Raw genomic sequence first — 72,089 nt, forward strand, 5'->3', positions numbered from 1 at the left:
CCTACCTTGTTGCGGCACCTGGTGGTAGCCGGAGTGGAATCCTGGAGGTATCGGCCATGGAGCATCGCAGATCTAGGGTTTCTTCTCCGGTGAGTATTGTGAACGAGAATTTGCTGGATCTGGAAGCATAGGAAGGAGCATTGCAAGCACATGGCGAGGCGTGGAGTGCGGCTGCGACGGAGATGGTGCTATATGGTGATAGAGGACGGCGGCGAAGGTTCTTCACAACGGCCGAGCTTGACGGACGATCGGGGAGGACGACGATGGTTGTTGCGTTCGTGAATGAGAAGAAAGCGTGAACGTGTTTTGAGAGCGTTGGAAGAAAAAGCTGAAACAAATTTTTCTTTTTTCTTTTGGGTTTAAAAATCTGAAACTGTGTGAGTGAATTTCTTTTTAAAAAATTATATATTTAAATTGAAAAGGGTTATTTGTGGCATTTGAGTTAAGTGCCACTTTAGAAAATTGCTACCAAATAGCTCCTTATTAGCTAGGAATGTGTTTTTAAATTAGTGGCAATTAAGTTAAATGCCACTTCCGAAAACTGCTACCAAACAACTGCTAATTAGCTAGGAATGAGTTTCTAAACTAGTGGCATTCTAATTAAATGCCAGAATAATATATGTTTGTGGCATTTTTTGGTAAATGCCACAAATGTAGTGGCACTAAAAACAAGTTTTTTTGTAGTGACATTAGTAAGTTGGCATGTGAGTAACTCACTTGAGTTTTGAATTAAATGCATAAAGAAATACCAAGATCGTGTATATGTACTATAGTGAAACTGTTCAATTTTGATTATTTATGAAGTGTGAACCGATAGCAGGAAAAAAATGAAAAGTTTTCCTTCAAACTCCGATTAATTAGATATCAATATGGAACTGTTCAATTTTCGCATGACCATTTCTTATCAAAATTGTTGTAACTATCGAAAATGCATTTAAGCTCCACTGTCATATTCATTTAGCACGACCCGTTTCTAATGTAATGTGTCATGAATGCTTTTGGGAAAAGAAGAAATAGGGTCAGATATACCACAAATTACAACAGTAATAAATTAAGAACAAAATCTCAAGATATATATCCCAACACCCACACAAGAATCCCCAGCTAAGTCACTAAGTTAGTATGCAAATGCTCCCTCAAGTCCTCTGCGTTTAAGCCCATAACAGAACCGCAAGGAATAAAAACGTGGATCCCTCACAGCAGCAATACATGAAACAGAACAAACCAGGAAGCAAAAATGAATGTGTCATTCCTAAGATGTTTTCTTCTTCCACTCCTGTTTGGCCATTGAGAAGCCTAATTTTTTTTCAATTCATTGAAGTCCTGGACTCCTTAAATAGAAAATCCTCATGATTCCAACCAGTTCTTTCTCCATTTAAAATTCTTGTTATTCCCCCACTATATAAGCAAACTATATAAGTGTCAACTCTTCATGTTGTTATTTGTCCCCTTCTCAACTTGCTGTCAATTATTTGGATAATTCAAGCTTTTTACCTACATCGTGTAACACATGGCTTCCAATGTGTTACCCTTCCTGCACTCTAATCTATTTACCATTTTTATTTCAGGAGAAAGAATCAGCAGTATCAAGTTTAACTCTTTCAAAGACCATCTTTATTGAGTGCTCAGAGCATGAATCGTACTGGAAATGCCAAGAAGAATTGAATGCCCTGGTACTAATTAATCTACATAGAAAAGAAATTCTTCTATACTTTTTAAATTTTAATAGTATCCATCCTCTGCTCAGAGCTTGGATGATCGCAAGGTAGGAGAAGGGTGCACTCATATTTTCAGGTAGTTGTCCAAGAAAGTAGAAAGTTACAAAAGAGAGAAGTAGGTTGCTGGTTGGTGGCTAGCTGCACAGGTATTTTGAGTCTGCATTTAGAATGAGTGTATTGGGGTTTAATTGTAGGCTTATGTTTTTTTCTTGTTTTTTCACTAACTTGGGTAAATAAGCTTTCGGTGGACCAATATTTTACACGTGATGGTATAAAACTTCTATTTCTTTTCTTTTATTCATTATATGAATTGAAGTTTTTTTTAACGTCAACTGAAATAGTGAGTCAAAGTTTTATCATTATAATGCATTTTTTTTATTTTTCAAATTTATAAATATCATATTTGTTATAAAAAAATTAATATACTAAGTAAAAAAATTAAAAAATATTATTTAATTACCATTGGTTAGAGCATGATTTGACCATGTCCGACCATTGAACCTCAAACTGATTCCTCGACCGATTCAAAGATCAGACCAGTTCAACAAACATTGGAAATCAGTATACTTGAATATTAGAGCAACTCATAGTAATATTTCAATTGCCATTAGTTTTTTTGTACATATTTGATTATTTGCGATGAAGCCTCGATGACAACAAAATTATCATATTTGAAGTTGCAGATAGGTCACGAAAAGACATAGTTGGTTACAGGTATCGAGCCAAAACATTGTGTTGTCCAAACAAATTAGAGTTTGTGACTCTTCATCTTCTTCTTAAACTAATTCATTAATTGGAATATGAATTTAACAAATGGATCTTGAAAATTGACGATGGAAAAATTCAAATAATTAGTAGAGAAGATGAAGATATTCCAACATGGACAACAATTTAAGCCTACAGGTGGTTCACTTAAAAAAGTTGTTGATAACACATTCAAATTTACTTAATCAGTTTCGGAGTGACACAATTGATGACATCATATGTAATTGTAAAAATGAAACTGGAAGGAAAAAATAATCTTTACCTGTTTGGAAGTGACAAGAAAATGGAGGGAGGGAAGATGGACGGTGAATATATAGTGCCAAATCTGACAAAAACCGTCGGTAATTGTAAAATTGACCGCCACTAAACGTTATTTTTCCATAGAGGAACTAAAATCAAACTTTTTTCAAACTAAGGAACTAATTTGACCATTAACCCTTAAAAATTACTACTTAAAAACAAATCCGTGCGTTGCACGGGTTTAATTTCTAGTATATATATGTAAAGGAGACTTAAACTTTTTTGCATTGATTACTTTACATTTGTATTAAATACAATAAATAATAAAATACAAAACTAAAAAAAATAACTACATCTACTTTACAATTCATTATATTAATTAATAATTGTTAAACTTTTCAATTTCCCATATTTTAAAATAATCTTTAATATTGATTAAATTTTAACTATTAATTATAAGTTAAGGACAAATTTTGAATAATAATAATAATAATAATTTAAATTGATTACTTTTACATTAATAAAAATATATATAGTAAATTAAATTTTACATTTAGAACTAATAGTAAAAAAATTCAAAAAAAATTAATTTTAATTATTAATCATAAGTTGATGAATTTTAAAAATTAACCAATAAAACTTATTACTACATTTTACGTATAAATTAAAAATTAAGTACTAAAGTTAGATATCATCTTAATAAATTATATATATATATATATATATCAAGAATATTGGAATTGAGTTCTACATTACTAGCAAAATTAATTAAATTTTAAATTTGAAAAATTGAATAATAATGATCTTGAAATAAAAACTTCATGAGAGAAGCTCTGGATGGCAACGACCGTAGCGGTGGTTCCGGCCACGGTGGAGATCGGAGTACAGTGAGGGCCATGGCCGTGAACAACGTCATTGGCAGCGCTATTGGCAAGGATCACAGCTTGCTCACGCTGGCTCACAGAGTTTCAGCAGAACCAATCAACACCATGGAGTTCGACGTGATCTGTATGAACGCATAGATCATCAATGGCAGATTCCGGCGATGACAAATACAAAAGGGGATGGCATGAAATCGGATCGATCAAGGCCTCATAATCAACGACCCCAACCACATCAAAATATAGAGCACAATTCAAATCAACAAACATAGTCCTTTTCAATTTTTGTTGATGGTTTGGGAGATAGAATTACACTTGCAAAACTTAGAGCAGTATTTGAGAAAGCAGGAAGACTTCGTGATGTTTATATCACGCAAAAAAAAGAAACACCAACGTCGCTTCCGTTTCGGATTCGTGCGATTTGCAAGTAATGATGAGGCATGGGCAACAATACGTAAGTTTCATGGCTTGCGGCTTGAAGGGAATTATTTGGTGGTGCATAAAGCAAGGTTCCAAAGGCCATCACAAGAAGCACAGGTTCCTTCCCTAGGGAAAAACCAGTACGCAATACGTGGAAGAACATGGAGACAGAAGGAAGAAATTTTGGTGGAAAACAAGGTTACAGTACCTCAAAAACAGCAAGGCACATGACAGTTCTCTCACAACCCAGAGGCCTGTCAGTTGCAGTTTGCAGCAGCAGACATGGAATTAAAATGGGTCCAAAGGTGATCTCAGGCGAGAACGCTCACACTCAAGCCGGCTGAAGTATTGCAGGAGGAGTTCAGTCAAATCGGTTTGTTCAATTTCAGACTAATCCCGCTTGGTGCGAATGAGGTGCTTCTGGAGTTCGAGAGTAAGGAGGAGATGGAGAGTACAATTACAGAGTGTGCTTTTTTCCTGGAACAGATGCTTACTGACATAAAACCATGTTATGAGTTCATGTTTGGCACAACACATTTTATCTGGATTCGCCTATAGCAAGTTCCGTAGGGATTGTGGAATGAAACTTTTTTTACTGCTATAGGAAACAAATTGGGGTCTTACGTTTTATCTGACACCACAACGGTTCAGCGACATCCGGCTGATTTCGCAAGAATATTAGTCTGTATGAGTCATCCTCTCTTACACTGCTTCACCATGTCGGTTGACGTTAATGGTACTTCCTGTATAATTTTGATTGAAAAGGATGGGGAAGCGCATGATTATGGTACTGTCAAGGATATTCCATCCACGCAAAAATTTATAAGTCTGAGGAGGAGGATGATGACGCAGAAGAAGAGGCACAAGAGGATGCTGCTAATGCTGATGATGCTGCGAAAAATCAAGAATTCCCACTTGACAAGGATTATGAATCGGCCATTGAAATTAATTCAGAGGAAGAAGATGAAGTCTTTACGGATGGGGTTTGGAAGGTTTGCAGTTTTGTGGAGAGGAGGCAAACCAACCAGCCTACAGCGAAAAACCGCCGGTGGCGGTGGCGGAATTGATAGTACCGCCGACAAAGGAGGCGCTCCATGGGGAAGTTTCAAATTTGAACGTGTTTATGGCAGAGTTCAATTCAGAGGAGAAACAGAAGGAGCATTTACAGAATATTATTGAATCAGGCTATTCATTGGAGGAAATTAAGCAATGGAGAAATAACTTAAAAGCTGAGAGATTGGTGATGATAGAAAATCAAATCTTTGATAAAAAAATTCAAAATCAAAGATATTCAGTTACAGGTTACTCTTTTAATGCCTTTGATTTATTTCAGAATAAAAATTATTTTTGGCCTTTTAGTTCCTTCTAGAGGGGCCCACGAAATTACAACAAAAAACAAGGGTTTGTTTGCCTCACCAGTTTAGCAACGAAAAGGAGTTTTTGGGTCATCATACAGCTTCTGAAACAAAAATCACGTTGCAGCAAGGAAAATACCAGGAAGTGTTTGTGCACACCACTCCAAACCAGATTATCAGACAACACGTTACAATCCCTTCCCCTGTGCGTGCTCAACCAACGCCTGCGACACCACCACAGATTCAACAAATCACGTGTTCTCCTAGCTGTGAACTTCCAACGATTTCTGTAACAACGGGTTTGGAGAAAACGCCAAATACAAATTCTTCACAAAAAAGTTCACAGCGTGGTCGACCAAAAGGAAGCAATAATAAGCCAAATCCATTGCAGTTGATTTTTTTAGAGCCTGTACAGGGAGAATATGGAGTGACGACAAGGGCTCAGAGAACTTGGTTACTTGGAAAGCAGTTGGGTTTGAGACCGAGAGGCTCGGAGGCGTTGATGCTCGTCTCTTAGAAGCTCAAATTCGCGAAAACCATCCTCATCTCAATTGACATGTCAGGCTCGTGGCTCTCTTGGAATGTCTACGGCTTATGCAGATCAACTAAGAGGGAAGTTGTGAAGAAACAAGTCTTACAATTGAAACTAGAAATTTTGTTGTTGCAGGAAACAAAACTGAATGAGCAACGGCAGTGTACAATGGATTCATGGACTGAGAGTCTGCAAATGAGGGATGTTCAGGTTCAATTTGTGGGTTTGTTTTTGGACAGAGAAGAAAATGATTTTATTGGACCAATTTTTGGGGGAAAAACAAACGCAACACAAGATAGTTAGGCGGAAAAAAGCACCAACTAAGGAATAGAGGAACCTTTTGGAGATGAAGATGTTGCACCAGCTCGGAGGGGAACAGAGGAATTATTCACCAACTAATTTTGTGTAGGTCTTGTCCTCTTTGTGAGTTGCCAGAGGATGATGAATTTTACGATAGATAAACACTCTTATGAACTAGATTCAGGGGCGGAGCCAGGAATTTTAGAGAGGGGTGACTAAGATCTAAAGAAATATAATTTGTAAGAAAATTTCAATTCTTATCAAATAATAAATGTGCCAAAAAAAACATAAGTATTTTGGTGAGAACAAAAAGTTAGTTTGAGTGCAAGAAATATTTTATATAAGCATAAAAAATATATAATTAGTTTGAATACAAGGTGGACAACAACCGAATAAATCTCACTTAAAAGTACACTGAACAAGCAATAAAGAAGACAAAACATTAGAAGAAAAATACGAATATTATCAATTCAGATACATGATCCAAACACCGTAATTTCACCTAAATCAAAATACTTTTGCTATATCACCCTTTTGCCAATCAGAATACTTTCGCTATATCAGTTTCCTCTTGTAAAAAAAAAGTGATTATTAGGAATTTGTTAATGTGCTAGAAAATAAAGGAAAAATGGTTATCTGAAATCAAATTCCTAATGGTGTAAGTAATCAGGGGAGGGGGGGACACGTTATGGTGGTGAGAGTGCCAGGTGGCTCAAGGACTAGTGATTCAATTTCAAAAGCTGAAAAATTGAAAAAGTTGAGAAAAACTGTCACATGATAAGTTATGTTTTGTTTGGATGGGTCACGCTTGTGTTAGAGTTTGAGGTTTTTTCATTCTCCTTCTATGCTCTTCTCTTTCTCTCCTCATTTCAATTTCAATTTCAATTTCAATCTCAAGTCAAGTAAGTGTTTGGGGGCATTGGAACTGAATCAGAAGATGATGATCACCATGCAATCAACGCCCGGAAGCTATGGGTATTTGGAGAAATCTCTAGTGATAGAGAATTGAGAGAGAGACTCTGCCTTCGCCAACATGCTCCCTCCAAGGATGGTGTCTCACAAAGCCACAGAAACTTCACACCAGCCCCAAACAAAAGTAGTCACTCTTCTCATCTCAAGGTGCAAGAGTTGTGCTCTCTGGCCTCTCACCTCTGCTACTACTACTGCTACTCTGCTCCAATAATTTTTTTTGTTGAGAAATTTCAAAAAGCCAGGGGTGACTAAGCAGGGGAAAGTCACCCCTGTGCCTCCACTGACTAGATTGAAGCTTCAGAGAGAAAATAGAGGAAATGATTTATCCTGGATTGAGCTGCGTGCGAGTATTTTGGAATGTAGTGTGGGTGGATTGTTGTTTCCATTGTTGTGTGGATTCCCAATTAACTTTAAAACTTCTCCACTTTGGCATATTTCCTTTGCCCTTATATTTACTTCCTCTGTACATTAATTTGAGCTAGCAGACCCGCTTTAGTATATCGTCGCACTGAGTTAGTTCACCCTGAGTTAGTTAACGCACTAACTCTGAATTACTCAATCCAATAGACTCTACTCATTTATGGTCAAACCCTGGACCAACATTTATATATTGATAAAGAAAATACTTTAAGATTGGCCAGGACAATGGGGAATATAGTTTAACTGGTATGAGTGATCGAATAGATAAACTCTACTACTCATATTAAACTTGTGTATGCTTTTGCAATACGGACAAATTAAACTTGTACAGTGTTTACTTATATACAGTGGTAGGAAAGAGTAAAGGTAAAGGCTTAAGTAACTAATCAGCTATATAACTAACTGTATACCTAACTAACTAAGTAACTATCTCAGTAACTAACACTACTAGAAAAATTACTTTTCACATCGGTTATCTTTGAGTTTTCACATCGGTTTTCATCCGATGTAAGCAAAGGTGATGTGGTATTTGAGACATTTTTCACATCGGTTTTGTAACAGATGTGAAAAGTATACATTTTACATCGGTTATTTTGTCAAAACCGATGTGAAATGTACATATTTCACCTCGGTTTGAATTATCATCTGATGTAAAATATATACTTTTTACATCAGTTAACTTTGCCACCGATGTGAAACGTATACATTTCACATCGGTTCACTTTTCCACCGATGTCAAAAGTATACATTTCAAATAATATGTGTTTTAGGCGCAGGGACTACTTTTTTGCGGATATTTTCGAAGATAAAGGTAAAAATTGATGATGGTTTGGTGATCTTTGTAGTAACATTTACTTTGTTTGTCTTCCCACGAGAAAGTTTTAAGAAAACATTCTCGCTCACCTGTTAGAGACTTGTACCAATTTTGATTGGGATTGCACTCTGCATGGTCATCTCTGTACTTTTTTGTCCAGTGTGGGCAAGTGAAGAGCTTAAAAAATTGATAGCTTCTAACATGATAGAACAACTAGCAGATTACCTAGAAGGTATATTTGATCTGGTCCTTAGTTCTCATGCTTATATTTGTGCTGTATATGTCAATAACTAAACATCTTTATTCTTTCTTAGGGTTTGAAGGCAAACATCTGCATGGCCAAGATGATAGAAAAAATACTTGAGATAAAGGGAGGATATGAAAATGCTTTTAATTCTGTAGGAGAAGAAGAGTCTTTGGTATGCACTTCCTTTCTTTTTCTTTTATTCTAAGATATTATTCAACATGTTCTTTTTTTGGATTGATTTTTAAGATTTGATCCTATGTATTCCTCATCATCCACAGAAAAATTTCACGAGGTGGGAACAAAGCTTTGTTTGTTTTAGGCGCTCTGATGCTTGCGAGCAGTACTTGAAAATTGAAGCACTTATTCGGGAATGTGCTTACAAGATTGGCACCCTCGACAACTACCTTAATTCTGAAATCAAGGTAATACATCATTAATTGTGATATTTACTTGAATGTCTATTGCAAAATACATTAGCACACTTGAGTTTTGCATTAAATACATTAGCAAAAATTCAAGTGTGCACTATTAATTATCAACTTTTAAGTTTCTTAAAAAATAATTACTTAAGTATTAATTAAAAATTGTTAGAATTTTAATTTTAATAATAAATTGAGACAAAAATTTAGAAATTTTAAAACAAAACAAAGAAGTATATTTAGATGTAAAAAATATTAAGAATTAAATTAATTTACCATAAAAAAAATATTTATTGATAAATAATAAAAAAATTGAAAATTAAAAAATTGTCTATATTTACTATAATATATATATATATATATATTTATATATATATATATATATATATATAAATATATATATGTGTGTGTGTGCGCGTCCACGCGCGTGCAGGTTCTAACCAAAGTTGTTAAAATCGCTTGAATGTACTATTAATCATTAATTATTAAATTTATATAATATCCTTTATGTTCATAAAGAGAACGCTCTAATACAAGGAACTTAATGCATAAAAACCTCTAATACTATTTATTTAGACGTCTCAACACAAATATTTTTTCAGTTATATTTATAATGAAAAATTATTTTAATATTATTATTTATATAATTACACTACAATAATTTTCCTATAATATTGATAAATATTGTAAATAAACCCGTGCAACACACAGGTATTATATCTAGTTTATAAGGTATTTTATAGACTCATTTATTTGGAAGAATTTCAATTTTTTTAATGACTCCTTGTACAAATTTAGAATGCTTCAAATATTTTATATATCCGCTAGGTGATGACGATTTGAAGGTCATGCGCCAAGAGTACTACATTAACCGGCAACTGATGTTGATTATGCTTTCCTTTCTTTGAAATAGATTCTAGAATCTTGGGTTGCTTTTTTGTGTGAATAGATTATGTTTGGGTTCTAAGAAAAAAAAGGCTTAATTGCACTTTTGGTCTCTCAACTATTGGCTTCTTGCGAAAATTGTCCCCAAACTTCAAAATTAGCAAAAAACGTCTTCCAATTATACATGTCGTTGCACTTTCGGTCTGCCGTTTGCCTTCCGTGAGAAAACTAACGTGAGAAGCTGATGTGGCTCCCTCATGTGTGTCTCACGTGACTTTCTTCAAAGAGGTTGATGACTGGATAAGTCACATGCTTCTCACGTGACTCTGAAAGGCTCCAACGATCATCTCTCTCCTTCATCGTCTTCTTCACCATGAACCATTTTAGAGTCACGTGAGAAGCATGTGACTTGTCCAGTCATCAAGCACTCTGAAGAAAGTCACGGGAGACACGAGTGAGTGAGTCACACCAGCTTCGCACGTTAGTTTTCTCACGGAAGGCAAACAGCAGACCAAAAGTGCAACGACATGTATAGATAGAGGATTTTTTTGCTAATTTTGAAGTTTGGGGACGATTTTCACTTGAAGGCAATAGTTGGAGGACCAAAAGTGCAATTAAGCCAAAAAAGAAGTATAGAAGAAACAGTCTCGCTACTTCTACGGTCACCATTAATCGAGACTACTTGCGTTCTTTGAAACCGTGACATAGCTTCACATTACACCTCAATTAGAAACATTTTATTTATTTAATTTCTACCTATTTTGCTAGGAGTAATTGACTCCTTCATAACTACCAACAACAACAACCCTTCTCAAATCTCCCTTCAAGACCTTCATCACCACCACAACACTGAAGGAGGTCTAACTCAACCTAAAAGCTTGCTCAAGAATTAAGGTTTGTACAACCATATATAAGCAATTGCTTGGCCACATCTCTAGCCAATGTGGGACTCTAACACACCCCCTCACGCCCGGTGTAGAACATCTGGAGGGTAGAATGAAACGGGTGGCCCAAAATATGGGAGGTCTCCACAACAAATATATCTAGGATAGGGGCCCAGGCCCATGGTCAAACAACCATTGGCTCTGATACCATGAAGGAGGCCAAACTCAACCCAAAAGCTAGCTCAAGAATTAAGGTTTGCGCAACCATATATAAGCAATTGCTTGGCCACATCTCTAGCCAATGTGGGACTCTAACAACCACCACAACACCTAGCTACGCCAAAAAAGGCCTTTTACAGCGGTTCAATTTGGCCTTTTACAGCGGTTTTGAACCGTTGTAGATCTCGCCGTTGTAAAAGACTATACAGCGGCTCAAACCGCTGTAAAAGATGTCTTATTTACAGCGGTTTTTAAGTTTAACCGCTGTAATTACTAGCCTACAACAGCGGTTCTTTTGCGTAATCGCTGTACATGGATATTCTTTTACAGCGGTTTCTGAACTTTAACCGCTGTAATTGAGTTTACTATTCACAGTTCTTTTTTCTGCCCCTGAATTAACCTACCTATTCAGCCATAAGATCAACATTTTCTCTACAGCGTATCAATACCAATAAATATTAATATATATAGAATATCAAAAGCATCATAAATCTAAAACAATTTCTAAAGTGCATAATATCAACATCTAATAGATTAACTACTAAAAAATTTTGTTAACTACATAAGCGGCCCACTCATCTTTAACTTATCGCAATTGCTCTTGATTATAGAAAACGAACTGATAATCTTCAAAATACTACAAAACAACATAAAAATAGAGTTAAGTTACAATTGGAGCTTTTAAAATCCAATGCAAACGCAGATTAAAGTTTCTTACCCTCATTGGGATCACAAGTTGATGGTGAGTGACTTCATCACATAATATCCGCAATCAACACTATTAGCCCTACAAAAGCAAAAGAATAAAGACGACTAAATGGATGTTGTGAACTCAGATATCTCTGTAGTCTGTTCTATAGAAAACTTCATGTAAATAAATAGACATGTTTATAAACAGATCAAAAGTACAATTTATAAATGTGATTTGATATGTATATGAATCAAGTCTAATGATAACAGCAAGAGGATATAGAAAGCAATCAAATGCAAGTTTTCTCATCTTTGTGCAGTACCAAAGCCAATTCCAGAAAGATACTTACAAGCAAGGAAGAGGCTTCAATGGAAGAATAAAAAGATGTCCTAGGTATGAGGAAATTAAACAAGCCATATGTATCTGGAACATTAAGCAACCCAATATAAAACTTGAGGTCAATTGCTCAAATATTGGCAAAGTTAGAAAATGAAAAGAAGGGAGGCAAAAAGAGTGAAATCTGACATGCAAACCCAGATAAAATGCCACAAAGGTGTCCAAGTAGTGAGACATTTTGAATGAGAAGCTGGAATACTACCAACAAAAAGAATGAATACCTACAACATAATATGTTCAATTAGCATTATCATAAAGGGAATGATCAAGATAAAATTAATAATGCAATATTATAAAAAACCAAACTCACCACTTGGGAGGCACATTAAACAACCCAAACACACTGCAGAATCAATAGAATACGTTAGTATATTAGCAAACCCTCAAAGATTCACATTGTGTAACATAGCACATATATCAAATGTATAGTGTGTTTTAAGTAGAACAAGCAAACAAAATCATTGCAAAGGGAACAGGTCACCGAAGGTGCATTATTAAAATAGAATTTCAAGTCTCCCATTTCAGAGATAATATCAGCAAAATAATTAGCATAATCTATGAAAACTCGTTAAAAATACTACTATTTCAACATCTTGAAGTGCTGCCAGAACATCGTTTCTACCAAATTATCTTAAAGGAATAAAAGGTGATTAATATGAACAAATTAAATTGCATTTTTCAAAAGTGGTGAATTCCCAACCTCCTGGATTGAACTCCACTCAGGCTAGTCTCTATAACAATCATGGAAAATACTCCTGAGAAACCAATCACACACTCATTCATGAGGTAATCAAATTTAACAAAAGGATTGTATGTCACCAGCAGTGCTATGAGAACATGGAATATGCAACTAAAACATGTCCAAATCTACGAATAATAACCCGAGGATCAGTCGATTAAAACAACTACAAGAGCCTACTGCTCCAAACAGGCAGCAATTAGTCCACTATAAGCCTACCCAAACAATTATCTACATTGACTGAACAATAGTAATGGAGCTGGAAAGAAAAAGGATATACCTTGAAATCGTGACACAATAGCAGAAGGCAAGAAGCATATCTCAGTGAAGGAATCATATCCAACCAGAAGACAGACCAAGTAAATTGATCCACACACAACAACCACTGCAGAAGTGGGGAATGGAATGCTTTCCCACCATTGATTTACCCTAGTAGACACCCCAAGCAAGGAAAATAAAACAAAAGCCAGTCCTAAAAGACAATCAGAAAAACCATCCCCAAAATAAATTTGACCAGTCAAGGGGAGAGGAATGCACCAAGAGGAATGCCTTTATCTCAACGTACCTTCAAAAATAAATTTTTACTCAAGCCACCCTCTAAATTTCCAACATATTTTGCCTGAAGGAAAATGGACAACGAATCATAAAAGTAAAATAATTAAAACAATGAACATGATATACAAGATACAAGATATATTATTACTCAAAGGCTTTTTATCTGGGCTTCAACAGTCAAAACAATTGGATGCTCATACTGGGAAAATTCAATTTGAAGCTTTTGGGGAAACAAGACAAGATATATTGAAGCAATTAGTCTCAAGCAGGAAGTAACATGCATAAATAAAATTGCTGCTGAATCTAGGGGTAACTCAAATTTCATAATCAAATCAACTCAAAGTGTAAGACCCGGATTTGCAGAACTGGAATAAATGTTTATTTTTCCAACTCACGCGTAGGATCGGTGTAAGCGTGACAGGAGTTTGCTGTTTGGGAAAGTTTAATGAAGAAGAAAGTTCAGTAATTGCTTGAGGATAGTACCATAGTCGTTTTAGAAGTTAGTGCGAGTCGTCTGCACACCCGCCTTATGGCGAGAGTGTCCAGAATGGGCTAATTCCGCTCTTAAAGCAACGTTTAAGCGAAATTTCAAATCCTTGGAAAAATAAGAAGTTCTCTTTATTTTTCCCTCGACCAGTGTTTCATTTCGGAACTCTGGACTGTACGCACGATAGGTTTCAATTCTCAGAAGTCTGACGACGCTAATTTCTTTTCTTTTAAAACCCTAAATTCAAACGCTCAATGAAGACTTTTTCTATTCGGAGCTTTTAACGAAGTTTCCATCCGCGTTGCCAGATTTCTTTCAACGTTTCCAATCTTTCTTCAGAACAAAGTTTTGTCATTCGACTTTTACAGCAAAAAGTAGTTTTTCGGGGCAAATTAACTTACACCGCTTTTGGATCGTTTTTCCCAAATTCAAGAGGTTTGTTTTGAGTTTTGGAATTCTGTCGTCAGAATCTCGCTTAGAATTCACCGTTGTACGTGCTGCAAAAATCGGAATCGCGAAATATTCATTTTCCCGCGATTTCACTCTCCTATAAATAGTGAAAAATCACAAATATCTCACCATTCCACCACCTTGAGGCCGCGAGATTGGGAAGGAAAGGAGAGGATAAGAACTTCTTCGTTTCTTGACCGATCTTCGAGCTGTTTGTCTCTATTTCACGGCACAGAGGTAACTTACTTGATTCTTACCTCTGATCATTCTTTTTATCGCGTTTCTTTATCTCTTTCTGAGCTCAAAGTTTCAAGCTTTTCGTAAAACTGTTCGACTTTCCCGATTTTTCTTTTGAACTACCTTCTATACTTGCCCAACAACCTAGAACACTCGCCGTTGTGTGCAGATTTCGATCGAGTTGTCAAAGATCTGAAAAGCTGTATAAAAACCCTTTTTCGCACATATTGAAACTTTAATGTCGAAAAGCCACAATCCGACTTAGTGCCTTTAGGATTAGTTGCTACAAATTCCGTTGTGGACATCCCCATCAAATTTGTTTTCCGAAGTTTTAACTTTGAGTTTTTGAGCATTAATTTTGGACCAAAATGCCCCTAACTAGTCGTAATTCGATCCGGACGTTCTAAAATTTTTCCGACAATTTCTTTACCCTAGTTTTACCCTAAAATTAGATCGAAGAAAAAGCGCCGGAACCCTTTTCTCCTAAGTGGCCGAGAGCATGTTTGAGGGGGGGGGGGGAGGATTTCGTTTTTTGTGATAACTCGTCCTCTCGTGCTCGATTGTTGTACTCTGAAGCTTCAAACGCTTTGTCTATCGTTAATTAGCTGTGTTGTGATCGAGCTAATCGATTTTGTTTGGATTTCTGCTTTGTTTTCTCCAAGGTTCAGTTAAAGGAACTTTGGGTACTACGGAGCAACTTTGTGAGGAGAACCTATACCTAGAGGCTGGAAAAACTCGAGGTTAGGGAAACTTACCAACTAGCTAAGATTGCATGATAGGCGTCGATAAATTCGATTTGTGTATTACTTTGATATTGGTTATGATGATGAATTATTGTTATGTTGTTTCCATGATTTATGATATTGATGTTTTATTAAATTGTGCGCCATGACGCGATTTCGGAGCGAAGAATCACTGAGCTGATTCCTTTTGATCTTTCGGGTTGGGTGAACAACCCTAGGCAAGTCCAAACACGAGGTTTGAGACTTAGCTATCATTTGTATACTTAGACTTTCCCCGGGGTTTACATTTGGCGGGATTTTTGGCAAACTTAGAATGAATAGAATTTTGGAAACTAGAGACCTTAGAGAACTTAGTCTTCAAGAACTAAACTCATAACCTGACTAATTCAATTCGAAACGTTTTCATTAACGAATAAACCATAGGGAATCTAAACGGGAAAATGATTGCGAAAGACGGGGAAAAGTCGACATTGACATGAGTTCTTGAGAATTGGTGGACACCACGGGGGTGAGCCACGGTGACGAGAGGAAGTCACCGAGTACTTTGGTACTCTTGTTGTTGAGGTTATGTCATAGGGTCGACATTAAACTCTTGAGTTTTGAATTTGAGAATTAAGCTAAACACTTGCGTTGTGAGGACAATTCGATGTTTGGCTAACCATATTGCATCATGCTTACATTCGAGGTTGGTACGATCGAAAGATTGGGCCTCGGTGAAGTTGGGACGGCTTCACGAAGGTTGGGACAGCCTTCATCGGAGAACACTTGGATGTATCTTCGGCATAGCGGGCAGAGTGGTACGACCTCGGGTGGTTGGGACTGATCTGACTATGCATGGGTTGTAAGCGACACGCGAGCAGAGTTGTCAACACTAGGCCGGTGTAGGGCAGACTCGTTGGGGCCCATCCCAAACAACTATCCGGATCATATTGAATTGCATTTCACGCATACATTCACCCTGACTGGAATTGTATGCTGTTTGAATCATCGAAGTATTGTTAGAGCCGATAACATGCTAGGATTATATTTATGTATATACATAAACATATATATCTATACCCCGATCACATGTTGTATGTATAATTACTCTATTCCGTGAGTTGACCCTAGTGCCTTGGCTTTGGTTTCATGTTTGTGTTTGGGCGGTCGGCCTGCCGCCAGATGTCGATGGCGGATTGGTTTTCGATGGTCTCTCCCTCGGGGGGGATCAGGTTTGAGCTGGTTGACCGACATGCCCCCACCGCTTGGGTGATCGATACCGTGGATCATCGGGCGACGTACCGGGGAAGGGTCATGGAGGACCGTACTGACGAGCGTGGACGTCTGACGAAGGGAGTTCTACGACGCATGGAGCTGAGCTTCAACTTGCCGCCTTCAGTTCGTTGTGGACCGGGAACTAACCAAGGACCACCTGCACCACCTTCATCTTCATCCGATGACGAGGATCCATCTGAGATCGAGGCTGATAGAGATGCACCTGTCGCGCCACTTCCTGCTACTGCGGTCGATCCTACCGACGTTACGTCGTCCTCGAGGCTCGTGGAGCCGAAGAGGGAGCCTGTTGTTCCATCTGCCTCTCGCCGTTTTCCGTTTACTCCACCGCGCGGCTACCGCGTGGAACCCCTGGTTCGTGTGGTGGAGGAGGATGTCCTTACTGAGGAGGTAGATGTTGAGATGGGCTCGACTAGGGTTGTTCGCAGGACAGCTAGGAGGGAGGTCGTGGACTTGGATACTGAGATGATCACGGTGGACTCTAACTCTGACACTGATGACGACTACTACGTTGGGAGCGACGAGGAGGAGGAGGAGGAGGAGGAGCTTTGAGCAGTACTAGGAGGGTAGATTTAGGCAAGCGTCATATTTTGTGTAGAGCTCTGATTCGTTTTGCTTTTGGGACATGGTAGGTTCCCGACGCATGGCTTTTTGTGTGGTTCTCTTCCTGAAGGATCACAGAGAGTCAGTCGGACTGTAGGGGTCCTTGTTTAGGCCATTTTGAGGCCGACTTTCTCTTGGAGGATTGTAATTATAACTTTCTCACTCACACTTCTGGATCTGTATATATTTGCCTACGGGCACACTACTTTGGAGTCACTGCGAGTGCGCGTGACGTTGGTGTGCAGCTGAGGCTGTACATGTTTATATGATGTACATCGGTTAGTTTAGTTGCTGGGTTATGTCTTTATCTTCTATCACTATAATTAAAAGAATCAAACGAAAAAAAAATACCTGTTTTCCGCTTAGAGTTTATTTTTGAGTTACTAAAGTGACACATGGGAATTGGGGTGTTACACAAAGAAAGATGAATTGAGAGAAAACTATTGTCTTCGATTGAGAACAAACCTGTAACCGCGTTAGAAGTTGTTCCTTTGAGAGACCCATGAGCGGCGAAATGGTGCTGGTGGCTAAATCAGAAAGGCGATGAGAGCATGAGAATAAGGATAGGAGAAGAATAAGGAATGCACGAGAAAAATTACCTTATGAGGACAGGGCGACGAACTACATGGAGGTACGAGCAAGCTTTGAGAGAGGAACTAAACTGATAAAATTAAGGGCTTGCAGTTACGGGATTGGTAAAGTTAGTGGGGTTGTAAATTTACGAAATCAATAAGGAATAATATACTTATACATATAAATTGCTATTAATTATCAATATATCACTCCAGTCCTGTGGAAAAAGAGTCATAAAATTTTTAAAGGTATTGGGTTCGAATCCCGTATGGAACATTTCTTCCAGGATTTACTGTTAATTACTTAATCTTTTAACAGTGAATATTTACAGCGGTTTGCTAGTAAACGCTGTAAAAAGTGGAACTTTGTTATTTAAAGCGGTTTCTATACATAACCGCTGTTAAATATTGGGATTTTTACAGCGGTTCACAAAACAACCGCTATAAAAGGCTATATTCCGCTTCGTTTTTACAGCGGCTGCAACCTTAACCGCTGTAATAGGGGCGTTGTAAAAGCCCTTTTCTGGTGTAGTAGCTAGAAGTTCAAGCCAACAAACCACCACCCTTACTCACTTGTTCTTCACCTAAAACATGATCAATTTCCTTCAAAACCCCCTGGATCATGTTTCTTAGTGCCTACTTAGTAATTTTGGAAAGTTTGGTGAAGTTCTGGACGTGATTCGAAGGTTTATGGGTTGATGTTCCTCATCATCGTCGTGCCTATGAGTTTTCCGGTGACTTTAGCAACATTCCACCTAATATGATACCTTTTCGTAATTAAACCTTAGAAAACGTGATGATTCATACTACCAACAAACAATTATGCCAAGTTATCGAATTTAGAAACCAAAGTACCAGAACCAAAAAACAGAATTCATGAACTTAAGAAGAATGTATCTTAATCCAGCAACATTTCACCAAAACAACGTAATGCTGATCTAAAACTCAATTTATCAAGTATTCTAAAGTAAGTTGAATCTAAAATTAACAAAACTGAACCCATGATCAAGAATTTATAATTTCAAAGACAATAACTTGAATATAATGTTTCTTTTGAAAAAGGAAAAACTTAATCTTCTAACTTAAGTTTCAAGGTTTTGTTACTGTTCACCAAGTGCCATTTTTTTTTTGTTACAACTGAGGTTGCTTTTTGGGTCTGGCCCTTTTATGGGCTGCGTTAGGATACATGGATACTATCTTTTCAAGTAGGGTTAGTAATAAAAAAATAGGGTTAGTAGCAGAGTAGCAGCAGTGTACACTCAACCCAGATTGCAACTTGCGTGAAATCGAGAATCCCCTCCCCAATCGTCCTCCCTACATCATCGATATGGAGCAAGCATGGAAAACCATAGCTGTATTGAGCTGTATTGTGTGAATTCACGTAGGGTTAGGATTGAGGGTACTCGAAACCTGCTAGCAGTGTTGTTTCATGGGCTGCGTTGGGGGAAGTTATTTGCCTTTGGACGTAGGTTTGGCCGCTAGCAGCTCTCTTTCCCACCTTGCATCTTCCCCTGATTACCATCCTCATTCGTCCCCCTACTTCACCGAGACTCCGCTGTGCCTATTGCTCCAGCTCACTCTGCACCGATGTAGGAGGTACGACGTCCCACCGGCCAGCTGTTGCATCGAAGGTCGATCCCTAAGGAGGTGATCTGATGCCTATCCTCCTGCAGCTGTTCCTATAATCAATGGTACTTTCCACCTTCAACCATCTTCTTCTATATTTCTTTGATGCTTTATAGTCTGTTTGGCCCTTCTCTCCCCCATATGCTATCATCTATTAGCTATAATCTATTTTCTTGGTCATTTACAGTTGTAATTTGGCTGGCCACAACTTGCAGTTCTGGTCTATAAATATAACTGCTCATACTTTGATCAGTTCATAGTTCACTTTTGTTGTGTGTATTGTGTTTATTGTGTGTATTTGAGTCTACTGTCCTGTTCTTATTGGGAGATATGAGTTCCCGTGTCAACCCCATTAAGACTCTCAGTACAGGAAAGAAATTCCTGAGAATTAGGAGTAGAATTATCAGGATGTGGGATATATGCCCTGTGAACGACCCATTGAATCCATTTGCTATCCATATTGTATTAATTGATGCTGAGGTTGAGTCTTACCCATATATACCAATCTCACAAGCAAATGTTTTGTATGTTAGTACTTAGTAGTCATCAGTTTGTGTTTTGTGATATTCAGTGGCTTATTATGATTTTTTTTGCTAATGATATGGCAACAAATAAAGTGGAAGTAATCAACACAAGGAAGAAATAAAGACTGCAACAGACTCGACTTTGAGTAATGCAGAGATAGCAGATTCTGCAAATTTTGTAGATGAGGGTTAACTTAGGAAGCAGCGCAATGAAGAACAGAAAGCGGCGTCTTATTTTGAATTCTCGGAAAATTCGTCAAAGACCAATCTCTCTATGCAGCTAGGAGTGGAACCTTTCAGTATCAAGTATATTGACAAGTTCATCAAAAGAAACACAGGAAATTACATCATGGATTTTTGTCTTTCTCCTGAGAGTTGAGAAAGCTCCTTGCCCTGCATGATCATTTTTGTCGGCAACAATCCCAGTTCACTTGGGAAGCAATTTCAGATTTTTCATCATCCTGGAATAAATTGTGCAGATGTGAATGCTCATTGTCAACATTAATCTGGCTTCTTGAGTTCTTGGACCCTTAATTGACAAGTCTCAAGTTTTTCCAAGTTTCAGAGAAAAAGATAGATGTAATATGTTCTTTAGGTTTCATTATTTACATCCATATTAAGGTGAAGAAAAGAAGCTTGAAATATAGAAAATAAAGCATATATATTTGCTTCTATTTTATTGGTTCTGTATATCTTCCTTGCGACCTCAATCTGTCATTCTTGCTTCTATCTGGTTTGCAGATTGATTTCATACATTTGATATTGGAATTGATTTCATCTAGAAATAAATGTTGATTATCTTCAATTGCAATTATATGTTTATAAATACACCTTTTGTTGTGTTGTTGCTCATCAGCGTTTAGCTTCTTCAATCTCCTTATCTGTTTGTGTTTGTTGTGCTTTCACCTGTTTTGTTGAGTAAACTATGGCTAATGCTCATGTTCCATGCCTTTGTTCTACAACATGGTCATCGGGGTGTGAGGATTGTCTCGTGCTTCATTTTCTTTCAAGGTGTCATGCATTTAGTCCAGGTTTCCTTATATCAAACATCTATTATTGTGTTCCTTTTTTATCTTTCCTTCTTAGAGTATGTATATGAATTTCTCTTTTCTCCACTTAATGATACCTCCTCCTTCTATCAATTTAATAACTTAATCAACGCTGAATCTGATATATTAAGCCAAACTTAGGAAATAAGGCATGCAAGTTGTTCAAAAAATTAAGGATGATGCAAGTAACTATTTTCAACAGACTAAATTTTTTGTGTTTCAGAATGTGAAGACACTAACTATGTTGCTGTAATGGTGGCATTTAGACCACCAAAGGCAAAGAAGAAGGCACACAAGGAGAAGATACTTTCCTTAAAATATTTTTATATTCATTTACCCTTTACCTAAAATCACTTTGAACATAATGGGAAACATAGTTATTAATACCTATGAATGTATTTCCTCTGTTTCTTTTATGTGAGACATTTTAATAATCACTCACAGGTAAATGCTTCCTTTTTACATGTGAGGCTTTAAGGTACATCATGATTCTGGTGCAGTATTTTTTTACTCATGGTTATTTTATGGAGTGACTTAATATGGGGTTCCAAATTGCAATCACAGGTTCACATGTAAGGTTGTTTTTTGTGTGTTTAATGCAGATTAAAACTAAAGCAATTTCATTTCGCTGCAATTATGAGTTTGACCCAAAGGACTTCAACTTACTTTTCATTTCTCAAGTTCATTATATTTCTTTCAAATGCAAATTATTTAGCATTTCTTAAGCTCTTTGTGCTGCTATCAAGTGATGTTTGTGACCTTAAGGTACCTCCAATGTTTTGCTGCAATCAACAACTAAGACAAGGGAACTCAAAAATAGTTTTACATTGTTAACATTAATTTGCCGCTGTCAACATTATATTGACATTTGATCATAATAATATGATGTTGTGAAGAGTGAAGACAGAACAGTTTGTCTGCTGCTGCCAAGTTTAGCCTTCACTTTGCTTTTTTGTATACCTTTTGCTGTTTATGGACATAATTACTTGATTACCTCTGATTTTGTTCTTATGTGACTAATAATTAGGCGATCTATAGATATTAGTGTTTTAGTATTGATAGTTAAATTCAGTTTTTATTAGGAATGCATGCTATTACATTATTTGGTTGCATTAGTCTCCCTAAATTCTTGGTGTTTTTCATGGTTTTGTGTAATTCAGTAATCACTTTGACTCTTGATTCTATGATTTGCAGCAAAGGTCTTTGTTGATGGCTTGGCCCCGATTTCAAGGCACCTCCACAAATCTTTGGTTTATTTGCTGGTTTGTTCCTCTTCTATTTAACACTTTTAGATAGTAAGAAACTTTTTTAATACTTTGAAAGTGATATAATTTGTTCTCTAAGCTCTGAATCCCTAAGAGCCCCCGCCTAAAAAAATAAATTGAAGTGACTCCTAAAATTCATGAAACCCAATCAAAACTAAAAGATGCATGGATGTGGCAACTCCTTCTCTATTCCTTCTCCTAAACTTAAGACCATAGGCCATAGCAAATCAGATTACTCAGTACATTTTATCTATTGCGACTTTTTCCATACGTATTGACTATTGAGGGGTTATACAAGCTTAAAATAATAGTCAGTAGTTTACCAAAGAGGTAGGAAATCTTAAAATGTAACAATTGTGTTCTAACAGCGCATTGGCCAATTTTTGGTAGGAATAGGATCATGATTTTCACCTTTGCAATACATATAGGCAAGCTAAATCATTTGCTGATTTCATAAGAACTAAGAAAAGATGGGAAGTGAAAGTAGTGAGGTAGATTTTGGAGAGATGGGGTCTTCATAAGTAAGGAATGATGAAGGAAAAACAACTAAATCTAAGGCCGAGACAGTGGCTTGTGCATTCACATGATTCATTTTCATATTCACACAATCATGCCAAAAGAATAACTAACAATTTTCAGAGCAAGAAGCCAAGAAAACAAGGAATATAGAATATTGAGGTTAGGTAACTTCATCCAACTTGACACTTGATGCTAATATAGGTAGATACTCAGATATACTCTTTCTGTTAATTCATTGTATTGCATGTTGAGGTTCGGCAGACCAATAAAATATTATGTTAAACTCTAGGCATATGCATTAGTGTTCAATATATTATTTAATCTATTGGTTTTTTCTTAAGAGGTTGTATAGCTAGGATCTATGTACTCGAACCTATAATTCTTTCCCAATTGTTATGGAATCAAAGAAGGCACAATTGTTAAGAAGGTTAAAAAGAGCAAAGGGTTGAAGAGTGTGAAGCTTTTGCCGAAAATAGCAGCGCACAGGTGCTGAAAAAATTGTCAAATGTACCGTCCAAAGGTATTGCTTTTACTTGGTTGTATTTTTAAATGTACCTTATTGCTTTACAAATTGTGTTCTATAGTACTGTCACCCACCTCTAACAACCAACACTGTTTTGCAGTTTGTGCAGCAAAAGATGTGAGGGATTTCTATAATTTGTTGGCTAAATGATTTGTCAATCAAGATCATGGTGGAAGAATGGAGATTAGATGTGGCAGACATGTGAAATAATGATGAAAAGTTTGAAATGATGTGGTCACCTTTTGCTTGATAATCTACTATACTAGCTCTTTAAAGTTTTAATCCCAAAATTGTTTCCATATTATTGAGAAGAATGAATTTAAGGCTGGCTCTATTATTATTTTTTTTGGAAAACCAAACATATATATTAATAATTGAATGTCACGAGCCAGAGTACAAAAAGCAACACTTACTCATTACAACCAAACAAACTAAAAGGAAAGACAAGAAGCAAAGACAGTAAACCAGTAGTTACAATGAAAATCAAGAAAAACTATCAGCACAAAGAAAGGGCTAAAGAACAAAACAGGGCCAGTATCATTAGGAAGCCCCGCGCTATCTCAGTATTCATCAGCAGGATCATTGCAGAAAACACGCTTGAAAGATAGCAGCAGCCGCTCCATCTCTATTATCAACTTGATATTTTTATTTAAACAAGCTTCGTTTCCGGTTACAACTTTTTCTTTGACTTGTGGGTGGATTTCACAAGTAAATGAAGCACGAGAGTGCACTACCAGTGTTAAATCATATTTTTTGAAAATAAAAATAAATTAGAAAATTAGTAAGTACTAAATGTTTGTTATCAAATCTACTAAGTTGTGCAAAGTGTGCATATGGCATGTCGTGCCACCAAGCATTACTGGGTGGGTTTGGAGCAACAAGTTCATCAGTGTTGGTCTCATTAAAAATATGTCTGTTGAATGTATCAGGAATGACGAGAATGGCGATGACAGAGAAGTGAGCTATTTTCTATCCCTTCTTTGTAAGTAGTGTACATGTGAAACTTATTCGTTAATTGGTAATTCATTTTAAGAAATTGTAAAATCATTTCTCATTCTAGGACCCATGCAATGCTCATATTTATATTTGATCGACCTCTTCTTTAATATTTTGTGTCATACAACTGGAATCTATTATATGCAATAAGGACAAATAATAACACATATAGTCATTACTGTAGGATGTTGGGCTCAACTTACCCTCAATGGTGTTGCCCATGTAAATGGCACTAGCACTGTCGCTGACATCTTTAATACTCAGAATGACCAATGCAATGTTGATGTTATTATTTGTATTAATATTTTCGTGCATCAAAATAAATCTCATTTATGCAATTCTTTTTGTCATTGGTGTTGTTTGAGTTTTGAAGCATAAATTCATGATAACAATATTATTATAAAATAATTATAATTATAATAACACTGGAAAAATTATATATATATATATATATATTTATGTAATACAACATTGAAGTGATTCATCTACACGTATACACTTATGCAGTAAAGATAACCATTAAAATGAGTTAAATTTGGAATCGATCTTGAGCTGATTGCTGGTATGTAAATTGCCAGTAATGTTCTGTGCTGGGTTTGTTGATGAATGTTCTATCTGGTTTTTGTGTTGTTGTGTCTGTGCCGTTGTGTTGGAGAATATTTTTATCATCCAGTGCCGTTGCCTACTATTTAACTTTGAAGTGTTCTGCTGGTATCCGGAAGAAAGTTTATTAATGAAGATGTCCCGCGAATTCACGTTGTCACTATTTGCTAAATGCTCTTATATATGATTATAAATAACAACAAAAAATGATTAGATTTTGTCTTACCTAAATTCCAATCAGAACCATATTTAAAACGTAATTTTAATCTTTTTTAAGCAATATAACAATTGAGTATAATGAGGTTTGGTGACTTCTTTGTTCGTCAATGAATGGACTGTTAAGTGATCAACAATATTAATTACGTTTGTCAAAGTAATCATGTTCGATATTAAAATGTTGTACCCTACGTGCAACGCACGGGTATAATCCTAGTTTATGAAGTATTACAAAATAAATCAAAGACTTTCTTACTACAGCAATCAAATTTTCTTTCATCATATGATCATGAGGAAGCATTAGTTCTAAGAGGTAATTATATATTAGTCCTATTTATAAAAAAAAAAATTCACATAGTTTAGTAAATGTAGTTAAACTAGATAAAATACCTTAAATTTGTCTTGAATTAAAATAAACTTCTAAAATTACCCTTTGCTTTTTTTTTTTTTTGAAATGGAAAGTGGGAAAGAGAAAAAATAACTAATGAGGTATATTTTACAAGTTAGAATTAATAAGGACATCATTGGAAAAAAAAAATTAATATATCTCAAATTTTCATTTGATTCTTATAAAAAAGACTAAGATTTTTTTATGCTTATAAATAAGATCAGAGAGAGGTAGTATACTATAGTCATCCTCAAACGCACAATGTCACGTTGCCATCTCATTATCTCTTCCATTCCTAAAGAGTAAACAACCATTCTGGTCCTTGAATGTGTTCACTTATGATGAAGTGGTCCTCAGCTGTTGGAAATGGTCTTTTTTCATCCCTGTATGTGTTGCCGTCGGTCAAGTTAGTCCTTGGACCAATTTTCCGTTGGTCCCTCAGACGGAAAAGTCCAAATGTCACCATTTTTGCCACATTGGCTTGACATATCATCAATGACTCACATCTTATTATGTCAATTTAGTCCCTCAGGAAATTTAAAAAAAAAACCCCTCTAAATGTTCACCTTCTTTATACATCTTCATCATCATCTGTATCATCTAACCCAGAAAACCCAGAAAATTAACATTTTCATCTTCTTAATTTATCATAAACGTTAAAAGAAAAATGAATGGCCCAAATCTTTATCTTCATCACACAAAAAAAAACAACAAACCCAACCGCCTCCAATATCAAGTCCAAACACGTACTATAATTTTATTGTACTTGTAAGCTGATTTATGAACGTGCCACTATCTTTCCTTCTTCAATTGGTCCTATAACCAGATCTTCATCTTCATAAAAAAAACTACAAATTAAACCTAAAACAACTTTTATTCAAAATATTATTTAGATAATGAAAAGATCCAGAAGCTTTAACAGAAGATAGAGAGGGAGAGATACCTCTTCATCTTCATCTGCAATCTCCATCCAATATCAAGTCTTCCCCTTCTCCTCTGCTACAGAATATGCCTCTTCTCTCCATTCTTCTCCTCCCATTCCCACCACCGCCTCTGTTTCTCATCATCTATGAACCCATAAACCCATAAACTTTAGATGAACCTAACATTTCCTTTACCTTCATCATCCCTGAACCCTAAACCCAAATCAACAACAGAACATTGAGGAAAACTCGTTGCCGCTGCGCCCTAGTTGTGATCTCCTCCACAAGCCGCGCCGCTTCGTCAAAATCAAACCTTCAAAGTTTGCATCTTTTTGAAGAATTTGTGCAGATCTGGTTTTTCTTACCCTAAAGGTTGTACCTTTTTAAGGATTTGTTGATGTGGAGAAGAAAGGTTGTGGCTTTGGTGATGGTTGGGGAGCCGTTGCAGCATTGGAGGAACTCGTGTTCAGGGACTCCAACTCCACCTGAGAACAGAAGCTGAATCTGAAAGAAGAGTGAACCGATTGAGGGTCAGCATTGGGCAATTTATCACAACCGCATCCACCAGATTCCGCAAGCAACCAAGCCTTGATGTGCTCCAAACTCGTCATCTTGTCACCGTCGTCGCTTTGTTCGTGAATCAGGTTTCTGTCGGAGCTACCCGGCGACAGGAAGAAGAAGGAGAAGGAGAAGGAGAAGGAGAAGGAGAAGGAGAAGGAGAAGGAGAAGAAGGAGAAGGAGAAGGAGAAGAAGAAGAAGAAGAAGAAGAAGAAGAAGAAGAAGAAGAAGAAGAAGAAGAAGAAGAAGAAGAAGAAGAAGAAGAAGAAGAAGAAGAAGAAGAAGAAGAAGAAGAAGAAGAAGAAGAAGAAGAAGAAGAAGAAGAAGAAGAAGAAGAAGAAGAAGAAGAAGAAGAAGAAGAAGAAGAAGAAGAAGAAGAAGAAGAAGAAGAAGAAGAAGAAGAAGAAGAAGAAGAAGAAGAAGAAGAAGAAGAAGAAGAAGAAGAAGAAGAAGAAGAAGAAGAAGAAGAAGAAGAAGAAGAGAAGAAGAAGAAGAAGAAGAAGAAGAAGAAAGAAGAAGAAGAAGAAGAAGAAGAAGAAGAAGAAGAAAGAAGAAGAAGAAGAAGAAGAAAGAAGAAGAAGAAGAAGAAGAAGAAGAAGAAGAAGAAGAAGAAAAAAAAAAAAAAAAGAAGAAGAAGAAGAAGAAGAAGAAGAAGAAGAAGAAGAAGAAAGAAGAAGAAGAAGAAGAAGAAAAAAAAAAAAAAAAAAAAAAAAAAAAAAAAAAAAAAAAAAAAAAAAAAAAGAAGAAGAAGAAGAAGAAGAAGAAAGAAGAAGAAGAAGAAGAAGAAGAAGAAGAAGAAGAAAGAAGAAGAAGAAGAAGAAGAAGAAGAAGAAGAAGAAGAAGAAGAAGAAGAAGAAGAAGAAGAAAGAAGAAGAAAAAAAAAAGAAGAAGAAGAAGAAGAAGAAGAAGAAGAAGAAGAAGAAGAAGAAGAAGAAGAAAGAAGAAGAAGAAGAAGAAGAAGAAGAAGAAGAAGAAGAAGAAGAAGAAGAAGAAGAAGAAGAAGAAGAAGAAGAAGAAGAAGAAGAAGAAGAAGAAGAAGAAGAAGAAGAAGAAGAAGAAGAAGAAGAAGAAGAAGAAGAAGAAGAAGAAGAAGAAGAAGAAGAAGAAGAAGAAGAAGAAGAAGAAGAAGAAGAAGAAGAAGAAGAAGAAGAAGAAGAAGAAGAAGAAGAAGAAGAAGAAGAAGAAGAAGAAGAAGAAGAAGAAGAAGAAGAAGAAGAAGAAGAAGAAGAAGAAGAAGAAGAAGAAGAAGAAGAAGAAGAAGAAGAAGAAGAAGAAGAAGAAGAAGAAGAAGAAGAAGAAGAAGAAGAAGAAGAGAAGAAGAAGAAGAAGAAGAAGAAGAAGAAGAAGAAGAAGACTCTTTCAACAAAGTACAATTTATTTTTCCATCATCTCCTAATTAAATCCAACTACCCACTCAATTTCACTACGCCAAAAATGACCTTTTACAACGGTTAAATTTGCACTTTACAGCGGTTCGAACCGCTGGAGATCTCGCCGCTGTAAAAACAACGAGCGAGGCTTCCGAACAACCAATCTTCTTCCCAGCTTCTCAGATCTCGTCCACCCTCTCTCTTCCCCAGATCTCGTCCACAACGAGCGGTGGCTTGCCGGTGAAGAGGTTGAAGAAGGTTGAGACAGAGAAAGGATGAGGCACAGATAAGGGCTTTAATGTCATAACCAAATTATTTTTTTTTTAAAATACAAAACCCATTTATTAGGATGAAAAGGTTTCCAATTCCCTACATTAACCGGTGGTGACAGATGTTGTGATTCCATTGGTCCTAGTATGTATGGCGTGGGTGCAAGATCTACTCCATCCGTTTCTATATATAAGTCTATTTTACCTAATTCTTTTAGATTAAGAAAAGTAGTTACAGACAATAAATTTGTAAAAAAACATTCACTTTCCTAGATTACCCTTATTTAATTTCTTATAAATTTCTCTCTCAAAGTGATTATTTCAAAATCTCATTGTCTCTTTCATATTAAACATGAGGATAGTTTTGGAAAAAAATAATTAATGATTCATTGATATTGTAAATGGACTTATATTTAGTAACGAGAAAAACACTCAAGTGGTCTCATTATAATAAGGACCTGAGGGAGTATCCTTCACCAAAACTTAGTAGCAATTCACAAATTCCAAAGAAGTAGTACGGAAATGTAAGAACGCGGTTCCTGAGCCAAATAACAAATTTTGGGCTGCGTTTATGGTGGGATTTTTTCAACCTTGGTCCCTCACATGCTTGAGCTAAGGATAAAACCATGAGGAGGTATAATTTGTACTAATTTAATAACAATTAACATTTGCCTATTAAAAAAATAGCGTGGTCTAATTATATTATGCATTTAAATTACAAAAATATCCATTTTTATTTTTCAATTACCTACGTTCTCCTTTCTCTAACCGCCCTCCCTTGTCTCCGACAAGCTGCGCCGCTGTGTTAAGCCACACTTCCACCACCTCCGCCCCTCCACCACCACAGCGTTGCTAGCATCTCCAATCACTCCTTCCTCAACAACCCGCTTTCTCTCCCACGCTACTAGCTTTCTTCATCGCGACACGTTTTGATTTTCGGTGCCGGACTTCACAATATGGGTCTTCACCATGTCACCGTATGATTTTGGCGCCGGAGAGATAGAGAAAACACTTTGCTGCCTATAATTCCATCGATGAATTGACAATGGAAGAATAGATCTGCAATGGATCGATAGCCGTGATGCTCTAGGAAATCCAAGTAGCTGTTGTTTAATTTGAGGGTAACCGTTGTTGACAGATACGATAGTATGTAGAATATGCCAGGTTATTTTTACTTGAATAAGTTAGATTTTCATGTTAAAAGATAAGATACTATTTGTTTCTTTTCATTATGTTCGAGTCAGTTACTAAAATGATATGAGAAAAATGATGATGCACCGACAGTGTAAAGTTTTTTTTTATAAAGTATTTTTACACCGTTAACCAATCAGATTTCAAGGATGTGCAATGTCAATTAATGAAATTAAATAAAAAGAAATTTTCTCACATCCTTAAAATCTGATTGGTTGATGGTGTAAAAAAACTATACATTGCCAGTGTATAGAAATTAAACTCGATATGATATTCTATTTTGTTAATTTAATAGTGTATTTAAATTCATGGCATGCATATTCTCCAAGCGCAAAACACCTGAGGTTTTAAGGGATGAATCCTATTTGGAAGATTACTCTTTTCTTTTGTCATTTATAGTTCGTGTCAAGATCACTTGCTTCTGTACATTTCTCCTCTCCTTTATTATTTCTAGTTTTTGTCACCATTGCTGGTCGCCCTTACTAGGTATAAATACTTACATAGAAATAAAATTGAAAGAAAAAACAATTACTGTGGCATACGACATTCTTATATGTCTCAAAGTTCTCGGGTCACCTTCTTGGCTTATTGAGAAGCTGTGAAGCCCAAAGAGATTTCAGCTGGTTGTGCACATCCATGTCACAAAAACACTCTCCTGATAGTTCTTGCAGCAGCACGAGATATTAACTGGCTAACCAAGTTAGCTGGTAATTGAAGCAATTGCTGCTGGGATTCTGGTGAGAGCTGTACATAATAAAGAGTTATGCTTCAGCAATAACAAAGAACATCATGAAGCCAATTTGCTTATGCACAACATATACCATATAAAATGCAAACGCAGAGAATTACCTCAGGAATGATAGAGAGAATAGGAAGAATGTCTTGAATGGAGCCAATTTGATTTGAAGCTATGGACAGCTCCTCCATGTTAAGTATTTGATTCTGGTAAGGACTAGCCTTTCCGTTTCCCTACATGACATTGACAGAATATAAATACTAATATTCATAGGCATAAAATAAAAAACCATTAAAAAGATTAGGCTAAAAAGCACTTTTGGCCCCTGATGTTCAAGTTTGTGCAAATTCTGCCCCTACTCTCTTTGGGTCAAAAATTTGCACAAACTTGCAACATCAGGGGCCAAAAATGCTTTTTAGCCAAGATTACGCACTTAACCATTTCAGTTTGCATATACTTATTGCTGAAATATTGACTTACATAGTCAGAGTTAAACTTTCCTCATTGCAATAGAGAAAGTAAAAATAAAACATGAATGACCAATTTGTATTTAGTTTTTCTCAACGCAACAGTGACAGAACACATGTCCCTCCCAATGCAGTTTTATCATAAGTAACTTTTCCTTCCCTTCCATGTAACAAAATTTTGCTGTAGAAAGAATTTAAAACAAACCCACGTGAAATTCAGACATCCTTAACATAGGTCCTGAATTATGGTGGTGAAACAAGGTAATACTGGTCTGGTCCGTAATGGAAGAAGTTTTGTGGTGTAATTAGTTTCCTTTTTCCCACCCTCAAAACCAAATTTTCCCACTTTAGCAGGATTTAACCCCCACAACTTTGACCAAGTGCTTTGTTCAAAATTGAGTTTCCCGCCCATCTTTCACTTTTAGAAACTCTAAGGCTATGGGCATCAGTTCACCCACATTTAGGTCAGGTAGTTTTGAAGTTATAGGAATTTAGGAACTTGAACACCAAGTATTTCTAAAGTTTGGTCCTTGAAAGTCACACTTCAGTGTTATAGTTAAAATTTTAATTTGAAGTAGCTTGGGTTTTTTTTCCGGCTATCTCTTTGGGTTCATAAAGTAGTTTTTTAGCTTTAGTATAATGCATGAAGCCCAGTGGGCTTTCCATCAGCATGTGTTCCTGAATGAGACAGACTGAGGTAGTGAGGTTCTTGTTTCACAAATTGAACCTTAGGTCAAGATTCCAAGTGGCTATCAAGAAGCAAAATCCATAACGATATCAAATATATCAAAGTGTAAATGTAGTTATTTTTGTAAACCACAAAATCTTACTGTATTGGAGTTCTCTTTTCTGCTGCTCCCTGATAGTAGTAGCATGAGGCGTTGGAAGGTTCTCAAGTTGATTATATCTTCTTCAGTCATTAAAGAGGGAAAAACGAAAGCACTGAAAGGAACTCTTGCAAAAGCTGTTTCCAAGGTTGCTAGCCCAAGTGCATCTAAACCCTGCATTTGGTTTGAAAGCAAAAGAAATGAATAAGGAAAGATCTAATGAAGTTAAAAAGATTAAACTAATTACCTACAATGAAAAAAGCCACAAACATGACATTATTGTTTCCTTTGTAGAATCCAGTCAACATGCTTGTTAGAAACACAATTAAAAAAATCATTCAAATGTCTCTACTCTCTACCAAACAAGCTTCTACTTTTTGGGATAGTTTATTCATGATATGGTATAACCGTATAAGAGCCTTCATGAACAAGGGCCCCCGCAAGATAAGCGGACTTGTGCAATATCCAAACTTCAAGCCCAGAGGGCTCTTCTGTGGGGGTATGTTAGAAAAATAACTAAACCATTTCTATGTCTTCCTATAATTTATGCTTTTGGAATAGTTAGTTGATGATAATACTGATAGGCTAGCAGCAAAGCAATTGCATTGAAATACCAGAATCCAGAAGAATAAAAAATAAGTTCAATCCTGTAGCTAAATTTCTAATTCAACATATCCATAGAAATCCTACATAGAAAAATAACACTTGGTTGCCATTGACATGAGGTCAGAGACACCATGAAAAGGACATCATTAGTAATGTGTTACTATCTTTTAAAAGGCATCCAATGCAGAAGTTTGCAATTATCCAAGCAAATGCTGATAGTCAGGATTAAATATAAGCAAATAAATTTCTATACTAAACATCCAAGTTTTCATTTTTCACATTCATCACTGCTATAGTAGTTTTACTAAAACAACTAAGAGACATACTTTAGCAAATTCTTGAACAATTATTCCCCTCACATATTCACCCTGCAAAGATCATCATGAAACCCACATTAGGGAGGAAAAGTTAAACGCAGTAAATAGAATGTTTAATGGGTAATGAGAAACATATGCACCTTCTCTGTTAGTGTAAAAGAAAGGATTTCCTTCATAACCAATCTTGAATCAGTGCCTTCAGATTGCTGCTTTACTAAGGCCTTCTCTGTTTTGGCACGGAGAGACTATCATGAAACCATATTAGGACAGGATTTTTAACAAGTTCTGCAAGAAACAGGATTTACTGGGCACAAAATAAAAAAAAAACATTATGTCATGCCATACTGCACAACGTTTTGCATATAGCGTTTCAATGATGCTTTTGATTAAATATCTTATAGAAATTCAGCGTTTTAAACTGAAAGGATGATTCTAAAATTGGATCAAAATGGCCCCGGGGCCCCGGGGTTACCTTAGAAGATTTCTTGAGATACATATAACATCAATCAAGTAGTTTGTTTAGACTTTAGATAGACTAGTGAATGGATGAAAAAATGAAAATCCAGCCCAAGGATGAGTACTCATAACATACATAAATTATTTATTAGATCTCTTCAAGTAAGTTCCATTCAATTAATCAATAACCAAACCAACCAAGGAATAAACAACATTGCAAAAAATAAGGAAAATACCCAAGAAACGGGGATTTTACTCATTGATTAACTTGGAAATAGGGATTGACGGCTAGGTCATGACAACGTGATACCAAAAATAACTTCTTGTAGCATTTTAACTTTATGCATAAAATAGTAAAAGAAAAGATATAAAAATAAAAAACAATAAAAGTATACCTCTGCTAGCAAAGACTCTAGACGGTCTATTCTGAAAACACCATCCTGACAAAGAGGATTAGAGTCAATGGCTCAAAATTACGTGAAAAATATTTGAAAAGTATTCCAACATCAATGACATGGCAATGAGACACAGTAGAAAAAGGAGACATGGCTATGGGGAATAAAGATCCTTTGTTCTTAAATAGTGTCTCATTCTCTGTTTCATCAATGAAATTGTTGGAAAATATATCAGTATTTATTGTTTTCCAGTCAATTCTAGAGATTCTATTATTGACTTTTTTATATGTAATAATTTTCTCCTTAATTCAAGGAGTAGTAATTCTCTCCTTAATTCAAGGAGTAATAATTGTATCCTCTCTATAAATACCAGCCTTTGGCTGAGGAATAAAATAGAACAGCATTTACCTATTATTTTTCAATATGGTATCAGAGCCCTAGGTTGGGACTTCTACTGTAGAGCTTTCCACAGCTAGTCTGATCAACCTATTTCCTTCCCCGACCCGTTTCACATACCCATTTAGCCTCCTATGGCAGGTCGCAATAGGTGGCCCTCCATAGCAGAGGCCTACACCGGATCCACAGCCAACCACGGCGAACAATCACTTGACTCGGGCGTCAACAGCGGTGATGGCGGTGGCAAAGGAGACGGCGGTGGCCGCGGTAATGGTGGTGGTCGTGGAGATGGCACACCAAAGTTCGTCACAAACAGTGGCGGTAATGACGGCAACAATGAAAACAGAAACAACAGTGTTTATGGTGACAGTAATGTCAATATAGGTTGCAATGACCAAGAGGGTTCCTCATACTCCCTCAAGGTCAATATTCCTAAGATGAATGGGAAGAACTATAATGAATGGGCCCAAACCGTTCGCTTGGTATTGGATAGCAAAGGGAAGCTTGGTTTTTTAACAGGAGCAGTAGCTGAACCAACAAGCGGAGACCCTCGTTACAAACAATGGAAATCTGAAAACTCCTTGATTATTGCTTGGTTGGTAAGCTCTATGGAAACTGGAATAGGTAAGCCTTACATGTTTTTGCCTTCTGCAAAGGATGTGTGGGAAGCTGTTAAGGAAACATACTCTGATATTCAAAACTCCTCCCAAATTTTTGGTTTAAAATCAAAGTTATGGCAGGCTAAACAAGGTGACAGGAGTGTAACTGCTTATTACAATGAGTTGTTGACCCTGTGGCAAGAATTAGATCTCTGTTATGATGACAATTGGAGGTGTACAGAAGATAGTGTTCTGTTTCTCAAGAGGCAAGAAAATGATCGTGTCTTCATGTTTCTTGCTGGGCTAAATACAGACCTTGATGAGGTAAGGGGTCGAGTTTTAGGAAAAATACCATTGCCAACTCTTCGTGAAACTTTTGCAGAAATCAGAAGGGAGGAGGCACGACAAGGAATTATGATGGGCAAGACACCACGAAGTTCTGAATCTGAAGGCTCTGCTCTGGCTACTAGGAACCTCGGCGAGGGAAAAAGGTCAGAAAAAGTTCCTTGGTGCGATCACTGCAAGCGCGAATGGCACACACGTGAAAATTGTTGGAAGCTCATAGGAAAACCTCCTAGCTGGAAGAAGAAAGGTCGTCGTGCATTTCAAGCAAGTAATTCTGATCAAGGGCAGCAATCCTCTTCGACTCAGCTTCCGCTCACTACGGAACAACTAGACAAACTGCTCAAACTCCTCGAGTCTTCAACCCCTTCTTGCTCTATAGCAACAAAAGGTAATTCTGCATGTCTTAGTGTCAGTCCCAGTCATACTTGGATATTAGATTCAGGTGCCTCGGATCACATGACAAGTGAATCCACCTTGTTTTCTTCATATAGTCCATGTGCAGGTAATCAAAAAATAAAAATTGCAGATGGCTCTTTTTCAGCCATTGCAGGTAAAGGGTCAGTTGTGTTGTCTCCAGTGTTAACTCTTAACGATGTCCTTCATGTTCCAAACTTATCCTGTAATTTAATGTCTGTTAGTAAATTAACCCGAGATATAAATTGTCAAACCAATTTTTTCCGTTCTCACTGTGTCTTTCAGGATTTGAACTCGGGGAAGATGATTGGCAGTGCTAAGGAGAGTGGAGGACTCTACTACCTTGACATTGGATCTGCATCACAACTACCTCCAAAAACAATAAGTTCCTGCTTTGAATCCTTTTTTGTTTTGAATAATAATGATGACAACGTTATGTTATGGCATTTACGATTAGGTCATCCTAGTTTTCATTACTTAAAACACTTGTTTCCTAAGTTATTTTATAATAAGAACCTTTCTTTGCTTAAATGTGAAGCATGTGAGTTTGCAAAGCATCATCGTTCCCAATTTCCAATACAGCCATATAAACCATCAAAACCTTTTTCTATTGTTCACAGTGATGTTTGGGGCCCTAACCGTACAAGTACACTTTCTCTTAAAAAATGGTTCATCACATTTATAGATGACCATTCAAGAGTATGTTGGGTGTACTTGTTAAAGGGGAAATCAGATGTTTGTCGGGCTGTAAAGGATTTTTGTACAATGGTGCAGAACCAATATCAAACAAATATTCAAGTCTTTAGAAGTGATAATGGCAAAGAATATTTTAACACTATTTTGGATGATTTTTTCCTAAAAAATGGGATTGTACATCAAAGTTCATGTCCTAATACTCCTCAACAAAATGGAGTTGCTGAAAGAAAAAATAGACATTTATTGGAGGTTGCTAGAGCATTACTTTTCTCAAGTAAAGTACCAAACTATTTGTGGGGCGAAGCTGTTTTAACAGCGGCATATTTAATTAATAGAATGCCCTCCAAAGTTCTCAATTTCCAAACTCCAATTAATACTTTCAAAGAATGTTTTCCTAGTACTCGTGTTTCAACTGATTTGACATTAAAAATCTTTGGTTGCATAGCCTTTGTTCATGAACATAAAAATGTTGGAAAACTTGAACCACGTGCTATAAAATGTGTTTTTGTTGGATACTCCCCAACCCAAAAGGGGTATAAATGTTTTGATCCAAAAAACAAGAAAATGTTTGTCACTATGGACGTTACGTTTTTTGAAAATAAACCTTTTTTTAATGACACTCATCTTCAAGGGGGGGATATAAAGGAAGACTCGTTTCAAATTGAGGACATGAGTTTTTTAAATAAATTATCTTTGCCTGTACCACAAAGCTCTAAGACTTATAGTTCTGCACCAACAGAAAATGGCCAAGATACTCTATCTGATCCTACTCCTGTTATGAGTAAGGAACTTGAGGAATCAGAGCCTACATTTTCTCATGAAGAAACCAATGAGAATCTTGACAATAGGGATGATGATGATCTAATTAAAATGCCACAAAATAATGAGTCACTTAAAGAGAACAGATTTGAAGTAGGAAACAGGACTTGGAAAGGGAAGGTTTATGTGAAAAAGCACCACAAAGAAAGGAATGAGTCCACATCTCAACACTGTCAGGAATCTGAACCGGGGAATGATCAACCTCCTAAGAAAATGAAAGGTAAGTCTATCTCTGTTTCTGAGAGTCGTATTTTGTATCCTGATATAGATGATCCTGTTGCCATTAGAAAACCTGTTAGATCTTGCACTAAACACCCTATTTCCAATTTTATATCATATTCAAATTTGTCTTCATCTCTGTCTGCCTTCACCTCAAAATTGTCTAGTGTAGAAATTCCAAAAAATGTCCAGGTTGCTCTAGAAATTCCAAAGTGGAGGGAAGCTGTACTTGAGGAGATGACAGCTCTTGAAAAGAACAAAACTTGGAGTGTTATGACACTACCAGATGGCAAGAAGACAGTTGGATGCAAATGGGTGTTTACTGTGAAGTATAATTCAGATGGGTCAATTGAAAGGTACAAGGCTCGCTTGGTGGCGAAGGGCTTTACTCAGACCTATGGTATAGACTACTCAGAGACATTTGCTCCTGTTGCAAAATTGAACACTGTCCGAATTCTCTTATCTCTTGCTGCCAACCTGGATTGGCCCCTACATCAATTGGATGTTAAGAATGCGTTTCTTAATGGTGATCTAGAAGAAGAAGTATATATGGAGATTCCTCCTGGCTTTGAAAGCAAATTTGGATCAAATGTATGCAAACTAAATAGGTCTTTGTATGGATTAAAGCAGTCCCCTAGAGCTTGGTTTGAAAAATTCACTCAGTCCATGAAGAAACAAGGGTACACTCAAGGACAGGCTGACCACACCTTATTCACAAAATTCTCCCATGATGGGAAAGTTGCTGCCCTGATTGTTTATGTTGATGATATTGTCCTTACTGGAGATGATACAGTTGAAATGGCAAGAGTAAAAGAGAAATTAGCAGTAGACTTTGAAATCAAGGACTTAGGACCCATGAGATATTTTCTTGGAATGGAGGTTGCTCGATCAAAGAATGGTATTGTGGTTTCACAGCAGAAATACATTCTAGACTTATTGAAAGAAACAGGAATGAGTGGATGTCGTCCAGCAGATACCCCTATGGATCCTAATGCTAAACTTTGGGAAGAAGGTAGTGTTCCCGTTGATACCGGAAGATACCAAAGATTGGTTGGGAAACTGATTTATTTGTCACACACTCGACCTGATATTGCTTTCTCAGTTAGTGCAGTGAGTCAGTTCATGCATTCTCCTTTTGAGGAACATCTTGAGGCAGTCTATAGGATACTGAGATATTTGAAGGGAAATCCCGGAAAAGGCTTATTTTTTAAGAAGACTAGTGAAAGAAATGTGTCTATCTTCACCGATGCTGATTGGGCAGGCTCAGTCACAGATAGAAGATCAACCTCTGGATATTGTACCTATGTTTGGGGTAATCTTGTGACATGGAGGAGCAAGAAACAAGGAGTTGTGGCAAGAAGTAGTGCAGAAGCTGAGTTTAGAGCTATGGCTCAAGGTATTTGTGAAGGATTATGGATTCATAGAGTCCTAGAAGAACTTAAGATGAAAATTGAGCTTCCATTGAAATTATACTCCGACAGTAAAGCTGCTATTAGCATAGCTCATAACCCAGTTCAACATGACAGAACCAAGCATATTGAGATTGATCGACATTTCATAAAGGAGAAGTTAGATGCTGGAATCATATGTCTACCTTTTGTGACTTCGAGTCAGCAAACTGCGGATATCCTGACCAAGAGCTTGGCAAGACCTACCTTTGAGCATTTGATAGGCAAGTTGGGCATGATAGATATCTATGCACCAACTTGAGGGGGGGTGTTGGAAAATATATCAGTATTTATTGTTTTCCAGTCAATTCTAGAGATTCTATTATTGACTTTTTTATATGTAATAATTTTCTCCTTAATTCAAGGAGTAGTAATTCTCTCCTTAATTCAAGGAGTAATAATTGTATCCTCTCTATAAATACCAGCCTTTGGCTGAGGAATAAAATAGAACAGCATTTACCTATTATTTTTCAATAGAAATTATGTCATGTCAATTATAAACCACTCATGTAAGGTATAAATGTCATAGTCATGTATTTTGTATTTGACATGGCATAATTTCATTGGCTGGGACAGGAAATGAGACACCATTTAGGGACAGAGAATCTCGATCCGGCTATGGGATCAAGATTGCACGTATTGTCAGGATCTCAGTTAACATTTGAAAAGCAGGTGTCTTCTATGTTTACCTCATAAAGAAGATTCTCCAAAGAAGATTTAAGCTGAGGGGAGCTGTCAGTGAGTACTTTTCGAGCAATCCAAGGGTAAGTACTACCCAAGACTTTGTACTCAGGATTAGAGCTGATTGCAATTCCTTCCAGTACAGCAAGGCTAAAAACATAAGATATGGTTTAGGAATCTATGGAGACATTAGTTAAAGCCTTGTACAGAAAGCAGTACCTTCGGATGACAAGTGAGAAGTATGAAGGTATCCTAAATTTGAATTTATACCTGAAAAAAAAAGGTGACATAGACGTTATGGTGAAATACAAAGAAGGAGACAACAAACATCAGGAAGTCAAAATAACATAGAATAAAGAATATCTCATGAATTAAGAGTATATGAATCAGGTCCTAAACCCCGCCATGATGGTAGTATTAAAGCACCAGATTTCCCTTTTCTGAAATCTGTCGATTAGCGCATTACATCAATGCACCATGTTTCTGTTGTGTTTAGAATTGTTGATGATATAGTTTACAATTTGAATGAAGCATTGGCAGATCAGTTTTGAGCTCAACTTTACAACAGAGAAGACCATGCTTAAAATTTTGATACAGTAGAAATGTTGATGAAAAACTCTTAACCCTCATCTGACCATCTCATTAATAATTTCCTCTCATATCATCGTTTGTCTCATACCTACTATGGCTTTGTCTCTACTATTTCATCTATGACTATTCATAAGACAGTACAGGAAGCTTTATCCCATACAGGTTTGCGATAGAAAATGATTGATAACACATTTGCTTTAGAATCCAACTGTAGATGAGTGCTTGTTCCAGATCCTCCTGGGACGTTTGCTGTTAGATGCCGGTGGATCTTCAATATTAAAGTGGGCCCTGATGGACAGAAGTCTTGGAAATATAAGACCGTTCATGTGTCCTTTACCCAACAGCTTAAGCTTTTGGGATAATGGGTTCGTGACAAGTAGGTTGTTTCAAAACATGCTTTGTGGCTAAAGGATAACACTGGTCTATGGTTTGGATTACATTTATACGTTCTCCTCAGTTGAAAAGGTGTCTTCAGTTTGTCTATTCTTAGCCATTGCTGCCATGAAGCATTAGCCCTTATTTCAGTTGGTTATTGAAAATGCATTTTTACACTGTCGGTTTGAGGATGAGAATTATATGGAGCACCCTTTTATATGTTAGGATAGGAAGAAGATAGGAAGAAGATAGAGAGAGAGAGAGAGAGAATTAGAGAGAGAATGAGAGAAAGAACTCTATTATCATCAGCATAGCCATTACAGTATATCACAGAGACTATATATACTCTGCTAACTAACTAACCGACTCTGCTAACTAACTAACTGAGCAAGTAACTGCTTCTGTTATTCTAACTGCCAGCTATTGCCAGCTAATCAACAACTACCCGTAACATATCCCTCCCCATAACCACTTCCTTGACCTCAAGGAAGAACAGGTAAATCAACTGGAGTAATGTCCACAGAGGTATCAAACAATGGAAACTGCTTCTGCAAAATGTATAGGACTTCCCATGTAGCTTCTTCTGGCATCTCACCATGCCACTGAACCAGGACTTCAGTCACAGCCCTATGCTTCTTCTGAACCATCCTTCTCCGAAGGATCTTGAGTGGAGCCCTTGGCTGATCCAGATTGCCCCAATCTTCAGGGAGAGGTTGCATAGGAACTTGAGGATCAGGACAAGGCTTCAATAGAGACACATGAAAAGTAGGATGAACCCTGGATGTAGGTGGTAGACTCAAAGTATAGGCCACCTTGCCTACCCTGTACAACACCTGATATGGCCCAAAGAATCGAGGAGAAAGTTTTTCAGAGGCCCTGTACTGAGTTGAAGTCTGCCTATAAGGCTGCAGCTTCAAGAACACCCAATCTCCAACCTGAAATTCCCTATCAGACCTGTGCCTATCAGCCATTCTCTTCATCCTAGCTTGAGCTCTAACCAAGTTGCCTTGTAGCTTTCTAATCATCTCCTCCCGAGCCACAAAACTTCTGTCAATGGCCTCCAAATTAGTGCTTTGAGGGAAATAGGGCAGGTGCAATGCAGGTACTTGACCATACACAACTTCAAATGGGGTTGCTTGTGTGGCTGAATGATATGTGGTATTATACCACCACTCAGCTAAAGGCAACCAGTTAACCCATTCCTTTGGCCTTTGCCACGTCATAGATCTAAGATAGTGCTCCAAGCAGCGATTGAGAACTTCACTTTGGCCATCAGATTGGGGATGATAGGCAGTAGTGAGGCTCTGTGAAATGCCCAGCTGCTGCAAGAAAGTGGACCAAAATTTGCTAGTGAACACAGGATCTCTATCACTAACAATGTTGGCAGGAGCTCCATGCAACTTATAGATTTCCTTCAGAAAAATGTCAGCAAGCTTGGAAGCTGTATAAGGGTGGGACAAAGGAATAAAATGAGCATATTTGCTCAATCTATCCACAATTACCCAAATAGTTTCCTTCCCATGAGACAAAGGAAGTTTATCAATAAAATCCATGGCAATACTTTGCCAAATGCCCCTGGGAATAGGCAAAGGCTGTAGCAGTCCAGGAGTAGCCCTAGTCTCATACTTGCATCGCAAGCAAGTCTCACAAGCTTGAATAAAGAGAGCAACATCCTTACTCATACCTTTCCAATGAAAAAGTGACTTAATTCTATGAATAAAAGCCCTGATGCCAGAGTGACCTCCCTGATGAGAAGAGTGCAACCATTGGAGGATCAACTCCTTAACATGAACATCCGCAGGGATCACTAATTTGTGTTTCCTAAACACCATGTCATCCACCACAGTGTAATGAGGGTGAGCAGTAGGATCCTCCACCACTTGACTCTTCAATTGTTGAAGAGCAACATCTGCACCATAAGCCTTGAGGATACAATCCCATAACTCTGTGGATATAGAGGAAACTGAAAGGCTACTGGGTGAGCATTTTGAAGCAAAACAGCCCCAATACCTGTGTTGGAAGCATCTGTCTCCACCATGAAAGGTTTGGACAAGTCAGGGATAGTTAAAACAGGAGCTTGAATCATAGCTTGTTTAAGTTGAAGGAATGCAGATTGAGCTTCCTCAGTCCAAATAAAGCTGTCTTTCTTAAGTAGATCAGTGAGAGGAGAAGCCACAATACTATAGCCCTTCACAAATCGTCTATAGTAACCAGTAAGGCCCAAAAAACCCCTTAATTGCTTCACTGTAGAGGGCTGGGGCCAGTCTTGTACTGCCTGGACTTTAGCTGGGTCAGTAGACACTCCATTGGCAGTGATAAAATGTCCCAAATATTCAATCCTAGGAGTAAAGAAAGCACACTTGCTTCTTTTAACAAAAAATGAATTAGCCCTGAGAATACTGAAAACTTCCCTGAGATGCTGAATATGGGCCTCCACAGATGCACTATAGACAAGAATATCATCAAAGAAAATTAAGACACTCTTCCTTAATTGAGCTGAGAAAATGGAATTCATAGCACCTTGAAATGTAGAAGGAGCATTGGTTAAGCCAAAAGGCATCACCACATACTCAAATTGCCCTGAATGTGTTTGGAAAGCTGTCTTCTCTACATCTTCAGGCTTCATCCTCAATTGGTGATATCCAGCCCTCAAATCCAACTTAGAGAAGACCTTTGCCCCCCCCAGTTCATCTAACAGATCTTCTACCAAAGGAATTGGAAATTTAGCTTTGATAGTCATCTCATTCAACCTCCTATAATCAACACACATCCTCCAACTGCCATCCTTCTTCTTAACTAGCACAACTGGAGATGCAAAAGGAGAGGAACTAGGTTGGATGACCCCTGAATTCAATAATTCCTTGACCATAGTGTCTATCACATCCTTCTGTGCTGGAGGATATCTATAGGGCCTAAGGGAAACAGGATTAGAGCCCTCCTTCAAAGTGATTTTGTGATCATGGATGCCTCTAAATGGTGGTAAAGATTTAGGCTCCTCAAACACATCCTGAAAATCTTGAAGTAACAATTCTTGTTGCTGTGTCAAATCAGTCTCAGCAGTAGTAACATTGCAACAAACTAACCCCTGACAGCAAGGAATCAAGTGCAACATACAACAAACTTTATCTTCTAACATCATATGATTCAACTTGGTAGCAGATACTACTCGGGGTACTTGTTCCTCCATGGCATGTAAAACAACAGGAATACCTCCCATATTAAATTCCATAACTAAGTTTGCAAAGTCCCAAGAAATCTTACCCCACTGTTTCAGCCATTGCATTCCCAAAATCAAGTCACAACTAGTAAGAGGAATAGCTATAGTGTTGGCATAGAAGTTGTAACCTTGCATTTTCCAGTGGACATCTTCACACCAACCAGAACTTTGGATTAAACCACCATCTGCTACTGTGATGCTGACAGGTTGCAAGGGCTTCAACTTTACTAAGCCAGCTTTGCACAATTTCTGGTCAATAAAATTGTGTGCTACCTGTGTCCATAAGCACAAAAATTTTCCTCTTCCCTATCCAACCAGTCAATCTCATCATAGGTTCATCAGAAGAATCCCCATTCCCATTCAAAGCATTGAGAGAGACTCTGGGAACACCAGAAGCTGTGTCAATTACCTCCATTTCCCCTTCTTGTTCCCCTTCAGGTAGCTCTTCATCATGTACCTCCATCAAAAACACTTGCAACTTCTTCCTCTGTGTGCACTCATGACCAGGAGAATACTTCTCATGGCAAAAGAAACAAAGGTTTTGAGCACGATGCTCATCCAATTCCTTTGGAGTTAACTTCTTTTGAAATGTGTAATTAGGTTTCCCTAAAATGCTTTTCTGTGTATTATCATTCTGTGCCTTCTTATCAGTTTGAAAAGCTTTCTTTTCAGGAAGAACACTTACATTCTTCTTCTCTGACCAATTTCCATAACCTCTAGAAACAGGCACCATGCGCTTCTGCAGCAATTTGAAGCTTCTCTCCTGTAATTTCGCCATCCTTGTAGCCTCTAACACAGTTCTTGGAGCAAACATCTTGACTCCATTACTAAGCTCTGCATTGAGACCTCCCAAATAACATTGCAATTTCTGGCCCTCTGTTAACTCAGTGCGACCTATGAGATTGTCAAACGCTTCCTGATACTCATCCAAACTTCCAGTTTGCACCAAACGTTTGAGTTCCTCCATTGGAGACTCAAATTCCAAACCAAAACGAATCTTGACAGCTGTAGCAAATTCCCTCCATGCAAGCCTTCCCACCGTGCTCTGTTCCAAGCTCTGGAACCATCGAAATGAACTTTCATCGAGTGCAATGCTAGCAACAGCAACTCGATCATCTTCTGGTGTTGAATCCAGCGCAAAGAAGCGCTCACACTTCACGAGCCAAGAATCCACATCTTCGCGGTTGAATTTTGGAAAATCCAAACGCGTCAATCGCGTTGCGACACGATGCTCGCCATCGCCACCTCCACGAGTTCTACGCGCCGTAGAAAGTTCCGCCATCTGCAATCCAACGCCTCTCAACGTCTCCTGGAAGCTATTGAATCAAGACTCCATGCTTAGTTTTATGCGTTCTTCGAATCCACGCATACGCTCATCAATGCTGGGTTCAATCGTCGCTGCGAACCTTTCCTCTGCTTCTTGAATCGCACTCTGCAATCGCGTAGCATCAGCCATGGCGCTCCAGGAATCGCAAGCTCTGAATAAGATAGGAAGAAGATAGAGAGAGAGAGAGAGAGAATTAGAGAGAGAATGAGAGAAAGAACTCTATTATCATCAGCATAGCCATTACAGTATATCACAGAGACTATATATACTCTGCTAACTAACTAACTGAGCAAGTAACTGCTTCTGTTATTCTAACTGCCAGCTATTGCCAGCTAATCAACAACTACCCGTAACATTATATTTGTTGCTAAAGGAGGTCTACGTCTTGCATGTAGAATACTGAAGTCCTTATATGGCCTAAATACACCTCATTCTTGGTGTGGTAGATTTAGCAAAGTTCTATAGCAGTTTGGAATGATCTGTGTGACACCCTAAAATGCACTAACACAAATCCGGGATATTACAATCTGTTGTGAGGCAGGCCACTCTATTTTCTTCAGACACTCACCCTCAACAACATATATCTATACTTTTGTTTATGTGGCAAGCGATGATCGAAAGGGCATCAAAGACCTAAAACAACACTAGTTATTTAATCTTTTGTATTGCAAGCCAGCTGACCCCTCTATGTATCCCAATGTCAAGACCAGACCTAATATATCTTTCCCGGTCTATGTTGTAAGATAGTTTCTTAACTCTTTTTGTGATAGTCCCTGGCATGCAATTATTCACATTCTTAGGTATATCAAAGAGTCTCCTGGAAAGGGTCTTCCTTGCACTAACCGTGGTCAATACTGACATTGTTTGATACTCAGATGCAGATTGAAGCTTAGTACCAGGCTATGGATCAAGAAACATGTGAGCTTGTAGGTGAAACATTTTCTTCAGCAGTTGCGGTTTTGCAAGGTTGGTCCCCAGAAGTGGACGTGTGATAACCAATCAGCTCTGTACCTCTCCTCTAAGACATATTTTCTTAAGAAGACAATATATATAAAGGTTGATTGTCATTTCCTCGAGAAAGAAATCCATTTTGGTGTTCACAGAATTTCCTCTGTTAGCTCCAAGGATCATATCGCTATAACTTTACCAGTCATTATGACTTATGAGGTCCTAGAATAACATATATTTGTAACAGGTTGGATGCATAAGATATATACTCTCCAACTTGAGTCTCCAACTTGAGGGAAGTGTTACGAAAGTGTTAGATTTGTTTTTGATTTGATGTATAGTTTCCTTAGTTAAATTGATTATAGCCCCAAAACATTAGGGATTGACTCTACCACCATTTGTTTCCCAGTTTGCTTAGAATATGGTGTCCCATCAATTATAGCGGGACTCCTAACACAACTTCATTATTCTGAGTATTATTTTTCCTCCTACTAAACCTTAAGATTAAAACTCTATAACTTCACAAAAAATTCATCGTGTTCCTTGATAATTATTTTTCCTATTTTCAGAACATTTACAAAAAGGAAATATTATTTTATACCATAAGATCTGTTGAGATCCTACATCGACTACTACAGTCTACGTATATGGCCAAAGTAGAGGTTATATAAGTTTGGGAAATCCTCACTTCCTCTTGAGCTAGGTTTTGCACTATAGTTAGACCCAACTCAATTTTAAGATAGTATCAGAGCCTATGGATCTAATATTAGGCAACCCCACAGCTGTCCAAAGATGAACCTGTCCGCAGACTTCCCACATGAGGGGGTGAATTGAGATGCCAAATCGATTAAAGGTATGATCAAATTCAAACGAGAGTTTATAGAGGCTTGAGTAATCCTAAACTCATGACCTACTTCTTAGGATTGAGTTAGGCCGCCCTCATATTTAACATTTTATAGAAAATTATCTTGTCTCAGGTAACGAATAAGCAATATGACTTTGGTGTTAGACCCATGGATTTTTCCAGAATTTCCTTGTCTATATTAAGCAAAGATTTTGGATAGATCCTGAGATAAAATATGTTCCTTCCTTATTCTATTTCATGTCAGTTTATGTTTCTTACCAGACATAAAGAACCTTCAAATATATACTAGGTTCTACAATTACGTCTTGAATGCATTTGCAAAGAGCTTACATGGTGGTTCCTAAGTCCCCTAAAAGGTCTCCAAAGCTGATATTACGAATTCCTTTGGCAACAGCATTTTGGAAGACACCTACACAGAATAAAGTAGGTTGAAGAATCAACAAATATAACCTCAAGAAAGGTGAACAGGGAGACTGATAATTGCAGCATTTAGTCACAACAATTTAGTATTCTCCTAAAAATAAAAAGTAAAACCTGTCAAAGCCTTTGTAACTGCTTCTTTGTCTGCGGTCGGTGGAAGAAGCCTGTAATTTAAAAGCATAAAGCCATAAACAGTCTTACACTACTAGAGAATACCTAGTGGAGACTCAAATATGTCCGACATTGGATAGATTAGCCAGTGTACAAGCGTATATATAATATAGGACACACACACTCATTGTTGTGTGGTTCTAACTTAATTCTAAGATGGTATCATGAGATGGTTTGATCCGAGCCATGACTTCCGCTTCCAAAAAAATAAATTCTCAGGAAAAAAATGTAAAAAAAAAAACCGGGAAAAAAAGTTTACAAAAAAAGTTGTATATACAGCACATGCCTCTGAGACTCAAAAAGAGAATTCTAACACCTAATGACGTTCCGCTGAGCTCAAGCCCAAGACAAAGCAACCCATAAGGCCTCTGAGATTCAGACGAAGCAGCACAAGTCCGATGACCACTGATGTCTCAAATAAGTCCCACATTGGATAGATTAGCTAGTGTACAAGTGTATATATAATAAAGGACACACACACTCATTGCCTTAAGCTTAGGGTTTTGTGGTAATGTGTGGTTCTAACTTAATTCTAACATATACCAACGAGGATAGTTATCTTAATAACTAAAATAAAACATGAATAAATCGTAAAATACCCAAGAGTCACAAAGTCCTTAGCCAATGCATCAAAATCGCGATTTACAAGATGTAGACAAGCTTCAATGAATCCATCACGCAATTCTTGTTTGAATTCACCAGTCATGCCAAAATCTGGTGCAAAAGAAGGAGCAAAATGAAGTATAAAACCTTATTTATGGTGATAACTACTTAGCTCATAGACTTTACATTTAACCCTAACTCTTAACATAATCCTTATCGCTAACACAACCATTAGAAGAACACCAATGAGAGGCCATATAGCGAATCTTATTTGGTAACAAGTTGAGAATTAGAGAAGTAATCGTAAAATTTGAGTATTTGCTCCAATCATATGCACCAAACAACTGCACAAAATGTACAATTTCCAACAATTTTTTTGCCTCTTAACCAAAGCCTTTATCTAACCAAGAGGAATTCCAATGTAATAAGGGCATACGCAATGCACACCAAAACATCACCCCCACCCCCCAACACACAAACACAAATAATTGTTCCATAAGAAAGTAGTTGCAACATAAGGCAAGAATCAGGAGAAGGAGGAGTGTGAAGCTTAAATAAGTACCACATCAAGAAAAGATCAAGCTATTCCAAGAGCTTAATTTCATCTAAATTGCTAAATCATCAAAACAAGACAGATATGTATATATATTAACCACAAAGCTATGTTGTCAATGACAAAGACAAAATAGATGCCAAAGAATAAGATAACAAAAAGGATTTGAAATATTGAGTTTTTGTGTTCAATTACCTAAATAAGCTAATTTGCCATCATATGTCCGAAGAAGATTTCCTGGGTGTGGATCTGCGTGATAGAATCCATACTCAAGAAGTTGATTGAATGAGCAGTAAACTCCTACCTAATCAACATCAGGAAATACAAAGTATGCTCAGCATCATTATGCAAAAAACTAAGAATCATACAGATTAAAATTCAGAGTGATTTGCAACTAGTTTCATAGATGACCTCAACTAGGTAGAGATCCTTCACTTCTGACAACTTTGTCCCCTACAATGGACATAGTAAGCTAATATGTTAGAAGTCACAGTTATTTTTCAGCAGACAATAACAGAGAAAATATTTAAGATAAAATGGCGCTATGTGCCATAACTTAGTTTCAAGGGGAGGATATAGATCTAAAAAGCACTCCACATCATTCAGGAAGACTATTTCCTGGTGATATATTATATAATGGTTTCTCTGGGTGAGTATCAAGCATTCTAGTTCAGACCATAGACCATTACAAAAGAGGATCTTCAGGATAAGTTCCAGATAACTCGAGAGTTGTTAATCTCATGTGCTGATATATACAACAATCTTATCTGGGTCTCTAATATAAAAATGCACTGAACTAGTTTTGCTAAATATAGTGAGCAAGCAGCAAATGGTACAATACCTCAATCCATTCCATAACAAGGACCTTGCGACTTGTGTAATCCATGTACATTAAAGGAACCACCACATCTTGTATAGAACCATACAACTTCCTGGTCACACATAACAAGCCACAAAATATTTATAAGTTGTAACACGTTAGTTCTTGCTAAATGAAAGCAAAAGAGATACATAAGGGCCTGTTTGGTTTATATTTTCATTATTTGTTTCCATTTTCTTTTTTCAGTTTGAAACTATCACCGTATTGTCTCAATGTTTAGTACAGGAAACAATGGAAACAATTAAAAGTTGTTTTCACCATTTCCTGCACAAAACTTCCAAAACAGGAAATAACATGAAAACAAGGTAGAAGCTTTGTAACTAAAACCTGGAAAAGGAAAATGAAATAACCAAACAGGCCCTGAAATTTGCTTACCTAGAAAATGGCTCTTATAAAGTTATGATAACTGCTCTGTTATTCATTTCTTCTCCAAAGCCATAAAAGAAAATTATAAAGAAAATCTAAACCTTTAAGACCAAACCCATTGCTCACAGAAAATACTAAAGTGCTTGCTGCCTTGTCAATTTCCAATTTAAAAAAAATATGCCTGTCTGTCCCAGAGTACTTAAACTTATATCAAAGTTGCTCTAAATTCTATTACTAGTTGAATACAACAAAATCAAACCATTTTCACATGCTTTCAGACCATATATGATATTACTTTGAGGAGAGATTCAATGAGTGAATCGCATTTTAATTTTTAAAAGCCTTGATAATATGCACTAACCTGAACTTCACACCATTTCTTGCTTCGTTACAGTAGTCCATCTCCTGCATTCAAGGTGATTTACCTGTATTCAATTTAAATTTCTAAGAAATTTAATTCTGCTAAAAAAAGCATTAAACAGTTTTTAATAGTACAAATCTACTAGCCTATGAGAAAGTGAGCAAATGTAACAGAAAGTGAAGAAAAGTGAGAAAAGAGATTTTATGAAAGAAAACTGCTTCTGTAATATTCATTCAGTTAATAAAATCAGAATTTCTATTTCATGAATCTTTCTCTCTGAAATCTAACATGTTAGAAATGTATATAAAACATTTATGTGTCTATACTCAATAGCTTAAGCTTTTAGAATAGTTGGTTCATGACATGGTATCAAAGCCTGAACAAATGTTCTAGAGTTCGATCCTTGTTTACCCCGTTATCCTAAAAGAAAAGTTGAATTGCAACACAAAGTAAGTGGGCTCGTGCATTGTCAACACTTCAAGCCTGATTAGAAATATATAATAAAAAATCATTCATGTATCTTCACCCAATAACTTAGCTTTTAGGATAGTGATGAACACTGTAGAACTCTGAACTGAAACTAGATTGAATTTGAATGAAAATAGAGACTCAGATTCTCAATGAGAACCAGAGCTCAAGGTACAGAAATGGTGGAATGAACCCTAGTTCTTCCTCTGGTTGTTCGAGAGACCAGTCTCTCCACAATTACCTACTAACTGAATAACTACTCGTTAACTACCCCCTTCCCTTTATTTATACTATCTCCCAGATGCTAACAGAATGCATCTCTAACAGAAATTGCCAGCTGGCCACTAACAGAAACAACTAACTTGCCAGCTGGATACTAACTAACTATAACAAACACATTAAGCTGTGGCTTTCCCCTTGTTCTTTCTCTCATACACCTTCTTGATTGGAGGCCTATACTCATCAATACCCCCCCTAAAAGCTTCACCTTGTCCTCAAGGGGAAAAGTGGGGAAAGCTTCATGGAGCTGAGCAGCAGATTCCCAACTATTCTCACAAGCAGGTAGAGAAGTCCACTGAATCAACACCTCAATGTGCCCCATAGTATCCTCCCGAACAGCCACTACAGCTTCAGGTTCAGCGACCAGCTCATGGTCCTCATTCAAAACCTCAGGTAAAGGTTGAGCTTGAAAATCAGTCCCTATGGCCTTCTTTAAGAGAGAGACATGAAAGACAGGGTGCACCCTACTATGGGCTGGTAAGTCCAATTTGTAAGCTACTGCTCCAATTTTAGCTGCAATAGGATAAGGACCATAATATCTAGGACTCAGCTTTTCATTCAGTTTCCTAGCCAAAGACCTTCTTCTATAAGGCTGCAACTTAAGGTAAACCAAGTCCTCAATCTGGTATTCCACATCCCTTCGATGCTTATTAGCATAGGTTCTCATCATATCTTGGGACTTCAGAAGGTTAGCCCTGAGATCAGCTATCAACTCATCCCTACCCTCCTGCAATTCATTCACTGCAGCAATGTTGGAGGGAATTGTAGTGCCTTGTAGTAGCAGTGGTGGTTCCCTACCATAAAGGGCTTGAAAAGGAGACATCTTAGTAGACCTATTATAATTGCTGTTGAACCAGAACTCAGCCCAAGGTAGACAAGTGACCCATTTCTTTGGTCTGGAACCAGTAAGACACCTCAAGTAGACCTCTAAGCATCTATTTACCACTTCAGTCTGACCATCAGTTTGAGGATGGTAGGCAGTACTGAACCTCAACTGGGTACCAGAAACTCGAAATAATTCTTTCCAAAAGCTGCTGAGAAACAGAGAATCCCTATCTGAGACTATTGTTGCAGGGAACCCATGTAGTCTCACAATTTCTTGCAAAAGCAAAGCTGCTACCTCAGGAGCTGTGAAGGGATGGCTTAATGGAATAAAATGGGCATATTTAGTCAACCTGTCCACCACCACTAGGATTGTATCCTTGCCCTTGGATTTTGGTAGACCACCAATAAAATCCATAGACACATCGGTCCATACTTGTGTAGGAATTGGCAATGGCTGAAGGAGACCTGCTGGGGATAAATTGTCAAATTTATTCCTCTGGCAAGTGTCACAGCCAGCTACATAGTCCTTAATGTCTTTCTTCATGCCCTCCCAATAGACCACTGCAGCCAACCGCCTATAAGTTCTGAAAAAACCAGAATGCCCCCCCAACAAGGTAGCATGGAATTCCTTACACAAAATGGGAATCCTAGAGGATTGCTTGGACAGCACCAGCTTCCCTTTGTAGAACAGCTTGTGGTCTCTTAGAGAGTAGCCTTTGTGAGCTTCTGGATCCAGAATCAGATCCTGCACTATTGCTTGCAATTTAGGATCCTGTAACACTTCAGTTTGCCATTCCTCATAGTCATTAACCTTGAGGACTGAGAGTGCACAGTAAGAACTTCTCCTAGACATGGCATCAGCTGCAGAGTTGTCCTTTCCAGGTTTGTATTGTATTTCAAAATCATAACCTGAGAGCTTAGAAATCCACTTGAACTGTTCTGCTCCCAAGACCTTCTGCTCAGTCAAAAATTTCAAACTTTTCTGATCTGTCCTAATGATGAAGTGCCTCCCCATAAGGTAATGTCTCCATCTTTGGACGGCTCTAACCACTGCCATTAATTCTCTCTCATATACTGACTTAGCTTGGCTCCTATCTGAGAGTGTAGCACTCCAAAATGCCAAGGGCTTTCCTTCCTGAGACAACACTGCTCCCAACCCTGTACCAGAAGCATCTGTTTCTAATACAAAAACCTTTGAAAAATCAGGAACAGCTAGGGTGGGTAATTCAGTGAGAGCTTGCTTGAGGGCTTCAAAAGCTTGCTGAGGGCCTGGTCCCCACTGAAAACTATCTTTCTTCAAGAGCTGTGTTAATGGCCTAGCTATTTTTCCATAGTCTCTAACAAACCTTCTATAGTATCCAGTCAGCCCAAGGAACCCTCTCAAGCTTTTCAAATCCTTTGGAATTGGCCACATCCACATAGCTTCCAGCTTCTTTGGATCTGCCGCCACTGCTCCAGCAGTCAAAACATGGCCTAAATACTCTATTTGCCCTCTTCCAAACACACTCTTCTTGCCATTGATTTTTAAGTCATGTTGTTCCATTAGCTGCAGTACTTGTGTCAAGTGTACTACATGGTCTTCCATGGTCAAGCTAAAGATCAAAATATCATCAAAAAAGACTAGTGCATGCTTCCTCAAAACTGGCCTCAACACCTCATTCATTAAGGACTGAAATGTGGAGGGAGCATTGGTGAGGCCAAATGGCATCACCAAAAACTCATAGTGCCCCTCGTGTGTCCTAAATGCTGTCTTTTCTACATCTTCAGCCTTCATCAAAATTTGATGGTAACCTGATTTAAGATCTATCTTGGAGAACACCTTTGCTGGACCAATCTCATCTAATAGTTCATCAATAACTGGGATAGGAAATTTATTGGGGATCGTGACCTTGTTCAAGGCCCTATAGTCTACACAAAACCTCCAGCTACCATCCTTTTTCCTCACCAATATGACTGGACTTGAATAAGGGCTAATACTTGGTCTAATGATGCCTGCATTAAGCATTTCAGCAACTAATTTTTCTATCTCATTTTTCTGAAAATGGGGATACCTGTAGGGTCTAATGTTAGGTATAGATGCCCCTTCCTTCAAATGTATTGCATGGTCATGTCTTCTTTGAGGTGGCAGTTCAGTTGGTGAAGCAAACAATGCTGGAAAATCTGCCAAGACTGCTTTTAATAACTCTGGAGTGTCTTCTGGTTGGGCCACTTCCTTTTCTAACATCTGGCATTGCAGAACATACCCCTCACCCTGTTGCTGAATGGCTTTGACCATTGCATTCAGTGAGGCACCTTTCCTCAACAGCTCAGGTTCACCCTTGAGTACCACTTTGCTGTTCCCCAGCTTGAACTTCAAGGTGAGCTCTTCAAAATTGGCCTTTATATCCCCTAGGCTTGCAAGCCATTCCAAACCCAGCACAACATCTACACCTCTCAACCCAAACAAGTAGAAGTCTTGTGTTACCATGAACCCTTGGATCTGCACACTAACATTCTTGCAAACCCCTCTACCTTGCACCTTATGTCCATCTCCAACTTCCACTGTATAAGAGGAAGTTTCCGTAATCTTTAGTTCCAAAGCTCTTGCCAAAGTAGCTGAAATAAAGTTGTGTGTTGCTCCACAATCTATGAGCACAACAATAGTAGTTTCCTGCAATTTTCCCCACACCTTAAGTGATTTCCTGGTAGAGAGTCCTTGTATGCTGTTGAGTGATAGTTGCTTATACTCCATAATTTCTCCTGAATCTTCTGGCTGAGCCTCTATAGTCTCCTCTTCTTCTTCCTCACCTTCCTCCTCCAGCAACATGACTCTGAGTTGCTTATTCTTACACACATGGTTTGGGCCAAATTTCTCATCACACCTAAAACATTCCCCTTTCCTTAGTTTCTCCTTCATTTCTTCCCCAGTAAGCCTTTTGAAAACCCCTCCCCTTGCTGGCTTGCTCCCTACTCTATCACTAACACTTCCACTAGAGGATTGTACTGTGTTTTGAACAACACTACCTACTCCACTCTTCTGTCCACTATCAATTGTCACAGTTTTCTGATAAGTTGAAGCTTTAAAAGGTGGTTTGTAAGAAGAATTGTACCTGCTAATGCTGCCAACCCCTGCTTTACTCACAGCCAGGTTCTTCTGTTCCACCATCAATGCTTTCTTGACCATGATTGCTAGAGTTCTAGGCTCATAGAGCTTGATTTCTGCTGCAATCTCTTCCTTGAGTCCATTGACAAAAATGTCCATGTAGTGTTCTTCTTCAACCCCTCGCAACATGCCTGCAAATCTCTCAAATTGAGCCACAAATTCCTCTACACTTCCTTCTTGCTTAAGAGCTAGCAACGCAGCAAAAGGACTTGAAGCAGATGAGAGTTGGAAACGTTCCAGCAACGCTTCCTTGAACTTGTCCCACGTAGTTACCTGATTACAAGTCTCCCACCATTGGTACCAACTCAACGCCCTTCCATCAAGAGCCACCATGATAGCTTGCGTCTTCTCTTCCTCTTTCGCTCCCTTCAATCGGAAGTATCTCTCCAACTTCTGAATCCAACTGTACGAATCTTCTTCTCCTTGGAACACCGGAATATCAAGCTTCCGCCACCGCTCCGCTTGCGGATTCTCGGTGCGCGGTGTTCTCTCCTCTTCGTGTTCTACTCTCTGGCCTCCCACGCTGCCACCATTCACCGTTCGCTCTTCCCCTGTTTGCCGGCGATCTCGCCCGCCGCTGCCTCCGTCATCGCGTTCGCCGTCGCACTTCCTGGACAGCGATTCTACAATCGCTTCCAAGGTGCGAAGTCGCTCCTCTACACGCTCTCTCTCCGCCGCACGCTCTCTGCGATCTTCCTCTCGATTTCGTCGTTCTTCGTCGCGGTTCCTGCGCTCTTCTTCCCTGTCGCGATTCATAGCCTCGATAAACCTCTCGATCGCATCAACTCGAGATTCCATTCTGCTAGCTACCATAGATCGATACCACAGCTCCTGGATGGAGCTCTGATACCAATTGATGAACACTGTAGAACTCTGAACTGAAACTAGATTGAATTTGAATGAAAATAGAGACTCAGATTCTCAATGAGAACCAGAGCTCAAGGTACAGAAATGGTGGAATGAACCCTAGTTCTTCCTCTGGTTGTTCGAGAGACCAGTCTCTCCACAATTACCTACTAACTGAATAACTACTCGTTAACTACCCCCTTCCCTTTATTTATACTATCTCCCAGATGCTAACAGAATGCATCTCTAACAGAAATTGCCAGCTGGCCACTAACAGAAACAACTAACTTGCCAGCTGGATACTAACTAACTATAACAAACACATTAAGCTGTGGCTTTCCCCTTGTTCTTTCTCTCATACACCTTCTTGATTGGAGGCCTATACTCATCAGATAGTTGGTTCATGACACACGTACTCTAGAGCATAATTGGTTGAAAATACAAGAAAACAATGCATACCCGAAAAAGACTTGAAGCCCACTCATCAACAACTGCCTGCATATATACAGTGCCACGCTCAACAAATCTGATGAAATATGGAACTAAAGAGTATAACATGGACATGATTGACGAAATGAAGCATAATGTTAATTATACAACCAATATTTATTATGCCCCAAACTTTTATTATCATGAGTTCATAGAAAAGTAAAAAAAAAAAAAACTCCATGTCAACCAATCTTGAAGTTGAGACCTAAGAGGCATTGGCAACAACAATAACTATTTTGGTGTTAATATATTCGAAATTCCTAAGAAGCAGAAATTCAATCTTATTCACATTGCAACATCACCTGAAGATCAGTATTTAGCCTGCCAACTCTCCTAATCAATCCCACCATAACACGTAAAATTAATATATCAAGGGAAATAGCCGCTTGAACTCCTGGTCTTTGCACTTTAACAGCAACAACCTGTCCTGTTTTGCGAAGCCTAGCTTGATAAACCTATGCTTCGGACACAGAGGTTCCAATTTTCAGGCAATAAAATAAAAAAATAAAAAATACATGTCGTCTCAAAACTCTACAATCATCAGCAAGAAAATACACCAAAATGACAAAATATATAGACCTGCCCAAGGGATGCAGCAGCTACAGGCTCAGGTGAAATCTCGGAGAAAAGTTCTACCAAAGGTAAACCAAGTTCTTGTTCAATCGTGTTGAAAGCAACTTCAGTGGAAAATGGACTTATTCGGTCTTGCAGCAATGAGAGTTCGTCTAGATATGATGGTGGTATCAAATCCTACAAAGAGAATTTATTTGAAATTCATCTTAATTACAGTCACTGTAATTTGAAGTGGCATAATCTTCAGAATATGAGCATAAAGTTACATTGCAACATAAGATATGCAGGCATTTCCAAACCATATATAGGCGATAAACTACACATGAACTTTAAAAAGCAACTGGAAAAGATTTGGAATATAATATTCAAATAATTGACAAAATGAAATGGCTACTCGAACCATATACCAACATATCAGTCAGATTCTATTAACAACCAGATCAGATAACCAAATTATAAATGCTTTCAGGTATTGTTAAGGACATTTGATCCAAAATGGAGATGGTTTAACCCTCAGCTCATTTTTTTCTGTCCCCCCCCCCCTCTCTTGTGGTATGACCTGAAGGAAACCTGACAATGCACCCAAAAAGGAAAAATGGCCTCCCAAGTATTGTTTAAGCCATTCACAGCTTTAAACAGTGCCAAGAATGAAAAGGAAGATTGATGTATTCTTGTGGTGTGACCTGAAGGAAACCTGACAATGCACCCAAAAAGGAAAAATGGCCTCCAGAGTATTGTTTAAGTCATGCACAGCTTTAAACAGCGCCAAGAATGAAAAGGAAGACTGATGTATTATGCATTATGTACTCTTTAATATTGTAATGATGATGGAAAAGCAAGATAAGCATTATCACCACCATGTAAATAGCGATTTTTCATTAATGCCTTCACCTACTCTTCTTCCACGTGACAATTGACATATGATGAAAAGAAAACCATAGCTGAAAGATCACAAAAGACCAGAAAGAAACAAAAGAATATGTAGATTAGATTTAATTATGTCACGGATAAAGCAGAACTTACAGCACGAGATGATATAGCCTGAGCAATTTTGATATACGCCTGCAAGAAAGTAGTAGAAAACTTTAATTCACCGCATCAACTAGTTATAGATGATAAAACATTTCAACACATCAGATGTTTAAGTTTGTCCGCATGATGATTCCACTAAAACTAGAGACACTTATGAATTTTTATACAAAATTATCAAAGATACAATTCAGTATCTAAAGTGTCTTACTAATAATACGAGACACTTATGAATTTTGATTGTGAAGGTGCCCATCAAATATACCGACGGTAGGGGAAAATTGGTCAAATTACTCATACCAAAGGTGAGGCAAGGGATGGAGAGGAACTTGGGCGAAGAATTCTCTGGCATATTTAATAACACTGCTAAGAAGTGGTAATAGATAGCTCTACGGAAAAAAACATCAACTTTTTTAACAGGTTTAACTTAACACTCTTTAAATTAATAATGGAAAGACCTACAAGTTTAGGTTAGAGGACTCGGATCTAGGAAATCAAAACATTGGTTCAATCTTGCCCCAGCAATAATTCATATCCCCATAAAGTTGGGATGAAAACTATGGAAGTTGGATTTTTGTTTAAAATTCGAAACGTGTTTATGAAATTTTCACCCCAATATCCATAACGTGTTGATGAATTGGGGTGAAATTTTCACCCCAATTCACATCAAACTAGACCTAAATGTTATAACTCAATTCAACTGTTGTTCATCCTGGATGGGAAACAACTTCATTTAGAACAAAAACAAAAACTGGGAGAAAGAACTGAAACAATGTGGCAACAAATTCAAAACTTCAGTTACAAAATATGACATATTTACCAATGAATAACATCAACGACCCCTACCATTACTCAATCCTAAGACACAAAACACCACGCTCAAAATCCAAAAAAAAATGTGCATTAAATATAAGAGATTAATTTCTATGCACCGACGGTGTAAATAAGTTTTACACCATCATTCAATCACATCCCTCCATTTTGTTAGCTCACAATTAATTTTGAATTTAATTATATCTAAAATAGAAAAATAGAAGGTTGTGATTGAATGATGGTGTAAAACTTTTTACACCGTCGGTGCATAGAAATTAATCTCTAAATATAAAGTTCAAGGCTGTTATATAATAACCAGAATGCATGACATACCGGCCCAAGTTCCACTAATATGTTCCTTAGCTCTGCAGCTCTAACCTGAAAAATCAAAACAATAAGGGATAAGAAGAAGAAAATTTCATTTTTTTTTCTTCATTAAAAACCACAAATCAGAAGTCCAAAGATTCTTCATTCTAACACATAGAAATCACTTCATTAGTTTTAGCCTCTCTCCACGCCTACAACGTTTTGAGGTCCCATGTTCACTAAAGTTATGATACCATATCCAATCTATAATCTTGCAAACTCACACTTCCCGTGCGCACTGGACAGTAAAGGGGTGTGCAAAGATCTCATATTTACTACAGTTAGACCCACATGCAAGTTTTTAAAGAAAACCATAAATCATTTCCTGCAAAAGTTCTCTATCCCAACAATATCAACCATTTCCTTTATAAGAAAAATAAAAAAATCATCTATCTTATTTTTTTTTTTGAAGTAAAAAATCATCTATCTTAAGAAATTACTTAATTATATCTATTTTGTGTAGTTAAAAAAAATATAAAAATCAGAAAAAAAAAATCCCAGTTCCTAAAATCCCCAAACCCTGAATTTAGCAAAAAGTGAATTAATTCTCCTTCCATTCAAATACAAAGCAACTACTGTTACTATGTCCCATTTCAAAAAAAATTGAGATACAAAATTGAGGAAGTTATTGTGATTATGCAAAAGAATATACTCAGCTTCGAACCCTCACGGGTTTCGAATCAGAAAGAGTTTGGAAACCTGAAACATGTCATCGGAGCGGTCGAAGAGAGCGTCAAGGTAACGGAGCCCAAACCACTTGCCGAAAGCGAGTCCGGTCTGAACCAACCGGCGAGCCACAAGCAGAGGCTTCCGGTAATAAATGGCGGCGATTTTCGATATGCTGTACTCCGCCAGCGAGTCCGCATCCTTCGCACTCAGCTCGAACAGGTACCCTGACTTCGCCGTGAACGCGTCGCTCTCGCCGCCGATGATGGCGGAGCATCTGACGGAGCGGCGGGTGGAAAATCGGTTTCGACGTCGGAATTGGAGCGAGGGGTATGTGGATTGGGTTGGGATGGTGGAGGAGAGGGAAAGCATGGGAAGAAGGAGGGGCATTTTCGTAATATCCACAGTTCAAAATTGTTTTCAAGTTTTGAAAGAGAAGAGACGATGGAGTGAGAAGGAAGTGGGTTGTGGTTTATGAAGAGGGTGACGATGAAGGTTGTTGGATTGAAGAGCGGAACAGGGTCTTTGCATGAGTAGTGAAGATTTTACGTTTAGGAGTGAAACTGTTATGGTGGTTGTGCCGTTTTGGCTTCTTAGTGACCTCAAAATTTTGCAGCTAGTTAACGTCTCCCATGTGGTCCTTGTGTTATCTTGTTATCGTTATTCATAGTAATTCATGTAATCATCTTTTATACCTTAAAAAATTCATCATTTATCAATTTTGTTTTTCAAAATATGCTTCATTAATTAAACTAAATATTTTTTAAAAATAAAACATTATCATTAAACTCGTTTAATATATGTTATTTCTCGAGTAAGACCGGGTGGTTCTCCTCGGTGTCTAGGGAGGAGCTTAGCCTTGAGTGGTTGCAAGTGCATGATGGCGCGTTGGCGTACTAGTACATATTGGAATATTGTGATACCCATATTTTTGAAATGAAGTCATGAACATGTTCGTACGGGGCCCGAAAGTCATCTACTGAAACCTCTGCAGTAGGTGAGAAAATCTTCTCCGGGTTCCGAAACTAAAACTATCAACATTATAGTCAAAACTCACCAAATTACAAATACATTATTGTGTTGATAAGGAAAATATTTAATTTCCACTCAACAATAAATTGATGTATAAATCTTGTTCTAGGCGACAAAGCGTCATTCTTTATCGTTCTCGAAATGTGATCGAATTCTTTGGGAATTCCTATAAGGATACACATGAGAAATAACTTCGATTTCAAAAGTCGAAGTATTATTTCCATTGGATTAAATCCATCATACAAAGCCATACATAAAAATCACGCCAACAAGCATTAAAGCACCAAACCGAGATATTAATCAAGTTTATTCACCTTACTTAATCATGAATCTTACATAACTAGCCCCTTAATTAAGTTTCTTCCTCGAAACTACGAGTCAGAAGGAATCTTGAATGTTACTTCCACAACTATTCCCAAGCTATGTCAACACGCGTCCCACACCTTAGGGAACAACACAATTCATCTCATTGGTGACATATGAGACCAAAATATAATTACACACAATCATGTCACCACAATCCAACATAAGTCACCTAGAAATACATACCACACAAATCCATCAATCTTACAAACTGTGATGCATAGTCAAAGTGAAACAAACAATCCTATTAGAGTCTCACATAACAATTGCTTCAAGCAACACATAGTCCAGTACAAACTTAATTCCAATACTTGGCTAACATCGAATAAGTCGAAGCCAATCCTCCTTAATCCTTCTAGTCATGAAAATCATCCATTACTACACACTCAAGGCATTGAATTAGAATCTATTTCCTACGCCACATATACCCGTACAAACAAGCTTCTAGGCCTACTAAAACATCTCTGAAACTCTCTTGCGAAGCAACCATTAAACACACAATCAATTATCACGTGGGCATATCTCATGTACACCCGACATTGAAACACAAATAAAGAAGATTGCAAGGAAATCCTTATATTAAAATACCGTAAGCGGTTTAGGTATACACAAGATTGTAGTCGGAGACATTAACAACAAAAGTAGCTAACATACACAAAAGGGTACACAAGCAATAAAAGGTTTTCAAGCTAGTTCATACAATTCACAAAACTAATAGGTACGTTGCGCTTAAATCAAGGAAAAAAACTAAAGGTCCAAGCAGCATCATGCTTCTCTCGAGGCTGGCTGCCCTGCATTCGAGACTTCTCCCTTGTTAATTGCGTAAACTTTATCTAGAGAAGTTGAGTGAGTTCCATGACCTTGGTCGTGGTTGACTTTGTTTTTTGGTGCCTTATAGTCTTTAGCCATATGTCTTGGCTTCCTACAATTGTAACATATTCGTCCACACGGCTTTGTGTAGTGTCTAGTTTGCCCACATTTGAAGCACACCACATCACAGTTTTGAGTTTGATCTCCTCGTCCTCCTAAAATAGCAACCACGGGCTTGTATTTCTCTAGCATAGAAGCTCTTATAGAAGTTCATTGATACAGTTTCTCCTGATATTGTTTTCCTTCTCCTCCATGATTGTGAAAGGTTGACCTTATTGGTCCCCTAGTGCCTGCTATGTTATTCCTCTTATTCTTCTTGACCTCTACCTCTGTGGCTTTCTCCACCAGAGCTTGGAACTGTGTGATTCCTAACGTCGTACTGAATCCTTGATATCGGGATACAACTCATTTACAAACCTCTTGCACATGTAGCGTTCGCCCATCTAATTTGTAAAGAATTGGAATTTCTTTGAAAGAGACTCCAACTTGGAAGTATATTAAATCACTAACATGCTCCCATGACAAAGCCCCATAAATCGCGACTCCCTCTCATCTCGAGCGCTAACAGGGAAATACTTGGGTAGAAAAGTAGTGCGGAAGGAAACCAAGTTCACTTCCACATGGTTAGTCTCCATGATCATTCTAGTTCCTCTCCGCCAGTATTATGCATCACTGAGTAATAAATATGTTCCTAAGCCCACCTTGGCTCCTTCTAGAGTTTGCAGCCCCCCAAAGATCTTCTCAATTTCTTGAATCCACAGGTTGCCTTCTCCAGGCCAGCCCCTCCCGTGAACTTCGGCAAGTCGTGAAGCCGGAAGTTTGTTAATCCCATATTCTGATCCCAAGCCGCGTCTCTTTGTTGTTCACTGAAATTCTGGTTCTCGCACAGGACGAATGTCCTACACGATGTTGGGACAACAGGTTCGACAATTGACTAACAGTAACAGCAATAAACAAAAACACAAGTAAACAAGACACAAGAATTGGTAATCTAGTTCAGTGAAAAACTTCACCTACGTCTGGAGGGTTTTAACCCAAAGAAAGGAAATCCACTATCTCAAGATTTAGGAATTACAGACACTCATGAACACAACAGTTCATAGTTCACTTCCTAATCTACCCAGTGTATTTCTACTTAGAACCTCAACCTAAGTATGAGAGCCCCTCTCACTTTCTCTCAATCACTGCCACAATGATTGGTAATAAACAATCAACAATCAGAGTTTGCAGATGCAACCGACACATATCATAACCTTGCTTTATAGAATCAGTGAGCAAGATATGATCACAATTAACAAAGAACAAAGAACAATCACAATCCTAAAACACTCGATCTCTCTATTAGCTTCAGTGGTCTTCAAGCTTTAGGTCTTTGTCCTTTTATAGTCTTCAGCAGCGGTGGCTTGGGCAATAGGGTTTGCTTTGCTGAAGTAACATATATCAGCAACAAATCAAAACTGAATCTCCAAGATATTGTTGCAAAATTCAAACGTGAAGATAGAAACTCAATCTTTTATCAAAGATTGTTTCAACAAATAACAACCAACAAATCAAACCCTTCTTGTACAGCTACTTGTTCCTCAAGTAACTATAAAAATATATCTTCATAAAATCTACAAGGGCCCAAAACTAACGATCCAAGCATAGGACTGATGTCCTACCAACACAAAGGCAGATGCCACGACATCGGCTTCGACATCAAGTTGTTTTTGACAAAATGCAAGACAACAAAGTAACAACAATCTCCCCCTTTGTCAAATTTTGTCTAAAACAACTTTACTGAACAGAGAGAGTAAACAAAGAGGACCAAAGCTCCCCCTTAGTAGCAGACTCCCCCTCAAATGATGCATCTTACTAACAACCAGCACACTTCATAAAGCATAGTACTAACGATCCAACAAGTGCTAATCAACACATAAGAAGCAGTGTGAACAGAAGCTAATCATCAAATGCAGCAAGAACCAACAATAGCTAAACAATCAATCAATTACTTGCCTCTGTCTTGAACTTGTCTTCAAATTGTTACAGACCAAAGCCATCAACACAACAAAACACATAATTTGCACAGCTACACAGATCTACTCCCCCTTTTTAGCACAAATTTGGCAAAGGATACACAAGCTACAGCCAAAAGAAAAAAAAACAAGAACCACAAACTAATCATCAGAACTGGAGTCGCCTTCAGTGTCTTCTATATTCTCCTCAGATTCTCCCTCTTCTTCAGTGCTGGCATCCTGAGGAGCAGCAGCAGCACCACTTGGCTCACCCTCTTGATCTTCTTCCTCTTGAAGCTTGAGAAGCAAAGCATCAACCTTTAGCTTCCTTGCAGTGCTGATCCTAATAGTCTCTTGAAGGGCCTTAGAAACAGCCATTAATTCAGCAATAATAACCTTAGTGCTAGATTCACTCACAGGAACAGGGGCAGAAGTCCTGCTAAATGACACAACAATGTCTATGACACGTGGCTCCATAAACAATCCTTGATCCAGGGTAATAGGAACACCCTTTGGCAAAGGAACCTCATCAGCCCTGATGATCTGAGGATGCTGTTGAAGAATAATCTCTGTTAGAAGAGATGGAAATGATATGGGCAGTTTCACAGCACAAGTGTCAGCATGCTTCAAGGTCTGTTCAAACACAAAAGACCCAAAATCAAAAGCAGTAGAAGTGCCAATCTTGTAGATCAATCTGGCAAGAGCAGTAGAAACTCTAGAAGTATGTTGGGTAGGAACCCAATTCACAGCCTCAATCCTGTTAAGGATGGCATACTTCACACTCAGTTTTCCTGTAGACAGCAACTTCTTGATGGGCCACTTCTTGACTTGGCCAGCAGTAATCTCTTTGGCAATCACATCCAAGGACAACTCCTCATCAACAAACTCAACAGCACTTCTGCCAAGTGCTTTGTTGATCACAACAGGGGAGAATTCAACACATTTTGCCCTGACAAACACCTTTCTAAACTCAACACTTTCAGGAAGTCCCACTTCCACAGACAAATTCACCAGAAATTCTCTCACCAGTTTTTCATAACACCTTCCCACCTTGAGAATGGTCTTCATCAGTCCAGCATTTTCAATAAGTGCAACCACTTCCTTGCACTCAAGTACATCAGAGCCAACATCCCTTTCCTTGGCAACTCTGCGTTGGCACACATACTTCCACTTCTGAACATGACCTTCAGCATGAAAGGACACATTGTCAATAGGAACAGCAGGGACATTCTGAGGAATGCGTTTTCCTACATACTTCTTCTTCTCAGAAGGCAAGATGTCCTCGACATCCCCCTCAACATCTGACCCAGATTCCTCAGCAGCAAGTGGAACCTTCTTCTTCGTGACACTCTTGGATTTAACTTTCTGTTGCTTACCTTTTCCCCTCACATATTTTTGCTTGGACTTGGAAGTTGTTGGAGTGGACTTGGTCTTCTTCTTTGGAGCAGGAGATTCTTCAACATCAGGAACCCTTATTTTTCTCTTGATTCTTGCAACAACACTATCAGGCATAGAAGAAGTTAACGGAACATCATCAGAGTCATCATCAGAGATGTTCTGAATAAAGGCAGGAGCCTGGCTTGATTCGTTGGACTGAGAATCATCAATGGTCACATATACTGGTTCATCCTCTTTCGAAGGAGAAGAAGAACCATCAGAATGAGTGGGTACACCTGAATCTTCATGAGCAGTGGATTCCTTTCCGGAAATTTCTTGAGTTGAACCATCTGCAGGTACAGAAGCCCTAACATCGGGCACAACATCTTGATTTGAACCAATGGGAGAGCTTTCAGCAGAAAGTTCTTCTTCATCTGTGACATCTTCAATAATAGGAGCATTTGAGGTAGTCTTGTCACGAGCTTGAGGCTGATACACCTTTCTTGATGGAATCTTGGTTGTCTTCTTCTCAAACTTCTTCTTAGAACCTGATGAACCACTCTTGAGGCCCATGCATTTCACACCAAGTGGAGTTCTTTCAACCTTGGCCTTGACAGAGTCGTGCTTCCCTGATGCTTCAGACATGATGATTAAAGTGACACAACACTTTGAACACAGAAAATTGATGAGAAATTGAAAATGAAGGAAGTTAAAACTTGCAAAATGAAGAAGTACAATCGGTTGAATGGAGACAATTTGTCCGTTGAAGGAGGTTATATAGCAGTTGAGCAAAGAAGTAGCCTTCTCTCTGCTGACATCACAACGACAGTTAATGATGAGAAAAGAAAAACTAGCTGTTAACACCTTTAGGAACGTTAATTGCTATGCTCCTCCAAAGAGGCAAATCCCAAGATTTCCTCTTAATTTATCAAAAGTGCTTGCATCAAGGGGCTTTGTAAATATGTCATCCAATTGCTTCTCAGTTGTAACATGCTCCAAAGTGACAATTTTATCCTCCACTAATTCCCTGATAAAATGATGTCTTATGTCAATGTGCTTGGTCCTGCTGTGCTGAATAGGATTTTTGGAAATATTGATTGCACTGATATTGTCACAATACAATGTCATGACATCTTGTTCAACATCATACTCCTTGAGCATTTGCTTCATCCACATGAGTTGTGTGCAACTACTTCCAGCAGCAATATACTCTACTTCTGCGGTTGATAAAGATACACAGTTCTGCTTCTTACTAAACCACGAGATTAGATTATTTCCTAAAAAGAAACAACCTCCTGATGTGCTCTTTCTGTCATCTGCACTACCTGCCCAATTTGTATCACAATATCCAACTAAAGACGAGTTTGTATCATGAGTATAAAGAATACCATAATCACTTGTAGCATTGATGTACTTGATGATTCTCTTTACTTGCAGTAGATGACTTGCTTTAGGAGCAGCTTGGTATCTGGAACACACACCAACAGCAAAAGTGATGTCAGGTCTACTAGCAGTAAGATACAACAAGCTTCCTATAATGCTTCTATAGAGACTTTGATCAACATCTTCTCCCTGCTCATCCTTGGTTAATTTAACATGAGTTGCAGCTGGAGTTCTCTTGTGACCTGAATTCTCTAAACCAAACTTCTTGACTAAGCCCTTGGCATATTTGCTCTGTGAGATAAACATGGAATCCTCCATTTGCTTCAATTGTAGACCTAGAAAATAACTCAACTCACCAACTAAGCTCATTTCAAACTCAGACTTCATTTGTTGAACGAAATACTCCACCATCGTGTTTGACATCCCTCCAAAGACTATATCATCCACATAGATTTGTGCTATCATGAGCTTTCCTTTGTCATTCTTAACAAATAAGGTCTTGTCAATTCCTCCCTTGCAATATCCATTACTAACAAGAAATTCAGTAAGCCTCTTATACCAAGCTCTGGGAGCTTGCTTCAATCCATACAGTGCTTTCCTTAATCTGTATACATAGTCTGGATGATGAGGATCTATGAACCCTGTAGGTTGCTCTACATATACTTCTTCATTTAAGTAACCATTCAGAAATGCACTCTTGAAATCCATCTGGTAGAGTCTGAACTTAAGAAGACATGCAACTCCCAACAATAATCTTATAGACTCTAGTCTTGCTACTGGTGCAAAGGTTTCATCAAAGTCAATTCCCTCTATCTGAGTATACCCCTGAGCAACCAGTCTTGCTTTGTTTCTGGTGACAATTCCATTTTCATCAGACTTGTTTCTGAAAATCCATTTTGTGCCAATGATGTTTACTCCTTCAGTTCTTGGTACCAAATTCCAAACTTCATTCCTTGTGAACTGATCAAGCTCTTCTTGCATAGCATTTATCCAGTATTCATCAGTAAGAGCTTCTTTGACATTGCTAGGTTCTATCTTTGAAATGTAGCATCCATGAGCAATAAGACTTCTAGATCTGGTTGTTACTCCCTCCTGAAGCTCACCAATGATATTTTCTTGAGGATGGATCTTTTGAATCCTGATGAATGGGGCTTTATTCTGTGTAGGCAGCTTGTCTTCATGTTCATCTGTACTTGTATCAGACTCATTGTTGAGGTTGGTTGCTGGAGCATCTTCTAGAACATCTGCACAATCTTCATCTTTATTGAGATTGGATTCCTTGCTTGCACTAGGCTTATCATCAACACTCACATTTACTGATTCCATCATGGTTTTTGTGCGAGAGTTGAATACTCTGTAGGCTTTGCTATTTGTTGAGTATCCCATAAATATCCCTTCATCACTCTTTGGATCCAACTTTCTTCTTGGTTCACGATCAGCAAGAATATAGCATTTGCTTCCAAATATATGAAAGTGTTTTACTGTAGGTTTCCTACCTTTCCATATTTCATACTGAGTAAAGGAAGTTCCAGCTCTAATGGTGACTCTGTTGTGAATGTAGCATGCAGTATTCAAAGCCTCAGCCCTGAACTTAAGAGGAATCTTCTTGGCATGCAACATGACCCTGGCTGACTCCTGAAGTGTTCTATTCTTTCTTTCAACAATTCCATTCTGTTGTGGTGTGATGGGTGCTAAAAATTCATGATTGATTCCTTCTGATTCACAGAACTCAAAGAATTTAGAATTCTCAAACTCCCTTCCATGGTCACTTCTGATCCTTACAATCGCAGAGCTCTTCTCATTCTGAAGCCTCAGACATAGGTTCATGAAGATATCAAAAGTTTCGAACTTTTCTCTCATGAATTCTATCCAAGTGTACCTGGAAAAATCATCAACACAAACAAACACATATCTTTTACCTCCCAAGCTTTCAACCTGCATTGATCCCATGAGGTCCATGTGCAGTAGTTCCAGTACCTTTGTTGTGGTCTGATGCTGAAGTTTTGTATGAGATACCTTGGTTTGTTTTCCAATCTTGCATTCTCCACACAGCTTACCTTCACTTATACTCAGCCTAGGCAAATCTCTTATGGCTTCTTCAGCAACTATCTTCTGCATACTCTTCAAATTGAGATGACCCAGTTTTTGGTGCCATACATTTAGCTCATCCTCCTTTGTTAACAAGCATCTGGAGACTTGAGCTATCTCTTGGGGTGTCCACATATAGCAATTATCTTTTGATCTGACTCCTCTCATAAAGACTTTGTCATCTTCTGTAGTTACAATACAACCTGCTCTGTTGAATTTCACTTCAAGCCCTTGATCACAGAGTTGGCTTATGCTAATTAGATTAGCAGTTAGACCATTAACCAGAAGCACATTATTCAAGTCTGGGGATCCAGCATTTACCAGTTTTCCTACCCCTTTAATTTTATCTTTAGCTCCATCTCCAAATTTGACATAGTTGCTAGAATGACTTCTGAGATCCTTCAGATATCCTTTATTTCCTGTCATATGCTTTGAGCATCCACTATCAAAGTACCAGTCTTCTCTTGCAGAGGCTCTGAAAGATGTGTAGGCAACTAGACAAGTAACTTCACTCTTGGGCTTCCATTCCTTCTTCATCTGTGTGACCTTTGAGTTATTAAACCTATAATAAGCTTGAGGATAGCCATACAATTTGAAACAGTATGGTTTTATATGTCCATTCCTTCCACAGTAATGACACTTCCAAGGTGCTATTTTGATTTTTTTAGTTTGAGAACTCTCATGACGAGGCACATGTCGAGGCATCGGTCTTGTCATCTGATAATTAGCAGGTTTCTTGACTCAGATTTTTCTGCTGCAACAACAAAATTCTTTGACCCCTTCTGATCTTTCTTGTTTGCAATTCCATAGTCAAATCCAATTCCCTTCAAGCTTCTTCCCTGCTTACTTGTTTCTTTCAGAATCTCATCTAACATGTCAGAACCACTATTCAACATTCGGAGTGATTTATGAGTAGCTTCAAGCTTGCTTTTCAGAATTGCTATTTCCTCTTGTAATTCTGTATTGACTATCATCAGTTTTGCCTTTTCCATAGTCTCAACATTTTCAAGTTTAGATTTCCACTTATCACAATCTTGTTTTAGCTTAGCACTGAGTTCTTTCAATCTTTCATTCTGAGTGGAGAGTTGTTCTATCTCACTTTCCTGTTCTCTTACAAGTTTACAGGCTTCCTCCCATTTGATATGCAACAGCTTGTAAGTCTCAGCAAGTTCCTCATCTGAAATATCTTCATCACTTGTATCTGTATCACAAACAGTTCCAGAGAAGGCATTTACCTTGTTGGCAGAGATATCCTCCTCATCTTCAGTGGCTTCATCTGACCAAGTGACCATCATCCCTTTCTTCTGCTTTTTCAGATAAGTAGCACATTCAGATCTAATATGACCATAACCTTCAGACTCATGACACTGCACTCCTTTATTCTGACCAGATCTTTCTTCTTCCTTGGTCCTCCTCTGAGCATTAGAAAACTTGGGTTTGTTGTCGAACTTCATGTCCTGGACATTAGGCCTGGTTCTTTTGTCAATCTTTCTCAGTGCTCTGTTAATTTTTTTTGCAAGCATAGCCAGAGCTTCAGAAAGGTTTTCACCCTCACAGCCTTCATCATCATCCTCTTCTGTGTTAGATACAAAAGAAATACTCTTATGTTTCTTTTCAGACTTGTCACCAAGTTTAACCTCAAAAGTCTGTAGAGATCCAATTAACTCATCAACCTTCATGTGCTCAATATCTTGAGCCTCCTCAATTGCAGTAACTTTCATAGAAAATTTCTTTGGTAGAGACCTCAAGATTTTCCTTACAAGCTTTTCATCTGACATAGGTTCTCCAAGAGCAAAAGAAGCATTGGAAAAGCCACGAACACGCATGTGAAATTCAAAGATAGTTTCTTCTTCAGTCATCATTAGATTTTCAAACTGAGTGGTAAGCATCTGAAGTCTTGACATTCTCACTCGAGTAGTTCCTTCATGAGAAGTCTTCAGTATCTCCAAGGCATCCTTGGCCACAGTACAAGTGTTAATTAGCCTGAACATATTCTTGTCAACTCCATTGAAAATAGCATTCAGTGCTTTAGAATTCCCAAGAGCAGCTTCATCTTCTTCCTTAGTCCATTCTTCCTCAGGTTTCTCAGCAGTAACAGTTGAAGTTCCTTCAGTTTGTGCCTTGGTGGGATGCTTCCAACCCTTAACAATAGCTTTCCAAGTCTTGTTGTCAATTGAATTGAGAAAGGCTGTCATGCGAACCTTCCAGTAGTCATAGCTAGTACCATCCAGAATAGGTGGCCTATTGACTGATCCTCCCTCCTTGTTATCCATGAGAACTGAATTAGATTCCCTGGAGCTCACCCAAACAGAACAGATGTCGAACGCGAACCCTAACTTGATTATCACGAAATCAATCCAAAGCTTCTAGAAAAGCCAGTCAAACACACAGCAGATCCGCAGGGACAAATGTAACAGCACGATGTTACAACATCTGCTTCGACATCAGGTTGTTATTGAAAAAATGCTGACAACCAAAAGTAACAACAGTCTCCCCCTTTGTCAAATTTTGTCTAAAACAACTTGAGATTCAGAGAAGATAAACATAACTCCCCCTCAGCAGCGGAACTCCCCCTCAAACGGTGCACATCATTAGGTTGCATATCAGAGACACAATATAAACAACAACAGATACATGAGATCACAAGATCAGATCTATTTATTGATCCCTCTTCCTTGGCGCTGTCCATGAAACCAGAATATATTCCCTGAAGCTCACCCAACAGAATAGGGTGCCTGCTCTGATACCAATTGAAATTCTAGTTCTCGCACAGGATGAATGTCCTACACGATGTTGGGACAACAGGTTCGACAATTGACTAATAGTAACAGCAATAAACAAAAACATAAGTAAACAAGACACAAGAATTGGTAACCCAGTTCAGTAAAAAACTTCACCGATGTATGGAGGGTTTTAACCCAAAGAAAGGAAATCCATTATCTTAAGATTTAGGAATTACAGACACTCATGAACACAACAGTTCATAGTTCACTTCCTAATCTACCCAGTGTATTTCTACTTAGAACCTCAACCTAAGTATGAGAGCCCCTCTCACTTTCTCTCAATCACTGCCACAGTGATTGGTAATAAACAATCAACAATCAGAGTTTTCAGATGCAACCGAAACAGATCATAACCTTGATTTATAGAATCAGTGAGCAAGATATGATCACAATTAACAAAGAACAAAGAACAATCACAATCCTAAAACACTCGATCTCTCTATTAGCTTCAGTGGTCTTCAAGCTTTAGGTCTTTGTCCTTTTATAGTCTTCAGCAGCGGTGGCTTGGGCAATAGGGTTTGCTTTGCTGAAGTAACAGATATCAGCAACAAATCAAAACTGAATCTCCAAGATATTGTTGCAAAATTCAAACGTGAAGATAGAAACTCAATCTTTTATCAAAGATTGTTTCAACAAATAACAACCAACATATCAAACCCTTCCTGTACAGCTACTTGTTCCTCAAGTAACTATAAAAATATATCTTCATAATATCTACAAGGGCCCACAATTAACGATCCAAGCATAGGACTGATGTCCTACCAACACA

General features: G+C 38.0%; 2 protein-coding genes, 2 long non-coding RNA genes and 1 pseudogene across 4 annotated transcripts; 1 reads left to right on the forward strand and 4 right to left on the reverse strand.

Moving 5' to 3' along the window:
- Window positions 1–11,958: 11,958 nt before the first annotated feature.
- On the reverse strand, window positions 11,959–12,639 carry LOC130735395 (uncharacterized). The gene is made up of 3 exons (XR_009018433.1): window positions 12,469–12,639; window positions 12,288–12,379; window positions 11,959–12,185 (listed from the first exon to the last, which is right to left on the reverse strand). It is a non-coding gene; the product is annotated as an uncharacterized LOC130735395 (long non-coding RNA).
- A 171-nt stretch (window positions 12,640–12,810) lies between these two features.
- On the reverse strand, window positions 12,811–16,819 carry LOC130736464 (rhomboid-like protein 15; annotated as a pseudogene).
- A 6,194-nt stretch (window positions 16,820–23,013) lies between these two features.
- On the forward strand, window positions 23,014–23,662 carry LOC130735396 (uncharacterized). Its single transcript, XR_009018434.1, has 2 exons — window positions 23,014–23,319; window positions 23,423–23,662. It is a non-coding gene; the product is annotated as an uncharacterized LOC130735396 (long non-coding RNA).
- Window positions 23,663–30,176: 6,514 nt separating this feature from the next.
- On the reverse strand, window positions 30,177–60,082 carry LOC130738063 (uncharacterized aarF domain-containing protein kinase At1g71810, chloroplastic). Its single transcript, XM_057589963.1, has 21 exons — window positions 59,464–60,082; window positions 58,732–58,776; window positions 57,580–57,618; window positions 56,563–56,733; window positions 56,286–56,438; window positions 55,954–55,989; window positions 49,935–49,978; window positions 49,169–49,259; window positions 48,739–48,780; window positions 48,523–48,631; window positions 47,771–47,885; window positions 47,115–47,164; window positions 46,911–46,989; window positions 39,477–39,527; window positions 39,266–39,407; window positions 33,641–33,685; window positions 32,930–33,034; window positions 32,799–32,840; window positions 31,870–32,040; window positions 30,686–30,805; window positions 30,177–30,580 (listed from the first exon to the last, which is right to left on the reverse strand). The coding sequence occupies exons 1-21, from the start codon at window positions 59,818–59,820 to the stop codon at window positions 30,476–30,478; spliced, it is 2,112 nt and encodes a 703-aa protein (XP_057445946.1). The 5' UTR covers window positions 59,821–60,082; the 3' UTR covers window positions 30,177–30,475.
- Window positions 60,083–63,851: 3,769 nt separating this feature from the next.
- Window positions 63,852–65,711, reverse strand: LOC130736465 (uncharacterized). The gene is made up of 2 exons (XM_057588295.1): window positions 64,465–65,711; window positions 63,852–64,383 (listed from the first exon to the last, which is right to left on the reverse strand). The coding sequence occupies exons 1-2, from the start codon at window positions 65,709–65,711 to the stop codon at window positions 63,852–63,854; spliced, it is 1,779 nt and encodes a 592-aa protein (XP_057444278.1).
- Between the last annotated feature and the right edge of the window lie 6,378 nt (window positions 65,712–72,089).

The sequence above is a fragment of the Lotus japonicus genome, chromosome 2, assembly GCF_012489685.1.
Source record: "Lotus japonicus ecotype B-129 chromosome 2, LjGifu_v1.2".
In the NCBI taxonomy this organism is placed as follows: domain Eukaryota; kingdom Viridiplantae; phylum Streptophyta; class Magnoliopsida; order Fabales; family Fabaceae; genus Lotus; species Lotus japonicus.

Excerpts from the sequence above, each read along its gene's own strand:
- LOC130738063 (XM_057589963.1), bottom strand. The coding sequence starts at position 59,820 with ATGCCCCTCCTTCTTCCCATGCTTTCCCTCTCCTCCACCATCCCAACC. Across the intron at positions 58,777-59,463 it reads GCTCCGATGACATGTTTCAG|GTTAGAGCTGCAGAGCTAAG; the intron begins GTTTCCAAACTC and ends TTGATTTTTCAG. Across the intron at positions 30,581-30,685 it reads TTCTCTCTATCATTCCTGAG|CTCTCACCAGAATCCCAGCA; the intron begins GTAATTCTCTGC and ends TATTATGTACAG.
- LOC130736465 (XM_057588295.1), bottom strand. The coding sequence starts at position 65,711 with ATGTCTGAAGCATCAGGGAAGCACGACTCTGTCAAGGCCAAGGTTGAA. Across the intron at positions 64,384-64,464 it reads ACAGGAAAACTGAGTGTGAA|ATTGATCTACAAGATTGGCA; the intron begins GTATGCCATCCT and ends TGCTCTTGCCAG.